This window comes from Salvia miltiorrhiza, chromosome 3, assembly GCF_028751815.1.
Source record: "Salvia miltiorrhiza cultivar Shanhuang (shh) chromosome 3, IMPLAD_Smil_shh, whole genome shotgun sequence".
NCBI lineage: Eukaryota > Viridiplantae > Streptophyta > Magnoliopsida > Lamiales > Lamiaceae > Salvia > Salvia miltiorrhiza.
This window is the reverse complement of record NC_080389.1, coordinates 57,359,633-57,431,721: the sequence shown is the minus strand read 5'-3', so window position 1 is coordinate 57,431,721 and position 72,089 is coordinate 57,359,633. Positions and strand designations below refer to the sequence as shown.

Below are 72,089 nucleotides of genomic sequence, written 5' to 3'. Positions count from 1 at the left end.
TGTGTTTGTTCTTGAATTTGATATGCATTTTGCAAACGAGGGGTTTCACTAATTTATTATTTTTTGGGGGACCACTATCCTGATATCATATTTGCGTATAGGATGAAAACCGTGAAATATTGTGGAAAATTTTTCTTCAGTAGTAATCTAGAAATCAATTTTTTTTACGATACATGGTACTTTTACAATAATATTTTTAATATATTATAATAATATCTAATTCTATAAAGATGATAGATCATATATATACTACTATCAATTATACAAATTTATAAGAAATGTAAAAAATGTCAAATCATTTTCTACTTACTAGTTACTATGTATCCCACTATCCCTCCAAGAGTACTTTTTGTCTTGTATAAGAAAAATGATTATATATATATATATATATATATATATATTAAATAATTTAAATGAGAATCTTCAGTATTGTGAGAATAGATAATCATTCTCGACCAATCGATTATGAAAATCTACGGTGTATGTATCATTTGTATCATTTGGATTTGAATTCTACGAGGATAAAAAAAAATATTTTTTAATGCATTAAATTTAACAGTAAATACATTTATTTTATAAGAATGACGTTCTCACGAAAAATACAATTATCATGCTAATCAAACTTATACGTTGATATATTGTAGGAGAAGGATAAGGTGAAAAATCACATATTTACGTGAGAAACGTGATAAATCACATATATAGATTAATGTAATTCTTCATGTAGTATTATATGTATATGAGTAGGTCTTGGGTGAGGTTGACCTCATAGCATGAGACGGGTCGGGTCGGGTTGGGGGCGCGGGTTGGGTCGGGTTTGGACGCGGGTCTGGAATAAAGTACACATTATCATTAATAAAAGTAACAATTATTGTGAACAAATATAATAATTTAAAAACATTACATTTCTTCATGTCAATAATTACTTTTCATTATAATAACAATTACTTTGAATAACGGAGAAAATAAATAGAATATAGAAAAAAAAATTAAATAATAATTTAAGTAATCATTATCTTGAGGAAAAGTAACTATTGATATGATGAAATAATCAAATAATAATTCAAATAATCATTGTCTTGAGGAAAAGTAACTATTGATATGATGAAATGTAATATTTCTAAATTATTACATTTGTTCACAATAATTATTACTTTTATTAATGAGAATGTTTACTTTATTTCTGGTATTCCAGACCCGCGCCCAAAGCCCACCCGACCCGTCAAACCCGCGCCCCGACCCGACCCGACCCGTCTCATGGTATGAGGTTGACCTCACCCAAGTTTTTGTGTGTATATATATATATATATATATATAACAAATGGCCTACTTGTACATTTCTCGCAGCAGATTTTATAGAGTTATGAGATAGTATGACTTATCAATAAGTTGTTGACCATGGTCCACTATGAAATGAAACAACCTGTAATTAGTATACATTATTGATGGGAAAACATAATTATCCATCTTGACCAAAATGAATCCAATCTTTCATGTGCCATTGTTTTGTTGATGTGTCTCTCTCTCTCTCTAACAAATTAAATGACCCTACGATGAGAAAATGAAACTAGGGTTTTCCAAACAGACCTCAGCCACTCACTTTTTTTTTTGGAGAAGGATCACACATTGTTCCTCAACTCCTCAACAAAGTAAAGATGTTTAGGGGAAATTAACATTTAATTTATTTTCCCTAGTTTGACGTATTTCTTCAATAAACTCAATCAGTGAAATCTTAAATTTAATTTTAGAACTTATATATATGTATGAGCATTTTTCTGACTTATTAATTTTACCTAATAGCATTTCTATTTTTCCATTAATAAAATAGAGCATCCTTTCAAATATAATTAATAATTTCTTTTTTTTTTGAAAGAAAATAATTTCTTATTTCAATCACAAAGTTTTGAATGCCCAGGCTAGACAAAGATTTTTCCACATGCCATGTTTAAAGTGAATATTGCAGCATGCATCGCACCGGTGCCTTTATTATTAATTACTAGCCATCAAGATATATATTTTCTAGCACAAATAAATTGATTGACAACTACTCCCTCCTTTTCACTTTACTTTTTAACAAATATTAAAAAAATATACTCCCTCCCTCCCAAACGAAATGTCCTATTTCTTTTCGGCACAGAGATTAAGAAATGTGTATAAAGTAGATAAAGTGGGTTGATGGAAATTATTTAAATATTAAGTATAGAGAGAGTGTGTATTACCAAAAAAGGAAACATGACATTTCGTTTGGGACAGCCCAAAAAGGAAAACAGGACATTTCGTTTGGGAGGGTGGGAGTATATTATTTAGAAAATATAAATTATATATAGATTATTGGTGTAATTCACGTTTGTAATTTTAATTATGTAATTATCCTTTTGTCCTTAACTTTTGTGAACATAATATTAATTATTAGGCAAATATGAATCTTGACATAGTTAAGTTTTTGAGCTTGCAAAATATAAGCATCTTCTTGTGGATGAGCATTCAAATCAAAGATTGGCAATAATTTTGAAAGCATATAGTTTGCTGTAGAAGTTGTAGCACTATTGTTGATGGTTGGAACTACATACTTCTGTTCATCATTCAATTTGATGGCCATTGCAATTTTTAACACTTTGTTGTTGTATCTATATTTGTATTTGTAGCAAGTGTATATGAATATTCATTAATTATTATATCATGTTTTTTTTTTTGAGCAGAAAAAAAGGATGAAGTTTTCATAGAACCGGTACCAGCGATACCAAAATGAGAGTACAATGAGAGTTGTTAAACAAGAGAGAAAAAATAGCAAAAACAGCACCACCAGCCGAGCACATCACAGAACTATACATACAGAACTCCTCAAAACGCGACGTCGAACCATCTCCTGAAGTCCTCGGATGATTTCTGCACATTGTGGATCGTCATCTAGCTCCATAATCTCAACTTCAGCTCCGCTTCAGTTCTTTTTATATTCCAAACACCTTGCTGAAATTTGCATTCGTTTCTCAACTTCCAAATGCACCAAATCAGTCCCGACCAAACACCAAGTAAAAACCGTTTTTCTTTCTTGTTTCCAAGATTAATAAAAGCATTAAAATGGTCTTTCACCTTGCAATGCATTGTCGTTTGTTTGCCAAGCCATGATAACGTCACACTCCACAGCTCCAAGGTCTTTTGACAGCTAAAGAAAATGTGATCTGCCGTCTCAACCGTCGACTTACAGAAAACACACAGAGCCTCCTGTTGTTGGATTACCACCTTTCGTTTCAAGAGGTTATCACATGTAGCCATTTTGCCTTTGAGAACTTTCCACGACGTTGTAATCACTTTGGGTGGAGCCGGGGCTTTCCAAATGATAGATAATTCACCCACATTTCCCTTATTGAGATCGTGTCTGCCGTCTGCACTGATGGTCTTGTAGGCAGACTTAACCGAGAAGGATAAGTAATGAGAAACATATCTTTCGAAAATCTTTCCAATATATTTTAATTTGATTTATATTTATTATATTAACTATCGGTGAAGCTTAGTAAGTAATTTACAATGTTATTAATATTTCTAATAATAGTGACAGATGAAATGAGATTCAATTAGAGTTGTTGGATTGCAAGAAATTAAAGGGTGAGATTATTTCTCAATTCTATGCATGAATGATAAGATGTATGATTGAATATTTTTATCCTTGAGAGTAGGATTTCTCCAATCCCACTCTTTCAATGGGATAAGAATAAAATAAAATTAACTTAAATGATATAAATAATTAAGGGTCCTGGGATATCTCAAAATTTCAATCCATCAAAGTAAATAAGGGATCGACCTTACTATTTTTATCTATCAAGACTAATCCTTCAAAATAAATGCCCCAATTAGTGTATTATGTGTGTGTATATATGTATATATATATATATATATATATATATATAGGGTGTGGTTCTAGAGAGAATTACATTATTTGTGAGAACGGGAGAACCATCAAATCTAATGCATCAACTGTAAAAATTAATGCATTCGCTGTTAAAATTAATGCACTAAAAAAATAAAAAATAAATGCTCCCTTCAGGATTCGAACCCAGGATCTGCATTCATCCAACAAGATGATGCATCCACCGTAGATCTTGATGATCGAATGGCTAAAAATGGTTCTCCGGTCTTCTTTTATTTATGGTTCTTTCTTGAACCTCTCCCTATATATATATATATATATATATAGAGAAGGGTTCAACAGAGAAGCTAAATATTGTGGAGAATAGAGAATTCGTAAAATAAAAACGAACAGATCTATAATTTTAATGAACAGATCAATGTACCGCATGAACAACAATTTGCCCCGGGTTCGAATCCTGCTGGTGGCGAGTTTTTCTATATTTTTACTAAATACGTCTGTTCATTACTTATGTTGATCTGTTCGTAAAATATATAGATTTGTTCGTTCTCTCGAAAAAGATAATTCTCTGTTGAACTCAACCCTATATATATATATATATATATATATATATATATATATATATATATATAGGGAGAGGTTCAAATAAGAACCACTAATAAAATAAGAACAGAGAACCATTTTAAGCCATTCGATAATCAAGATCTACGGTGGATGCATCATCTTGGTGGATGGATGCAGATGCTGGGTTCGAATCCTGAAGGGAGCAAAAAATTTATTTTTTTTGGATGCATTAAATTTAATAGCGGATGCATTAATTTGTATAGCAGATGCAGTAATTTTATTGGTTCTTATGTTCTCACGATAATTTTGGTTCTCACTATAACAGCACCCTATATATATATATATATATATACATATATATATATATATATAGGAATGGGATCATATAGATCCCAATGCTTATAATAGATCCCTAGATCCAAATCTTGACCACACATTTATGACATGTGGCGCATCAAGATGGTGACACGTGGCAAGGATTTCAAGGCAAAATCTGGAGGGGTAAAATTGGAATGTAATTTTCGGATTTAATAATTAAAAAAATATATATTTTTTTTAGATTTTCTCAAAATAGATATATTTTAGATGCATATAGTTTCACACAAAGATGCATAAAGTTTTCACATGAAATGCATAACTTTGAACAGAAAAATGCATTTAATTTTTCCAATTTTGGTATTTTCACCACCCCACCCCATACCACCCCCCAATCCAGCCCACACCACCCCCCAACCCTCCCCATTACCACCCCCAAAAATAGGCATGTTTCACATGCATATAAAATCAAACAAAAATGCATAAAGTTTTCACATAAAAATGCATTAAATTATACAAAAAATGCATTTCATTTTACTAAATCTGGTAGTTTCGCCACCCCACCCCTGCCCCTGCCCCCCCCACCCCACCCACCCCCCCCCCCAAATTTTTTTTTTTTTTTTCAAAAACTGATTTTCTGATTGCTGGCCCACCCCCAGCCCCCACCCCCCACCCCCACCCCCCCTCCAAAATTTTTTATTTATTTTTTTATTTTTTTCAAAATTGATTTTCAAAAAAAAAAAATTTTTGGGGGGTGGGGTGGGGGGGTCAGTGGTCAGAAAATCAGTTTTTGAGAAAATAATAATAAAAAAAAATTGGGGGGGTGGGTGGGTGGGGGGGGTGGGGGGTAGGGGTGGGTCAGTGGTCAGAAAATCAGTTTTTAAAAAAATAAATTTTTTTTTTGGGGGGTGGGGGGTAGGGGGTGGGTGGGGTGGGGTTCAGGGGTGTGGGGGGTGGGGTTGGGGTGGGGTGAAATCTTATGCATTTTTATATGAAACTTTATGCATTTTTATATGAAAGTTCATGCATTCTCGTATGAAACTTTATGCATCTAAAATATACCTATTTTGAGAAAATATAATTTTTTTTTTTAGAAAATTACATTCCAATTTTACCCCTCTCCAGATTTTGCCTTGAAATGCCTTGCCACGTGTCACCATCTTGATGCGCCACATGTCATAAATGTGTGGTCTATATTTGGATCTACGGATCTATTATAAGCATAGGGATCCACCGGAACCCAACCCTATATATATATATATATATATATATATATATATATATATATATATATATATATATATATATGTATATATACTGTGTCCTTATGCAGTATGTAATACTCAATCTAGACCACATAATTTGTATATGTGGCACGCTAAGAACGCAATACGTGGCAAGGAGTTTCCAAAACCTTTCAAGGCAAATTCCCGCATAGGTAAAATCAGAAAATAATTTTCGGATATTAGAATGGGGCGGCAAAAAATTCCCGATCAGCCGAAAAATGCAATGCATTTTTGTGTGTAGAAAATATGTCTGTTTCATAAAATCTAAAAAAAAAATTGGTGAGGGCGGTTCTTACCAACACATATTTTGAATATTCAGTATGCGAGTTCTAACCTGGTTCCGACGAATATTTGATGTTCACCGACTTTGTTCTTTCAACTCCACGTTCTTCTTACGAGTATGGGGCTTTCTTCCTTCCTCTTTCTCTCTTATTTCAACGGTTATATTTTTTGAATGGGGTGTTTGAAATATTTCTCTCTTTCTTAACATTGAATCCGGTAAGATATTTTAAAAACCAAGTAAGTTAGAGGACTGCCGTTCATGCTATTTATTGTGTGCATGACCTAATGGGCATATTAGTCATTTTTCAATCAGAATACGGAGGGGCACTTTCGTCATTCCATGTCTCTCTTTTGGTTAATCGAAAGAGTAAGAAAGTCCTTTCCTCTTTAGGGTATCTTCCACGTCAGCCGGCATATGGTTAGTTAGGGGTGGCGGCCTCTGCAAAAAGAAGGACAGTGACCGCCTGCTATTCAGTTACAACAATCACTATGCAGGTGCACATCTTTTTTCCCCTAACCAAGCTAACTTTTATCCGTATTCTTCCGCTCTGATTCCACGATTCAGCTCTGTGTATCCTAAGCCGTAGTATCCGGAGTAGAACATTTTAGGACCCACTCTGATGCTATCTCAGAGCTTTTCTAATATCCTTCTCTGAGTGGATTTTCTTTAAACGTAATCAGAGCGGGGCTTCACCTCTGCTTAGATCATCTGATAAGTACCTTTCCCTATTACTTATTTAAGGTATTCGGGCTCCTTTTAAGGGAAACCGAGAGTCCCGAATACCATCATCATCAAAAATCAATAATTTTTTTAATATATATATTTTTTAATATACGATTTTAGCCTTGCGCATATTTTTTTTTTGGAAGGCCTTTGCCACATGTCACAATCTTGATGCACCATATGGATAAAATGTGTGGTCCAGAATTGGTATATATACTACCTAAGATTTGGGTACTACATGATCCTACGCCTATATATACAGCTCTTAAAATAAAAACTACAAACCAGCAAAAATGTATGAATTTTATGTAGAACACGTATGAATTCACTGTATAAAGGTATGAATTGCGAAAAATACTTTTTTTGCTACCTATGAAATTCGAACTCAGGACCATGAATTCATCCAACAAGGTGATGAATCAACCGTAGATCTTGATGATCTAAGGGCTGAAAATGGTTTCTATTTTATACAATAAAATGTGTTTTTATTATAGCCCTCCCATATATATATATATATATATATAAATAACTCTTAAAATATAAAATAGAAACTATTTTTAGTCCTTAGATCGCCAAGATCTAAAGGCGATTCGTACACTTGTTGGATGAATTCATGGTCCTGAGTTCGAATCTCATAAGTGTCAAAAAATGTCATCTTCGCAATTCAGACATTTAAAGAGCGAATTCATCATGTTGTATATAAAATTCATACATTTATATACGACTTCCCTGAAATTAAATTTCAACCGTTAAATTATAAGTATATTAATGGTGCAAATCTATTTTTATTTTATACTCAAAGAATTATTTTCATCTTAGCCCTCCCCTTTTAACTCTTCCATTTTTTGGGTTTAACTTATCTTCTCACATAATTTACGATTATATTAATTGAAGGACAAAAAAATATAAATTGTGAATTTTCATAAACCTTAAATAAGTTATTTAATAAAAGAAAATTTCAATAAAATTTACATATAAAAAGTATACTAAAACTTGAGTCATCCCAAAAATAAAATAAAAGACTATCAATATGGGACCGAAGAAATAGTATTAATTAAAAATATATAATTGGAACATTAAATTACATAGGCATTTTGGTCTCACTACTTAAGTATCGAGCTACATTAATTTTGGAAAATTAGATAAAAGAAAAGAAAAGAAAAATTAAAGACATAATTAATATGCTAAATAAGCTACATTTTCTTATGTAAAATATTAAATAGCATTTGTACGCCGTGCAATAAATGCATGGAAAACTTTTTTATATTTATATATTTATATGAAATTGATATCAACTCAATTATCAATTTATCATATTAAAAAAATAATAAAAATTAATTTCAACGGAATATATTTGAGCCGAATATTAAAAAAATAAAATAAAGAAGAATTCACATTAATAAAAAAAATGATATTATAAAAAGGTAAAAAAAAGTTAAAAAAATAAAATAAAATATAAATAAAAAAATAGATTTATTCAAAAAAAGATGAGAGAGAAGAGATAATTTATTAAAATTTTAATCTTTAAATAAATATAAATATTTTAAATCAAATATTTACATAAAAATATCAAATTAAAGCTCTTAATGTGATGTTTAATTTGATATGCATATTAAATATTTTTTAATTAATCGAATTTTTAAAATTTAGAAAGAAGTAAAACAAAAAAACAAGAAGCTAAAAAAAGGAAATAAAAAAATTAAATTTTAAATTTAATTATAACTACAAGATTATCACTTAATTTTAGAATTAATTTCAAATTAAAATCTTGACTCTTTAATACATCATAGATATACAAAATTATCTTTGTAAGATGCATATATAGTACTACTACTAATAAGGAAAATCGATCTTGACCTTATAAAAACATTTTCTGGGCGAAAAGAAAAAGCGAACGTTAGACGTAAGATAAGGGTTGTGTCTCTGATTTTGATGGGGCCTAAAATGGAATTAATGAATTAAGATCATCTCATATTCTGGTGAATTATTATTATTATTATTATTATTATTATTATTATTGCTTGTAACATCATTGTCTGATTACTATATCCGCGGGAACTTTATGTATGGGTAACACTCATAACAGACATTTACAAAGAAAAACCATAATTTGACGCGTCTTAAAACAATTCAGCTCGAAAATGACATTAAGTCAATAAGGGTAAATAATGGAATTTTCTCATAAAAACAGAAGTGGATCTAGAATTTGTCAATAGGAGAGCTGAACTTTGTTAAAGGTATCGCACAGAGGTTCGGGGACAGTAGCCCCCAAACCAAATTTTTTGAACAATATGTACTGTTCATTTTTTATATTCAAATAGATTTTTAATGTATAATAAATACTAATTAATAATATTTACATTGAAAACATATAAAAAAACTACCTCTATGTTTTCTAAAAAATTAATCTATATGCTACAAAAAAATAAACTACTTCCTCTTTCCCTCAAACATCTTCCTAAAGAAGGGTGAAACGAGTTTTAATAAAAGTAAGTTGTGTATTAGATGAGTACTGGTGAATGGGTCCCACAAAAAGTGAAGATTATAAGAGTAATAGTGGGTGAAATTATTTCCAAAAGTAAGTTAGGAAGATGTTTTGGGGACAGACCAAAATGAAAAGAGAGGAAGATGTTTGAGGGACGAAGGGAGTAATTTTATTATTATGTTAAAAGATTTTTTATTTTTCTCTGAAAACTGGATCGAACTAAGAGGTGAAGTATGTAGATATTAGGCTAAATATATTTAATATATATAGGATAAAATTTAGGGGTTGCAGTGAGCTGGAAGATCCTACCATGCATGAAAATGAAAATAAAATATTCGCTCACGTCAATGACCAGAAGAAAAGAAGAATAATAATAATAATAATAATAATAATAATAATAATAATAATAATAATAATAATAATAATAATAATAAGTGGTCTTTCAACTTTGAGAATTCGGCCAAATTTTAAAATAGTCTTTCATGCATCCACAAATAGATGGACAATCTGCTGTAATTTAGTATCTCGTTTGGTACCATCTTGGATAGCTGCGAATTTTATATGTGTATTTGGATAGGTGGCTGGTATTTCACTAAGTATTTTAATATTTGAAGTAAATAAAAGATACTAACATAGTTAAAACCAGACAAATGAACCCGATTCTAAAATGGTTAACCCAAATTGCATTGGAATGCTTTTCGTTTCTCGACCGGCCTAATAACATATGTGAATTAGAAAATTATGTTACTAATTGGGCTACAAAGTTTGAGTAGGCCCAATAACGTTTTACACTTGACTTATTGAATTTCTGTGCAAAGAACAGGCGGGCTCTTTGGTAGGAAATGGGCTCAACAATTTTCAGTGCTCTACCTTATCTATATATATACTAGTATACGCTCATTCGTGCGATGCACAATGTATATCGAAATTAAACGATAAATTTAAATAAATAAATAAATATAATAAAAAAATTAAAATATAAACAAATACAATATATATTTTAAAAGTAAAATACAATAATTCACATCAATTACTCAATAAAATCTTGAATTTGAAATGTAAATTTTTAATTTATACAAAGTGTAATGATAATTATAGTTATTAAATAAATTTAAAAAATATTCGATAATGAAAATTTCACTATGCATATTATTATATAGTATTATTCATCATAATAAATATTTTCCTAGACAAATATAAATTAAAAAAAATGTAAATTTTAATGAAGAGACACAAAATAAAATATTTTATTTTTTCATAACTTATTCATTTTTGATGATTTTCATACTATATTAAATTTAAGATAAAATTGATTATTTTTTCATGAATCAAATTTGATGACGTTTAGAAAATGATTAAAATATAAAAAAATAAAAAGAAAAAAATAGTGAAAAAAATGATTGAATAAGATATAAAAAAAGAGGGTAAAAACTCATTTTTTATATATATATATATTATATAGATTTTTACAATTCAAGAGTCCTAAAATGAAGGAATATAATCTCACTCTTTTTAGTTGTATTAAATATTATTATAAATAAAATATATATAAATAACAAATGCAAAAATTGATATGAAACAAAACTATGGGAAACGAAATAAAATTAATATAAAAATAGAAAACAAAGAGGAAAAAATCATATGTACAACATTAATAGGAAATTTCGGTGAATTTTTTAAAATTTCTGTAGTACACTATAGTACAAAAATGTTATCTACTCCATCTCAAATTTAAGATTGTTCTTTGCTATTAGATTATCATTTTCTATAAAAAAAATCAATAAATATTTTTAATACTGTCTAGACATTTGTTCATAAAGTGCATCATATCTTTTAATTTAAAGTTTTAATTTAAATATTTTTATGTTATGTTTGATAAAATAATTCAAATATGATATTTTATTTTTTTAATTTTTATCAAAAGAGAAGATAGATAAATTGTGTAGGAGAAAGAGAGAGAAATAGAGATATATAAGTAACAACTTGAGGTGAATAAGGGGAGATAGAGAGAAAAAAAGGAAAGAAAACAAAAAAGGAAAGAGGAGAGAGAAAAATAATCACATTAAAATTTCAAATAATAATAACAGGAGTATGTTCCAAATTCTTGTTTAATGATTTTTACATCAAATTAAAGATCTTGCCATATTCTTTAATTAAAGTTACACATCGAATATATTTTCTTAAATCAAATTTAAAGAATTTTAGAAAATCATTAAAGTATGGAAAAATGAATAGAAGAGAGAGAAATGTTATATAGGAGTGGAAGGGAGAAAAAATGTGTGTGATACATGGAGGAGAGAGAAATTATGAAAAAAATATGGGTTAATTTGGTATAAATTCACCGACTTTCACCGATTTTGAATTTAGACATCACCTTCAAAATTGGTCTGACAATACACAACCTTTGCACCCATTTTAATTTTTGGCCCGAATCTCATCCAAGTTAAAATTTCGTGTGACGTGGCAACCGAAAATCTTGCGTGGCAATGTTTTCCGGTAAGTTATACTACACCGTTTTGAAGTGACTAATACTACGTCGTTTTTGTCCAAATTAACCCAATTATAAACTAAATGTGTCCTAACTAGTTATTCATTTTCATGTTTTCTTCTTCAGTTTCAGTGCAAGGTCTTTGAAAAAATGGAAGCTTCTCCACCACTTTGCCAGCACCATATCGAAACGGCGATGAAGACGTCTTGGTCCGACTCAAATCTGGCAATGAGATACTACGATTGCTCCTTAGGCTTGGTAATGTCTTACCTCGGTTTTCCTTTTCATTTCCTAAACTCTCCGATTGTGGTCTGACATAGGTTATGTAAACTCTCCTAAACACACCCAATTCATTAAATTTCATAGAATTGCAAACTTTACTTACCTATCTGCCATCTTCGACCGTCCTCAACAATTCCTTCAAAGATTCAGTTTTTTTCGTAGCCCTAATTTGGAAATGAAAGAAGGCGATGCAGACGACAACATTTTAACCAAAATGCGGGCATTTTTTTAAAAGAAAAGCCATGTCATTATTCTTGCTATACAGGTCAGACAAGAAATGCACACGTTGGCTAAGTTGTGCCATGTATTTGGCCAGAAAATCTCGTCAGGCCAAAAATTAAAATGGGTGCAAAGGTTGTGTATTGTCAAGTAGATTTTGAAGGTGGTGTCTAAATTCAAAATCGGCGAAAGTTGGTGAATTTATACCAAATTAACCCAAAAAATAAATAGTAGAAGGAGAGAGAAATTTTGGAGGAAAAAAAACTGGTGTTTTATGTTATATATAGATATAAATATTTTAAAAATAATGAGTGATTCTATTCATAGCCCTCATTTTACTCATTATAGCCCCTTATTTAAAATAATAATATAAAATAATTATAAATTTACTATTTTATCCTCTCACATTAATAATTAATACACACTATTAAATTAAAAATATGACCATCACACAGCCCCAAAAATAGGCACCCAAGTACGTAATCAAGCCACTCATTTGAAACGTGCAGCTAATAATGTCTTCGTTGTATCATATATATGTGTATTTGATGTGATTATTTTGTTCAAAGATGATATTTCATTGTATGCAGACACCTTCGAAGGATTTGACAGAGAATGTGCTCTTTTACCTTAATTAGAACTCAATTCGATCTTTTGGAACCACAAGATGGTTGCATCTCTCTTAATAATTATAAATAGTGGGGTTTTTTTTTTCATAGCCAATTCTATTATATCCATCTACTTATCTTCGAATGATTTAATCATCTCTTATTTCATTTGAGGCTCACATGAAAAATGCGATTGACACCTAAAGGAATTAAAATTTGATCCAAGTAGTTACCAAATCCACTATAATCGTTTCTCCAGTGCTATATGATTATTTTTTTTATTTTTTTAATATTTAATTGAGGCTACGTATAATAGGATAAAATAATAAATTTGTAATTATTTTATATTATTATTTTAAATAGGTGGCTTAGTGAGTAAAATGGGGGAATGACCCAAAAATAATTGGAACATGCAACATGAAAAAAGTTGGAAATGGACCTACAGTGGGAATCTATGGGTCCAGGCCCGCAATATTGAACCCAATTTATCAACAGAGATATTGCAGGCCCTCTCTAACAGTGTCAGCCGGTTGGAATGGGCCCAAATAAAATAAATAATTCAAAAGGAAACTCGAATACCGTTGGAAAGGCTTGAAATCTTTAAAAGAATTCCAATTAATGGCCAAAAAGTAAGTTCGAATTTTTTGCAAAAAAATGTTTCAAAATAAATTCAGAAAATATATATTCCTCGTTTCAGCTTACTTGACCCCTTTCATTTTGACACGATTATAAGATAGTAAAATTGTAGTATAAAGTGTCTGAGCTCATATTACTATATTGATAAGTGATTACTTAAAAAAAAAAAAAAAGTCAAGTCAAATAAGACACCTCGGAAATAAAATCAAATTAAATACTTCCCCATCCCATTATTAATTGCACGTATTTTATTTTGGGGTGTTTCAAGTTAAATGACTCGTTTTTATTTTTGGTAATAGTTTTACACTACAAATCACATGAGCCCACATATCTTTACACACTTTTACACTACAAATTACATGGGTCCACATACCATTACATACTTTTACACTACAATCTTACTTTCCTTAATCTCCGCGCCGAATATGTATGTGCCATAAATAATGGGACGGAGGAAGTAAGATGGATGAAGCAATATTTTTTTCAAAAAAATGTAGCAATATAGACCATATTTTAATTATTATTTTGATTCGCGAGATAAAGCAATATTATTCTTTTGAAAAAAAAAGTAACAATGTAAAGAATTAATGTGTATATAAGAATGATATAATTTTTATATATAATAACTGTTGGAAATGAATTCAACAATTACAAAAGTGACGTCAGTCACGTTTGGATTAACGGGCACTAACAACTTGAGATCACGAGCAATGTTAAATCCCTCTGAAGAAAATCAATGAGATCGATCAAGTGTGCGATGGTAGGACCCCCGACGGTTAAATTAGTGAATTTGAAAGTTTTGTTGCTTTCGCAAACCCAAAAATATTAGATAGAATGATTGAACAATCAACCCAACAATACCATATGAAAAGCAGTAAAGCAACTGAAAATTAAAGTACACATAATGGAATAATTTTATACTGCAATGTTTATTAATTGCAGTTGTGAATCCATTATAAAAATTCCTTTTACAATGAATTACACGAAAACATTCAATATAATCCCTTTTATTGAGTAGTAATAAGAAAAGAAATCCATTCTAATGTGCGTGCGTTGGCCTAACGGTAGGAGGTTAATGCCTAAGACCTGAGATCTTGGGTTCAAGTCATCCGTCGCACGGTCTTTAAATTTCTTTATTTACTTATGTAATTTATCAAAAACAAAAAAAAATCATTCTAATCTTATCAATAATGCTAGCAACAACTAGACTTTTAGTGAAGCTAATGGGTATATATAATAACTAATTATCAGCTAACCCTAGACATACGAGTTTCTCACTCAAGGTATGCTAGACACACTAGTCTCCCATTCAAGATGTGATAAACTAGATGTTGAGGTTGATGTTGGAATGTAGCTTCACAATCTTGTGACTCATCACTTGTGTTTTGGGTTGTATGAACTAGTGATGAATGCAATAGTCTTCGCCCCTTTTTATAGATGAATCTATGCTTGGTGGGTAAGAAAATAAAGGTTGAAAACATGGTGAAAAATCATGGCAGCTGGAGTTTTCTTGAAACCAAAGTTTGCTTGTTGGTTAAGCACATAACCAACATTCTTAAAAATATGGTTGATCAAGGCTTCGATGATTTGTTCCTTCTTCTCCATACTTTTTGATATCCGAAAATTACCATAATAATTCTCTTAATTAAACAATAAATGAAGAAGATAAAATACAAAGAAATTACCCGAAAATAAATGATTAATTAGAGTTAAAAATTAACTCTCGACATAATTGATAAATTAACAAAAGTAAATAACTTAAAAGTAATGAGCAACAGTAAAACAACTAGCAATAGTTGGTTTCTCAAGAAGATCGAGATGTCCCGGTGATCGAAGACTATTGAGGCTGTGAAAGGAGGGGCGAAAGACGTCCGAGCTGTATAGTCGGACAATCGAAACCCTAGAGTATTGAAGCGTGGAGGTGGATCGAAAAATTGGGGAATGCAAAAGTGAAAGATCGTGTGCGAGTGGAAAAGTCAATACGAGTGATTATCAATGTCCTACTTTGATTAACATGCTTACCTTATATAAGTGACTAACATATATAGAGATGATTAACTGTTAGATTTTGAGATATTAATTATTCACCCCATCAACTATATACCACTAAAAAGAATTTGCCTGGTAATGTACGTGACAAGAACCATCCAATCCATTTAATGAATTCAAATATAGCTGGAGTTAATGGTTTGTTTTTCTTTTGCAAGTGACAAGTATTAGGTAAAAGGAAAAAGGTAACGTACATCATGTGCAATTATTCATATATAGAGCAAAATTAGGGGATAATGTTTTCAATGATTCTCAACGGTTGGTGAAAGTATATATATGGATGGATTGGTGAAAGTATATATGTGGATGGAAGGGCAACCCTTAACTATATGCTTTTACAACATGATAACATATAAACATTTGTAGCAAAATTTGGTATGCATTACGGTTAATTAATCCCACATGGGAATGGTTATAAAACTTATAATAATGTTTCACACCTAACATCAATTTAAAAAAAGAAAACAAAAACAAAAAATATTTACATAAGCAAGAAAAGAAAAGATGAGAAGGCGGATCACAATAGCAGGGGCTCATTTCAAACATGACAGAAAGAAAATTCCCACAAAATTATCCTTGCAAGATGCTTAACCAGATAATTGGCTCTCAAGCATGCCTATGACTACGAGAAATGGCATCATTCGATTTTGATCCAGCTTGTGTTGATTGCTTGTCATAATTAAAAAAATACATTTTCTTTTCAAACCCCACCAATATTAGTTTGAGCCACAATTATAGCTTTCAATCTACTCAGAAATAACTAAATAAATAATCTTTCAAGTCGATATGTCATAGCTAGCTAGGAGTATATCATTTGTAAAACCTTACGCTCGTCACCAAATCAAGAACTTGCAGCGGAGCTTCAAATTTGGATCCTAAAATTAAGGATGCTGTGAGTCACGGCTTTAATTTGTTGCATTAAATAAGGGGCAATTCAGCAATTATAGTTTATAAATGATTGCATGCGTTGAACTTGTTCGATACTCCGATTGGATCGATCTGAACCTGACTCAAACCCTTACCTAAACTCCAACTCATGATCCTTGTGAGTCGATTCGACCCGGATCCAACTCAAATTCGAACTAAACTTTGACTCATGACCCATTATATAAAAATAATACTCCCTCCGTCCCTGAAATGGCTTCCTCTTTGGGGACGGCACAGGTTTTAATAAAAAGTGGTAAAGTGTATTGATAGTGGAGAAAAAGTGATATAATTATTATTGAAAGTTGTGAAAAGTATTATAATTAGTATTGGGAGTGGTGAAAAGTGAAAAGTAAGAATAAATAAAGTATTATTAGTGGTGGGGTAGGTTTCCAAAAATGGAAAGAAAGAAAGAGGAAGTTATTTGGGGGACGTCCCAAAATGGAAAAAGAGGAAGTTATTTTAGGGACGGAGGGAGTAATTGTTATGAATATAAGTAATATTCCCTCCGTCTTTATAAAAAGTAACCACTTATAAATGACACGAGTTTTAATAAAATAGTTGAATATATATTGTGAAGGGAGCAAGGGTTTCACTTTTATTGTGAGTGGAAAACTTACCAAAAATAGATTTGATACATTTTATGAGGACGGAGGGAGTAGTTGTTATAAATAAATTACACTTCATATAATTAATAGAAGTAACCATGTATTTCAAATAAAAGTATGTAGCATTTCCTAGTTCTTATATTTAAAGGTAATAGTTGCAAAAGTGGTTGTTCTGACAAATAAAAGCGACAATCCTTATAAATAAAAAGTGACGGTTATGTGTGCATACGGTAGATTAATTAATGCATAATGTCAAAGATTTTGAGTTGGAGTACATTTAATTTGCTTGGTTGTTAATCTTATCAAAACAAAATGTCCATTCCTATCAATAAATAACACATTTTATGATTAAATAAACTCAAAATGTGCATTAAACATGTGGACCAACCCACTTTTCTCTTTAATTTAACTTTTCCAAATATGGGTCGAATTTTTTTGTATTTTAATGGGATGGAGGGGAGGAAGTAAATTCACTGACACATTACCTAATCAAGTCGATGCTATTTTGGGATTTTTGCCAAATTGCTTTCGTTTTTCTTTTCTTTTTCTCGCCCTACAAAAAAATAATTGTAAAATTAATAATTCATTTTTTTCCTAAATAATAACTTCATCAAGAAAGCATGCAATTAGCTACTAAATTTAATGACGGGAAATAAATTTGTCTTTACTTTCTCCGTTTTATCGACGGTTTAATAATGCATATATATTAATTTTATTTTTTATTTAATCTTAAATATTCCATCGTTAAACTGTCGCTAATATTAAGATATTATTTTATTATTTAATAATTCCGTCGTTAAAGTGTCGTGAAATATAATATATATTTATAATTTATTTTAAGTAGTTAAAATTAATTTATTTTATTTTCTTTATTAAATTAACGTTTCGTCATTGAGTAGTAGTTAAATTAATTGTTTTTACTCCCTCCATCCCAAGAAGCATGACACAGTTTTCTTTTTGGTCTGTCCCACGAAGCATAACACGTTTCTAAAAATGGCAAAAAATTTACCTTTTATTCACATTTTCACTTTTTCACCTACCACACTTAACACACAAAACACCAATTTCTTAATTTCCGTGCCGAAAAGAACTATGTCATGCTTCATGGGACGGAGGGAGTATTTTATTAAATAAATTACTATTTTTTCATTGGGTAGTAGTTAAAATTAACGACTTTAATTTACGATAAAAAAGAGTCTTTTAGCGACACTAACATGGTCGCCGTTACAAATTAACAACATAATTTTCGTCGTTAAAGAGTCGTTAAATTTAAGGACCATAAATTTCCGTCGTTAATGATGGATGCCTAAATTTGAATTATGTTTTTGTAGTTCCACTTTTCCTTTCGCACTAGTATTGGAGATATAACACATCTATATAAAATCCAAATCAATTAAGCACTGACGATGGATTCTTCTAATTCGTATATTCATTTTACTTTGTTCACTACATTAGTTGTTGCTGATCAGGAATTATTTTCCAGAAACGCAACAAGTAAATGCAAATCCCTCATCTAGCCTATTATTCTTTACTATTTGGTAGAAATATATCAGTTTGAATAAACTTTAGGAACTTAACATTCAAGAATTAAATTATTTCTTAGTGAGAAAAGCTATACAACCACTCTGTATATAAATTAGAGCGCTTCGAGCAAAGGAAAAAAATCCCAACATATTACTACTTAAACATTAATAAATGTTGGCAATATATCGTCTCATCATAGAATTAATTAACATTTGTTGGATGAGAATATTTAATTAATTAATAGTACTATATATCAACACTAGTGAGAAGTAGAGACGAGACCTCTTTCTATTACAGCTTCTTTGATATTTTGCAGAGACCCAATCAAATCATCACAGAGTTGATAAGGATTTGGGATCAGCTTTTCATCAGCGCCGATGGATATAATAAGCTTATCAGCATAGCTTTGGTAATGGAAGATCAATGACTGCATTATTTTCAAATTCACCATTAATAAATAAATATTTCCATGTATAGAAAAAAAGATAAGTGTATAAAAAAGTGTCGGTTCGACTTAATTACTTGAGGAAATCCACAAACAGAAGGGGCAATGTAGCTTAAGTGGTGTCCAAATAAATAGACCTCCTCTGTCGGACCCATCACATTAGAGAAAGAAAAGGTTGTGTTTCTGAAAACAGTCCTTGTCATACGCGCTGCTGCCTGCGCGTACACACAACCGAATAATTACAAACATATTATCTATTTTTTTATTAATAAATTACACAAGTAAATAAAAAAATTTATTGATTATACGTGCCTTGATTCCAAACATTGACGTCGTTAGTTTCATGACGACGCACGCCCATTTGTGAGCGAGTGAGAGCTTCTTTCGATCCATGGTGGATTTTGCTCTACGGATGTATGTCAAGGGGTCGACTTGCAAATCAATACCGAAGGGAATAAGAACTATTGCTATTATGTTCCCCCACATTCCATTCAACTCCTCTTTTTCCATCATCTCAGCCAAATCCTATATAATAGTAATATACATTTAAAAGCATATAAATCACTTATTCTTATTGGACGATGGTAATGAATTGCACATTCTATCCTAATTATGATTAATAAACTCTAATTATCGATTATTACATTGTACTTGAGAATTAATAAAGTCTAATCATACGTACCTCAATGGTTGGAGATGATCTGAGGTTAAAGACAACAGTTGATCTAATGCCTAGATTTCTTGGTAGAAAATTACTGCTCTTCTCGTTGATTTCTGCCCCATTTTCTCTATTTTCCTCTGTGATGGAAATGAAGATAAATCAAAATCCATTTAATTCGAGATCGATAACTCTAATCAATAAGAGCTCACCATATGCTGTGTTGAGATAACGACTGAGACCGGCCTCTGTGACTCCGATCATAACATCATTAACGCTCTTCAATAATTTGTCAAAAAAATATATATCAAAAAAATTCACGCACTAATTTAATAAATAGCTGAGAATTTGATCAAGAAAAATATAATTGAGCACACAAACCACGTTCATGGCGTTCTTGATAAGCTTAACGTCGTCAAGACTAACGATCCTATGCACAAATCTCTTCCGACAAAGTTTAACGCCGCGTCCGGCTCTCACCGGAGTCTGCACGTCTCTCAGAAACAACAACGTCGCAACAAACGCCGTCATATCCACCAAGGTGTAAAACAAAATCAAAACCACCGTCCAAACGGCCTTGAGCAGCCGCATCGCCGCCCCTCCGCTTCCGCCTTTTCTCGGGTTGTTCGACGCCGGCAGCACCGGCAAAGAATCCGGATCGTGGATCTTCCTCGAGCAGGCGTGCGTGAGCGCTATGAGCGACACGCCGTCCCCCAGCGAGTGGTGGATCTTCATCACCACCACCGCCTCCGCGTCCGAGGTCTTCACGTTCAGAATGTGGAACTCCCACAGCGGCTTCGCCGTGTCCATCGGAATCTCCGACAAGCTCGACGCGTAGTCCGCCACGAACTCGTCCGGGGATTCCACGGCCGCGGGGCCCACCTCCGGTACGAAGACGTGGCTGTCGATGTCCACCGCCGTCCGTCTCCACCGGAACCTGCCGCCGCTCGCCACCTTATTCCGATATGTAACCAAATAAGATTAATTAATTATATGATAAAATATGAGATTGAAACACGATAAGAAGACTTACGAGAGTGCTGGAGAAACGAGGGTGCTTGAGCAAGGTTTGCTGCATGCACTTCTTGTATAATGAGGGCTCGATTTTTGTATTATAACCCATTAATATTATTATGAAGAGATTGAATTTTGGTGCCTGCATCATTCGCCCAGTCGGACTCACGGGCTCCTCTTCTTCCTCCTCCTCCTCTTTCGCCATTGATTTACTGTCGGAGATTTTCATTGTTAATGAAAATGAAAATTATAAAATTAGCTAGCTATGTATTTCGAATATAAATAGCTAGATAGCGTCCACGACTAGTATTCGAATTTGTTCTGACTAGTGATGCAATTAATTAGGGTTTTGTGTTAAGCATGTAATAAATTAGGTCGATCTTGAAAGCCACCTAATCGAGTGCATTGGGAGGCACTTTTTGTTCAGAAACACGTGGTGTTGGCAATGATGGAGGTTAATTTCTCTGCTAGGTCTTTTCACCAACAGGTGATATAGGAGATAACCACTTCCCTTACTGCAACCTTGTTACACAACTGTGTTAACGTAGATATAAGATGTCGACCATAAATACAGGAAAAGGTTCAAACTAACGACAACGTACCCTTCATTAGGAAAAGGTTCAAATTAATGACAACCTTTCATTAGTGTGAGAATGAAGAATTATTTAAGTGTTTGGATCCAATATTTAGATCCTATAAGATTTATGGTGAATGCATTTTGATTGATCAATTAATGCAGCACCTATCGAGAGCCATAACTTAAGTAGGTCATTGATTCATGTTCCATCCATGGCGTGTTAATTGTAATTTATTTGAATGTTGTTTAGATATTTAATACTCTCCGTCACAAAAAATAATCATTTTTTGCCATTTTTGGGTGTTCACAAAAATTAGTACATGTTTTAGCTAGACTGAAAATCGAAGACTAAAGACTGAAGAATTGAAGAGCCGAAGAACTGAAGTTTGAAGACCGAAGTTTCAGTCAAAACTGAAGACCAAGAGACTCAAGACTGCAGCCGACTCGTACTGAAGGACGTGTATACTGAAGAATCAGTGTTAGGAAAACACTGATACATGCCACGTTGGATAAAACAAGACTGATACTGAAGAAAAGTATTAGTTGAAACCTCAGACTGATTCTCTGTCCCAAACTGGTTCTTCAATTTAAGGTTGTCTCATTCATTTCAAATGAAGCCACATGGAAAACACGCAAGTACAACTGCATTTAATTCGAAGATCTGCAGAATCGTCCTTCAAAATACAGAGTTTCCCTTTACGTGCTGCTTTATTCTGCAGCACCATTCCCTACGAGAGAAAGGACGGTACTTCTTTCAGCTTAGGGAGGACGAATACTGAGGACCTTAGCCCAAATTCAAATTTGAGTCACAACGACAGAAAATTGAAGGCAGACCTCCTCCAATGGATCTTTCTCAAGACGCTGCCTATAAATAGAGCTCATGGATCAACCTCATTCTTCACCGATTCAATGAATAAAGCTGAAATTCTGTCGAACTTAAGAGCAAGCTAACTCACTGCAATCAAGTTTGAATCGAAGAAGAAAATATTCATTGTTGTAACTATCAGTCTAACTGATAACATAAATTCACTTAGTTTTCTTAGGCATATACATTCAAATCAATAGCCTAGAAACTGATTACTGAGATCCTGTTCTCAATAATCCTAGTTGGAATTCGAACCCCTTTTCAAATTACTACACTTTACCAATTGGACCTACCACACTCTACCACTACTTGTCTAATTAATCCAATTTAGTTGTTAATTAAAGAGTAAAATTTTGAAGTAGCCAAAATGAAGCATAAAACACAATTTATGGCCACACATTGAAAAACATAAAAGTTGGCCATTTTTATTGATTTGGACGTTTTTACCCTTAATGAGGCGGACCGGATAGGATCAGGCACGCGGGTCGCGTGCTGGGTCGAGTTAGGCACTTATGGCACTATTAGTGCCAAGATTTTACTTTGGTTTTATTTTGGATTTCCGTTGCTAACAGAAATCCAAAATAAAACCAAGTAAAATGGTCCTTTTGGCACTTATGGCACTAATAGTGCTATAAGTGTCATACGTGCAACATAAATAACAGTAATAGAATCAAGAAATCATAAATGGATCATCTAAACCCTAAATCGAATATCTAAACCCTACGGGGAAGTGTTTAAAATGATCATTTTGGCACTATTAGTGCCATAAGTGCCAACAGAAATCCAAAATAAAACCAAGTAATAAAATGATGCGTATGGCACTATTAGTGCCATAAATACCATACGCGCAGCGGGCCCTGGCTTTTCCATGCGACCGCGCAACTCACCCATAAGCTTCCAGCGGCTGCGCAATCACCCCAGCGGTCGAGTAAATAGGGCAAATTAGACATACCACCCAATTAATTGCCATATTTTGATGTTTTAAGATTATGGGCCAAAAATTGATTTTCAATCTTCATTATGGTCATTTGACTACATTGTTTCTTATTAAATGGGCTGATTATATTATTTCCAGTTTATTTATTTATTTTTTATTTTTCTGTTTATTTATTTATTGAAAAATTTATTTCTAGTTTATTTATTTTCCAGATTATTTATTTATTTTCTGAATTTTCAGTTTATTTATTTATTTATTTTTGAATTTTCAGTTAATTTATTTTCTGAAAAATTTATTTCTAGTTTATTTATTTCCACTTTATTTATTTATTTTTTGAATTTTCAGTTTGTTTATTTATTTATTTTCTAAATTGTAGTCTATTTATTTTCTGAAAAAATAATTTCTAGTGTATTTATTTTTCAGTTTATTTATTTATTTCTTGAATTTTCAGTTTATTTATTTATTTATTGTCGAATTTTCTGTTTATTTATTTATTTTTGAGTTATCAGTTTATTTATTTTCTGAAAAAATTATTTCCAATTTATTTAGTTTTCAGTGTATTTATTGTTTATTTATTTTTGAATTTTCTATTTTATTTATTTCCGGTTTATTTATTTTCTGAATTTTCAGTTTATTTATTAATTTATTTTTGAATTTTCCAGTTTATTTATTTTCCAATTTTTTTTTGAATTTTCAGTTTATTTATTTATTTAATTATTTTTGAATTTTCCAATTTATTTATTTCAAGTTTATTTATTTTCCAGTTTATTTATTTACTCCCTCAGTCCAAAATTTAATGTTCCACTTTGGTGTGGGCACGGAGACTAATTAAACTGAAAAATGTGATGTGGATGAAATATAAGGGTAGTTGATTGAAGTGATAAAGATAGTTGACTAAAATGATAAATGTGTTGTGAGTGGGTCCACTAGTGATAAAGTGTAGTAAATATAGAATATAAAAATGATAAAGTTGTTTTAAGGTGGGTCCATTAGTGGCAAATGGTGGTAAATCTAGGAAAAGGAAAAGAGTAAAATGGTACAAAAAGCAGAATATGGCATTAAATTGTGGACAGATTTTTAAAGGCAAGTAGAGCATTAAATTGTGGACGGAGGGAGTATTTATTTTCGAATTTTCAGTTTATTTATTTTCTGAAAAATTTATTTTCAGTTTATTTATTTATTTAATGAATTTTCAGTTTATTTATTAATGTCAAACAGTTAGTGAAAGACTAGTAAAAATAATCACAATACATTTACACTAACATTTTAATCTTTTATACCACATTTTTTCAGCTTTCTTAGTTTCCGTGTCGAACACCAAACAAGAAATTGATTGGTGGACGGAGGGAGTAGTACTTTTTATGTATTCAATAATACTTCTTTATGCATGCATGCATTTCATCTATTACAATAATAAATCTTTTGATAATAACTATATGAAAATTCAATAATTCAAATTAATTGTGTGTATTATAAAAGTCAAATGATAACTATATGAAAATCAATAATTCCTATAAAAGTGAAATTTTCAAATTGACAAAGAAATTTGAAAATGAAACTGAAAATACTCCATCTGCTCAGAGCTAGTAAGGCGTAGCATTTATTGGGTGTGCTGTGTGCATTGATATTACGATTGGCAATCAAATATGGCAATATGGTCCAACAAAGCAAGTCGCAATTAATTTGAATTTGACTGATTTAGCCCATACCAACATCTTCATCAACTCAAATTTTAATCATGTACTGTATGTTCAATTAATTATATTTCTCAAATTGCATAAGATAAAAACTATATTTCTCAAATAAAAACACAATATTTAAATAAAATTAATGTTATAATTTTTTTTATATAAATTAACAATTAAATAAAGAAAATAAAAACTGCGCTACGATAAATTCAAACCCAAAATCTTTGACCTTAAGCATTAACCATTCTACCGTTAGACCAACACACAACACATTAAAAATATAAATTACTATTGTTTTGGAATTTGAATTTTACGAGATATATTTATTCAATTCGTTGTTATATCATCTTGTTTCAACTCGCGCTTGGTCGCGCGATTGAATGATCAATTAATGTTGTAGGTTTTTTTTAATACTCCCTCCGTCCCACCTCCATAGTCAACTTCACTTTTTCACACATATTAAGAAAATGCAATAAATAGTGCTTGGACAATTCAAATAGTACTTGAAAAATACAAAATATATGTAATTATTCAATTTTGCCCTTATTTATTCTATGTTGACTATATTTAAATAAGATTACTTTGGTAAAAAAAATTAATACTAATATATTTAATTTAGGAAATGGACTATATATATATTGTGGGACATCTAAAAAAAGAATAAGTGACTATAAAGGTGGAACGGAGGGAGTAATTTTGTTTGTTTTTAGTTGTTTGTTGTTTGGTTGATGTTTTGTTTTTCTTTAAACGTTTGAAGAAAATGAATGGTGTAGCCGTGTAGGTAATAACTTAATTAAGAGCCATGCAACTGTGCATTTATTATAGAACAGAGATAATAATAAATTGTCAACTACTTCATTCACATCTCTAAACCAAGTGCCATAAATGCAAATGAATCAATCAATATCCTGGAGAGAGATTTAATCTACCTACGTACATTTGTGGATTTCAATTCCAGTTGAAATCTATATATCCGTATATAATAAGACATTCCCACCATCCATGAAATTAGTCTCGGATATATATTTGTTTTTTTTTTTTTTTGAGAAATAGAATTTTTGTTTATCACTTTGCATCACATAAACTCGAAAATAATTAGTTCAAAAACATCTTTTAAACTTTAGCATTCTTACTTCCTCTCACCACCATCATCAATTGACATTGTCTCACTATCCTATCTACATCACTTTCCTTACTATTAAATCTTCTATCATTTCTCTCTCGCAATAGATGATAAACAGCAGTTGCAATCACTAATCTGTACATGAGTTGCTTCCCTGTGTTGGATGTTCCTTGACTTTCCAAATACTCCACCTCAGCATCCCAAGCTAGAGCCTGCTGCCTAACTCCACACCAAGTAGTTAACTTCCTCCACACTTCAGCCAAGAATTCACAAGTAAAGAACAAGTGATTAAGGAACTCATTCTCATGCTTGCATAAACAACATACTTGCTCACACTGTATTCCAAACCTTATCAATCTATCACGTGTTGCCATTCTTTTCAGTATAGTAAGCCATAATATAAAGATGCATTTAGGTGCAGCTAAGCTTTTACAGATCATAGGATACCACTTCACCTTTTCTGGTGTTCTTCTCATAGCCACATAGGTTTTCCTGATGGAGAACGTCTCTTGCTGCAGAAGATCCATACCATTGAGTAATGAAGCCATGTAAGCTCGAGCTCCCAAAATTTTCTGCACCACCCAAGCAGCTTGACTTGGTATTGGCATGGTTTGCCAGTCTTTTTGCTTGATATAGTAACCATGTATCCACCTCACCTATAGCTTTTCCTTAGATTTTAACACATTCCATAATTACTTGCATATTGCAGCCTTGTTCCATAGCTCCAGATTAATAATGTTCCAACCCCCAGCTTCCTTAGGATTGCACATTTGCTCCCAAGATACCAGATTCCTCTTGGTAACTTTAGCTGTACCAGACCATAAAAATGACCTACGCGCAGCCTGTATGGTTTTCATTACCTTTTGAGGAAGAAGGAATACCAGACTCCAATAGGTTTGAATACTAATCAGAACTGCTTTAATTAATTGTAGTCTGCCCGCATAAGACAATAACCTGGCTGACCAACACTCAATCCTTGCAAGATATATATTTGTTTTGTTAGATAATCTATTAGTTTACGGGTATATTTGAGTAAAATCTATAAATTTGTACTCCCTCCGTCCCATGAAATTAGTCCATTATTCCATTTTGGGATGTGCCAAAAAGATGTCCATTTTTAAAATTAATATTATATAAAAATATTATTTTTACTAAATTAACCTTATTTAATGTTCAACTTAATGTTTCTCTCTTCTCTCACTTTTTCTCTTTAATTTTTTCTTTTATTTTTTATTTTAATTCTTTTCAAAAAATCATTAACTTCGATTCATCAAAAAATATACGAATGTTCAATTAAAGATTACGAGAAGATTTTTTGTTCGATGTAAAAGTTATAAAAAATGAATTTGAAATGAATAAGTTATTATCTTTTAAAGTGTCAAAATTAATTTTTGTTCGCTTTCATTTACCTCAAATGCTAAATATTTTACTCTTTTTCCATTTTGTTTTCGTTTGTTGGTGAAAAAAATAAGTAGATGCCATTTTTTTCCTTCCAAAAAAGTTTACATGGTTGTTCGATTATAATTGTTTTAAGTTTAAATAGTTTTAAATTATCGAAATTTTTAATGAAATTAAGGAGAATGAAATTTGTATTAATTTTAATTTTGAATTTATAAATAAAAATTAATTATATATCTTAAAATTAGAATTTAAAATATTATATAGATTTATTAATTATGTGTACAGAATTATTTATTTATTTATATAAACAAATTTGCCATTATATTTTTCTTTTTATATTATTTTTATCTTTCCTATTTTTTTTAATTAGTTTTGGACTATTTAAATATGAACTTTTAAGAGTAAAAAATGGTTATATTAAATGAAGACTGTTAATTTTGTTATATTGATGGTTTAGTGTTATTTGCTCAAAATGATATTGCTTTACAATCTATACATTTAATTATTATTATTATTATACATATATAATTCTTATTATACAGTACTCATTAAATTTAATATTATACTCATTAAATTGATAATAATAATATTATTATACATTATTTAGAATCAAATATTAATATTTAAATTAATACTATAATTTTTTCATTACCAATTAATCTTAACTTGAAATCTAATCACGAAGATAAATTAATTGAACACAACTCTGAAACTAAAAGTCCCATCAATAAATTTAGTTAACCACAAGTTAAGCCCAATTTAAACACTAAAGCACCTTATTCAGCCCATTAATATTTTATGGATCCCGAACTGATTTTATTCTTTTAATTAGAGCCCAAAATGTAATTAAGGCCCAACCAAGCTTAAACCCATCTCTTTTCTGTTTTTTTGAGGCAAAACTCTTTTCTTCTTTGTCTTAAAATACGTCTGCTCTTTTCCTCAATACTCTCTCTCCATCTTCTCTCTTGTTTATTTGATCTCTCTTTCTCTCGCCGCCTCTGCCTCGAAATCCGGCAGCTACCCGCCACGGCCACCTTCTCTCTCATCACTCGACCTCTCTCTCTCTTCAGGGATGCTTCTTCCAAGGAAAATGAAGTGTGATTAAGCTGGAGTTTGAGTTGGTTTTGTTATGTCTGTGAGATCAGCTTGTATTCTTTCTGTAGAATGATTGAGAAGGCGACGGGGAAGAGCCATATCTGAATATCTGTAAAAGAAAACGTGGGCTGGGTAAATTAAAGAATTGCACACATATTTGGAGGGTTTAATTTAATTGTACAAATATTTGGAGGATTTAAAAGTGGGTTGGACTGACCCAAATAAATTCAAATTCAAAGGATTTAAGACCAATACATTAAAATATTCAAATAGAAAATTTGTCACATCAAGTAAGGCCCAAATAATTATCTCAAGCCCAACCTGAATTCATATTATAATTCTGAATCTTCGAACTAGTCTCATAAAATAAAAATAAAAAATTATTGCTTAATCTCATAATCATGTAAGGGTAATTCTATTCATAGCCTCATTTTTACTCTCTATAGACTATAGCCCCTTTTTAAAAATTATAATAAAATAAATAATAGATATACCATTTTATCCCTACCATTTAAATTACATTCTTAATAAATCCTTAAACTCTATAAGGATAGAAACAAGGCTGTTTGGGAAGATATTCTTCCGATCCCCAGACGCACTGTCGCACTTGCGAAGTGTTGTCGTGATGAATGGTTGGCTGCGCGGGACTTCTCCTCGTCCACTGGTCCGATGACGACTGCTTCTTCGGCTGTCATGGCCTGTGCAGGTTGGCATGATACTCCGGAGGGATGGGTAAGGTGTGGAGTGGATGCGGCTTTCTTTACTCAAGCGAACTCTATGGGAATTGGTATTGTTATAAGAAACCATGTGGGGGAGTTTGTGACGGGAAAGGCGATGAGGATTCCAGGTTGTAGGGATGTGGTTGAGGGAGAGATAATGGGAGTGAAGGAGGCACTGTCTTGGTTAAAGAGTCTTGGGTATTTGCATGGTTGGGTGGAGTGCGACAGCAAAATTGCGTGTGATGCCATTTTGAAAAATGAGAGGATTATCAATGAAAGAGGTGTTCTTGTTGATTTTTGTCGTCGCGAGCTGGCCTCTAGTCCCGGAATTCGTTTATGTAATGTTCGCCGTACTAGAAACGCTATTGCGCATTGCTTAGCTAAAGCTGCGAGAGATATTTCTACGATACATGTTTGGAATGAACCCCCGTCGTTTGTGGAGGGTCATCTCCATGTTCCGTGTTCGTGCATTGAATAAAATCTCTCTTTTACCTCAAAAAAAAAAAAAAATAAATCCTTAAACTCTATAGCCACTGTATTCTCAAATATATGAGCCCCAAAATTTAGAGAGAAGAAAAAACAATCGTAAAGCTCTCTGTTTCTATAGCCTCAATTTCTATTCTTCTTTACGAAATTAAAAACATATTAAACCCCTTAAATTATGTTGATATTAGATTGGTTTCACAATGAACAATTATAATGGTGAATTAACAATTTTCATTTGCGGAAGTGCATTCTCTCATCCATCAATGGCTGAAAGTTTGCGGCATTTTTCTTACTTCTTTGATTGTCAACCATGTTGTATTTATTGATGGAGAATTGGCTAATTTTGTGGAAGTGCTGTTGTTCTTGACATCGATAAATTGTGTGGTAAGAATATATTGAATTTCATGGAAGAAGGAATTACAAGGAAATAGAATCAAAAGATAGCAACCTTTGAGGTTGTGTTAAATGCATTGAACAAAGCATCATCTCTCTTGTTCCCTACACTACAAGAAAATGCGGCTCTAACGACCGAAATTTCGGTCGTTAAAACCCAAAAATCGGTCGTTAATATTATTAACGACCGATTTAACGACCGTTTTTTTCGGTCGTTGTTTGCATCGTCGCCCGAGTTTTAACGACCGTTTTTTCGGTCGTTAAATTTAACGACCGATTTTGTTATTTTTAATTTCGGTCGTTAAAAAGAGAAAAAAAAATAAAAAATAAAAATAAAAAAAAATTATTTTTTTTATTTTTTTTAATTAACGACCGAAATTTTATTTTTAACGACCGAATTTTCGGTCGTTAAAAATTAATAAAAAAATAATTTTTTTTTTGAAAAAAATATATATATATTTTTTTATATATATATCTTTGTATCCCACAAGTATTTTTAGTGTATTTCTAATGTATTTTGACCTTAATTGCATACCATTTGACGAACTTCCCAGTAGGTCACCCATCTTACTTGTGCTCTAAGTCAAGCACGCTTAACCTCGGAGTTCTTTTCGAGTAATCACCAGTACAGAACACTCGTATTATTGATATATATAGTACCTATTAATTCATTTAAACTCTAATTCAATATAAAATATCATTAATCATTCATAACCTTATAATGTCGAGATAATATAAAATATCATTAAACATTTACGATAAATATACGATCGAATTTAAAATAGTAAAAAAATAATATTATAGTAATTAAATAAAGAAAAGAAAATATGAGTATGAAAAATAATAATCAATACAACAAAATCAATATTAAATCAAATAATCAATATTTATAAAATTAATATTTGAAAAATAATTTTATTATTATGAATCTAATAATTTAGAAAATCTAATAAGTCTAATAATTTATTATAATAAATCTAATAATTTATTATTATTTGAAAATAATAATTAAATAATTAAATAATAAAAATAAAAATAATTTGAAAATAATAAAAAATAATTAAATATTTATATATAATCGAAAAATAATTAAATAGAAAATTAATAAAAAATAATTAAATTTGTAAAATAATTAAATTTGTAAAATAATTAAAAATAATATTAAATAGAAAATTAATAAAAAATTATTAAATAGAAATATAAAAATAAAAATAAAATAATAATCGAAAAATAATAATTAAATAATTAATTATTTCTATAGAAAATAATAATTAAATAATAATCGAAAAATAATAATTAAATAATTAAAAATAATCTCTATAATTTGAAAATAATAATTAAATAGAAAATTACTAAAAAATAATTAAATATTTATATATAATGAAAAAATAAAAATAAATAAAAATATAAATGAAATTTAAAAATTTTAAAAATTTTAAAAATAATATTAACGACCGATTATTCGGTCGTTAACAAATAAAATAAATAAATTAATAAATTAAAATAAATAAAAAATAAATAAAAAAATAAAAAATAAATAAAAAAATAAAAAATAAATAAAAATAATTTTAACGACCGAAAAATTCGGTCTTTAAAAAAAATAATTAAAAAAAATATTTTTTTTATTTTAAAAATATTAAAAAAATAATAAAAAAATTCAAAAAAAAATTAAAAAATAATATTAACGACCGAATAATTCGGTCGTTAAAAAATTAATTTTTTTTTCAAAAAAAAAAATTAATTTTTTTTTAAAAAAATATTTTTTAATAAAAAAAAATAAAAAAAATATATTAACGACCGGATTTTCGGCCGTTAAAATTAAAAAAATAATTAAAATAAAAAAAAAATATTTTACGACCGAAAATTCGGTCGTTAAGAAAAATTAAATATTAAAATATTAAAATAATAATTAGCGACCGAATTTTCGGTCGTTAAAAAATAAAATAAAAAATAAAATCGGTCGTTAAACGGTCGTAAATCGGTCGTTAACCGCGTGTTTTCTTGTAGTGCTATTGCTTGGATGTTTGTTTACGTGTTTTTTTTTTTCATTTATCAGAAATTCTTTATTTTGTAAACAGGAAGAATATATTGAGGCCATAGGAACAAAGTCCAATGAATTTTATGTTTTTCTCAGTCTAGATTTTAGATTTCATATTTTTGATAATATGGTGGCTATGAGTTTGATGTTTTTCTTCCAGATTTTATAGTTCATATTCGTTTTATGTTAATTTTTGACGTTTTTCTTCTTCCATATTTTAGAGTTCATATTTTTAAAATACGGTGGCTATGAATTATGAGGATTTATCAGAAATTTAATTTAGAGATTAGGGGTAAAATAGTATATTTATTATTATTCTTAGTATTATTTTTTAAAAGGGGCTATGAAGAGTAAAAATGAGGCTATGAATATAATTACCCATCATGTAATATCGTTCAAGTAATATTTCCAGGTGGGCCAAAGCCCTAACAACTTTATGTTTTTAGCCCCAAAAAATATAGTTTGAACCCAAACACCACCCAAAGTAATAATTGCTAATTATCAAGATCTAAATTCTTAGCCGCAGCTCGTACCCAACCCCCGTGGGATCGATCGATCGTCGGCAACTTATATACATGAGAGAGCTTTATCTCTTTTTCCAATGTGAAACAAGTAATACTTTCAACTTAAAATGTTACTCCCTCCGTCCAACGAATCTTGACACGTTTTTCATTTTGGGCCGTCCCACGAATCTTGACACGTTTCCTTTTTGAGTAATAATTATTACCTCCTCTCTCCTACTTTATCACATTTATTATATTCTCTCTCCTACTTTATCACTTTTATTACATTCTCTCTCATACTTTATCAATTTTATACTTTATTAATTACACACTTAAAACACTAATCTACAACTCCTTAATTCCCGTGCCGAACCCAAACGTGTCAAGACTCGCGGGACGGAGGGAGTACATAATATACAATCTTTGATATACAATATCTAGCTCATCGGAAGTCTATTTTGAGACTTTGAATATAGCACGTTCATCTACTCAAGAAGTAGATAAACATCTAATAATTATTTTAGTTAAATAATATATAATTATTTCCACTAAATAATTATTTAAAATCATATTTCCAACAAAAATGATATAAGACATTACTAGGATGACATTTAGATATAATAATTGAGACATTTAAATATAATAAACATTACTAATAAATGAAAAGAGCACATAGCAACAATAATTGGAAAAAAAAAACATAGAAACACTACTTACACTATAATAAACATTACTAATAAATGATATAAGACATTACTTGCAATGCACGCATCCGAACTGTGTGTGCTGGGGAGCTGGAGTGGTCGATTGGCACGCGCACGCCGCTGCTACTCCAGGTGAGGACCACTACTCTGATAATTACCCAACTAATACCAAACACTACTTCCTATTTGCTATTTACACATCATAAACTACATTTAATCTCACTATAGTAGATGCACTTATATATTATGTCTAGAAATAATACACGTGTGTCTATATAGTAAGTATCATCCAACATCTCTTATTATCAAATTATATATAGTATAAAAGATGAGTTTTTTTTCTCTATTTTTCCCCCTTTTTTTTTTTTTCTTTTCTCTTTTCTCCCACTAATTTTCAGAATGAAATTAAGAGGATGTTTGGCTGAGCTTATAAGCTCCTCAAAACAGCTTATAAGCTGTTTAAGAGCTTATAAGCTCCTTCAAAGTGTTTGGCAAAATAAGCTCCTCAACAGCTTATAAGCTCCAAGAGCTTATAAGCTCCCCAAAAAATAAGTTCCTCCACCCCAACTTATTTTTTTATAATCTCATATGCAACAATCTTTTTACAAATATTTTTTAACTATAATTTATTACTCTCATGATATATCATTTAAGTTCATTTTTCTTCGATTTTCTCTCTCTAAAAAAAATTCTCTCTCTCTAGCAAAAAAATTATCTCTCTAGCTTATAAGCTCAATTATCCAAACACTTTGACAACTTATAAGCTCTTAAAAATGACATCTTATAAGCTCTTGAAACATCTTATAAGCTCCAAGAGCTTATAAGCTCTTTAAAATAAGCTTAGCCAAACACCCTCTAAGTATATTATATTTGATGTCCCACTTTGTACCACACTTTTAATTTTATTTATTTTTTTCTTCAATTTCAACTTTGTATACTTTAATTTGATTTTGTGATTATTAACTAGGGTTTAATCTATTAGGTTAGAGTATATAATTACTTTTTATCGTTTAATTTCACTTTTAATAATTAATAATAGGTTGATAAATTGAAAATCATGATATATACTGCTAGCCTAGGGATGTCAAAAAAGTTCGAAACCGACGGGTAGACTCGAATAGACCGATAAAAAAGAAGGGTTAGAGTTGAAAAATTTCAGCCCAAAAAAAATTTAGCCCGAATGGCCCGAACCAAAAATAGCCCAAGCCCAATAGGGTTGGCCCGATTAACCGAACACTTTTTTAATAATTGATTTCTAAACTTTGATATTTTAGTTTTTAATTCGATATATAATACTAACATTTTGATACTTGTAGAATATATTTTGACTTTTTCCAACTATTAATAACAAACATCTATGATATAAAAGTCAAAGAAAGATAGTCATTTATGTTAAATATATATATAATTTTTTATCGAAAATGAAGTTAAAGTTAGATATTATGTAAACTTACATTAAAATAACACTAATTTTTGTATCTAAAACAAGGCGAAATGTCTTGATTTAAAAAATACGACATATTTTTATTACAAAATATGATTATCTATAAAAAGATTAACATATAAAAAAATCTTAAACTTGCGAGCTCGAACGGGCTAGCCTGAAACCAAATGGGTTAGGGTTATGATCAAAAAAATTTAGCCCAAAAAAAAAAATAAAAAAAAAACGACTAGCTCGAACAAAAAATAACCCGAAACCGAATGGGCTGACCCAATTGACATCCCGCACACATGAAATTGTGGGAGACTGGATCTCATCCCCAATCTTCTATCTTTTTTATTTTAATTCACATTGTTAAATTTGATTCATGAAAAAATATTTAATATGCATCTTAAATTTATGTCGTGACAAGATCTTTAATTAATACGGTATCAAAAAATTATTGAAACAAATAAGTTTTGAAAATTTTACATTATCAATTATGAATTTTTATTTAGCAGTTGATGTGAATTATTTTATTTTATTTTTAAAACACATTTTATATTTGATTATATTTTGATTCGATTTAATATTCATATTTATTTATTTAAATATATTGTTCAATTTTGATGCTCGCCGTGCAACGTGGGTACGGACATAGTACTAATAATGAAATTTTAAAATCTACACACGCAACTATGATTCACAAAATACATAAGATCTTCTCATGCATATCATATATATATAGCTTCGTTCCACCAAATTAACCAAAGTCGCTGCGTAAATCATGAACACAACTCTCACACACACACACTTACAGTTGAGACCCTTCTCTTCTTGCCATTCATTCCCACAATTCATACCGCCTCTTTCACGGCGGCAACCGCCACGCGCACCCAAACAACGTACAACCCATGCTTCAATATCACTGCCTCTCATCTCCAACAACTCAACGCCTCTCCCTCCCGAACATGCCAACGTACAACCAACAACTGCTCTAACTCCTCTCAACTTTCTTGAAAGAGCCGCCCTCATCTACGGCGACTTCCCTTCCATTATCTACAACGGCATCACTCGCACGTGGGCCGAAACACGCATACGATGCCTCAAACTTGCCTCATCCATTGCCGCCCTCGGCATCAGCCGCGGCGACGTCGTCTCCGTGGTGGCGCCCAACATCCCCGCCATGTGCGAGCTCCACTTCGCCGTCCCCATGGCCGCCGCCGTCCTCAACGCCATCAGCCTCCGTCTCAACGCCAACGCCGTCTCCAACTTGCTTCGCCACGGCGACTCCAAGCTCGTTTTCGTGGACTCGGAATCCGCATCTCTCGTCCGCGAAGCCGTTTCGCTGCTCCCGCCGCATCACCGCCGCCCCATTTTAGTCCTCATCGGAGACGACGGCTGCGAAGAACGCAGTTCGTTCGATCTTGATTACGAAAGCATGGTGGAAAACGGCGACGCGGCGTTCGAGTGGGTCCGGCCCCGCAGCGAGTGGGACCCGATCGTGCTAAACTACACCTCCGGCACCACCGCGGCTCCCAAGGGGGTGGTGCACAGCCACCGTAGCGCGTTCCTGCAGTGTTTGAACATGTTATTCGAATGGTGCGTGCCGCAGCGGCCAGTGTACCTGTGCACGGTGCCGATGTTCCACTGCAACGGATGGAGCTTTGGCTGGGGTATCGCGGCTGTTGGCGGCGCCAGCGTGTGCCTCCGCCACGTCGATGCGCCATCCGTATACGGAGCATTGGAGGAGTACGGAGTGACGCACATGGGCGGCGCGCCCACTGTGCTCAATATGTTGATCAACTACACCAGGAGCAAGCCGCTGAGCACTCCTGTCCATGTCATGGTCGGCGGAGCGCCGCCGCCAGCGGCCGTGCTTGGGCGGGCTGAGTCGTTGGGGTTCATTGCAACTCACGGGTATGGGCTAACGGAGACGTTTGGCGTTGCTGTGATGTGCTTGTGGAAGCCAGAATGGGACCATTTACCAGGTATTAATAACAAGAGTATAATTTCAATGAAATTATTTGGATCAAAATATAGTAGGGACATTTTACTAACTAATATTGAACCGTATTAGTTATTCGGTAATCCGATAATCGCATTATTCGGTTATCCGATAATCGCTTCGGTTATTTAAGTTTAATATTTGGGTATTGGAAATATAATAATAATAATAATAATAATAATAATAATAATAATAATAATAATAATAATAATAATAATAATAATAATAATAGATCGAGAATGAATCATCTATTGCTGGAGGATGGAGTTTCGCCGGCGTCGTCACCCATTTAGAGGTAGAGATGGACCGAAATACCGAATGGTACTAAAAAAATATGAATGTTTCAGTATACTGTAAATTTTAGTATGGTATTGTACTATACCAAAAAAAATTTGGTACGACAATAGTATCAATTTTTCCACATACCTTGGTATACCAATAGATGCCGGCCGATATTGCGATATATACCAAAAAATTGGTATATACCGTTATTTCGTCGTATACCGCGGTACCCGTGTATATCGAAAAAATCGATAAATTATTAAAAAGTTTTTTTTACATAATTATTAAAAAATAAATGACAACTTATAATTAGTGATAAATTATTAAAAAGCTTCATTCATTAGTAATTAAAAACATGTAAACATATTGAGTAAATATAAAATAAGTTACATCTATATTATTTAACTATATATATTTATATATCTATAGACGACTATAATTATAATTCTAGAATAAGTTACATCTATGACTATGTTATATAAAAGTAACTATATGATAAAGATAATTATAAGTCATAAGTAAATTTTGAAAAGTAAATTAATTGAGTAAATATAAAAAACTCAAACAATTAATTAGATGATCTACTAAGTTATTGATGAAATTAGAATATCAATATAGTCAATTATAATATATAAATATACAAGTATGAGCTATTGAGCTATAGTTATTTTATATCTATAGATTATAACAATAATTTTAGAATAAGTTGCATTTACATCTACGTTATATAACTCACTATAAGATTTTGAAAAGTAAATGAATGGGGTGAATATAGTTGAATAATATAAATAGAATGATAAGTATATAGACTATAATTATGGTCGAATGATAAATATTCAGCTTTTATGTATAATTCGAGGCTTGTTAAAAAGCTATTTATATTTGTTTAATGGAATTTCAGTATGTACAAATATAATACACAGTATACCGTAATATTTTGATAATTTATACATGAAACGATATACCAATAATTTCAGTTTACCGTAAAGTACGATATATCGACTTTTGGTACAGTATACCGCACTATGAGTACGACATGAGAAAAGTTCATACCCAATTTTTTGGCGGCATATCGTATTGATTCAATACCTGACGTAGGGGCGAGCATTCGATCCAGACTAGACCGGGCCAACAAAATCGAGAACCGATGAAAAAAAATTGATGGACCGACCCGGACCAAACTTATAGCATGAGCCGGACCAAAATCGACCGTCTCATCATAGAATCAATAGCCACAATATACACATTAATAACTAATAGGGAAACACAAAAATCATGTAAATAATATTCATATTAATAGATGATGCTAATTGTTTCATTGAATCAGGGGATAAGACTTACTCCCTCCGTAACTTTCTCTTTTTACTTTTTGGGACGTCCCTAAAATAACTTCTTCTTTCTTTCTTTTCATTTTTGGACAACTACCCCACCACTAATATTACTTATTTATTCTTACTTTTCACTTTTTCATCACTCTCAATACTAATTATAACACATTTTCACAACGTTTCAATAATAATTAACACATTTTCATAACTTCCAATAATAATTATAATACTTTTTCTCCACTATCAATACATTTTACAACTTTTCCTTAAAAGTCGTGCCTTCCCCAAAGAGAGTTATTTCAGGGACGGAGGGAGTATTTGATAAATACTTTTACAATTCGAGTGGATAAAACTTATTTGGCAATAGCCAAAGTATAGTTTCACTTTGAATGAGGGGCAGCGATTGGCGATGCCGGAGAAGAGAAGAAGGCCACTGAATAAAATTGTGACATATTGAATTGGGTAGCTATTATGCGTGTGACAAAAATAAAGATATATATATATATATATATATATATATGTCGCTAAATTTAGTAACATTTAAAGGTGTAACTATTTTGTGACATATAAAAGTGTAGTTATTTTTGTGACATGAGAAAGAGTAGTTTTTATGACAATGTATATTAATAATATTTTTTTAAAATATAATTTTATTATTAATGTAGTAATATAATATTATATATATATATATATATATATATATATATATGAGAGAGAGAGAGAACAAAAATATATTGTGACACTATATAACAAAAACATTTTGTGATAGTTTTAGATGTCACAAAATTTTTTACATAGGTAGATGTCAAAAATTAGTTACACTTCTAAATGTAATACAATTTACTTACATTTCTACATGTAACTAAAGTATATGGATACATATATGAGTGTATCTAAACTTTGTTACACTTAAAGATGTAACAAATTTTATAACATATATCTTGACATATGTGGGTGTAGCAAAAATGCATTAATGCTAGCCATAAAGGTAAAAAAAAATTATAAATAAATATTTCATATAAAAAATAAGTATTTTGTAGGTTTTATATCTTTCAAAAAAATAGGTTTATATCATTTGGGTGGTATATTGTATTCAATTATTGTACATGGTCTCACAGCATGGGAGAAAGCCAGGCTCAAGGCAAGACAAGGAGTTGGATCAATTTGCTCCGCCGAAGTGGACGTTGTAGACCCAAAGTCGGGCAAGAGCGTGGTCCGTGATGGGTCGACGATGGGGGAGGTGGTGCTGAGAGGCGCCACTTTGATGTCAGGGTATCTCAATGATCCAGAAGGAACGTCGCGGTGTATGAGAGAGAATGGGTGGTTTTGGACGGGAGACATCGGCGTGATGCACGAAGATGGATACTTGGAGGTGAAGGATAGGTCCAAGGATATCATAATTTGCGGCGGAGAGAATGTCAGCAGCGTCGAGGTCGAGTCTGTTCTCTACAGCCACCCGGCCGTGCATGAGGCGGCGGTGGTGGCGCGACCGGACAGTTACTGGGGAGAGACGTCGTGCGCGTTCGTCAGACTCAAGGAGGACGAGGCGGAGAAGCTGTCAGAGAAGGAGATTAGGGAGTTTTGTAAGGAGAGATTGCCGCTCTTCATGGTGCCGAGGATGGTGGTGTTCAAGGCGGAGCTACCCAAGACGTCTACCGGAAAAATCCAGAAATTTTTGCTCCGAGATATGGCCAAGGATTTTTGAATATTTTATTTTATAGAGTGTAAACGGTGACCAACCGTAAAATTTATAATACTTATAAAGAGGATGTTGCTATATTAGATCCCCACTTTTATGGTATTCGTTATGGGATAAGATCCACTGTCCCACAATTTTATGTGTGTCACTGTGTCCCATACTTATATCTATTATTTTAAAAATATTTTTTATAAAAATAAAATTTATTATAATACTATGAATTATATTTCATTTTTATTTCAAAAAATTAAATTTTTAAAAAAGTATATACCATGACTTTGAATTTATCAACCTATTATTAGCTAATAAAAATAAAATTAAATGATAAAAAATAATTATATACCCTAAATTGATGAAATAAACCCTACTTAATAATCACAAAATTAAACTAAAGCATATAAAGCTAAAATTGAAGAAAATATATATAAGAAATTAAATAAAATTGAAAAAGGGACACAAAGTGGGACATAAAGTATGGTACACTGAATCTCATTCCGTTCGTTATGTGTTTCGAAAGGAAATGAGATTCAGTGTACCACATTTTATGTCTCACTTTGTGTCCCACTTTCAATTTTATTTATTTACTTATATATTTTTTCTTCATTTCAACTTTGTATACTTTAGTTTAATTTTGTGATTATTAACTAGGGTTTATTTCATCAATTTAGCGTATATAATTTTTTTTATCATTTAATTTCTCTTTTATTAGCTAATAATAGGTTGATAAATGCAAAACATTCTAGATTATTGTAATGACTATTGAATATTAAACTTATGTTACTTTGTTTTGTGTTTATTACTTATAAAATTAATTGAATATTAATTTATTAAAGAATTGTTGAAACGGGAAAAAACATATTTAATAGCATAGTCTATGACTACAGTTTTAAAATCGTGGTCTATTAGTATATCATATATACTCCCTCCGTCCCAAACGAAATGTCCTCTTTCTTTTCGGCACGGAGATTAAGAAATGTGTATAAAGTAGATAAAGTGGGTTGGTGGAAATTATTTAAATATTAAGTATAGAGAGAGAGTGTATTGCCAAAAAAGGAAACATGACATTTCGTTTGGGACAGCCCAAAAAGGAAAACAGGACATTTCGTTTGGGACGGAGGGAGTATATGATATACTAATAGACCACAACATTAAAAATTGTGGTCTATTAGCGCTTACGATATGCTATAGACCACAGTTTTAAAATCGCGATCATTGATACTTACAACACGGTTTTAAACCCGTGGTCTATAAGCGTCTTACGATAATATTTTTTTGACCCCTACGACTACGGTTTTAAACACTTTTATATTCGCATAGTTCTTGTAGTGCCTATTAACCAGCCTCAAGCAAGCAATGCATGCAAGAGCTTTTCCCCCTATTTGTAGCTTGAACACAATATCGTACCTATTCACCCGCCTCAAGCTAGTTAGAGCTTCTATATATAAGGTATTTTTTTCTATAAGCTATTTGAATAGCTTGAACTGAATTTTGATTAGATAATCTTAGAGTCGAGTTTCGATAATTGTAAACCAAATCAAATATTAATTAATTAATGCAACACTTGAATCTAACTAGCTAGGGAGATTTAAACAAAATTCCTGCGCATGCACATGTCTATTTTAGTACAAGCTACATTAATGATACTTGGTGAAAATTTCGTGAAAATGGCACATTCATATGTTTTTATATATTTCGTTCTGCCAAACAAAAGTCTAAGCGTAAATCATGAATACTCTCTCACACACACAGCCTAATTTGAGGCATTCTTCTTCTTCTTCTTCTTCCCCATCCTTCCGCCAATTCACAGCGTTTCTTCCATGGCGGCGACAACCTCAATCAATACACGCACCCAAACAACGCGCAACCCATGCTTCAATATCAGTGCCTCACTTCTCCAACAACTCTGCGCCTGAACTCGGCAAGGAACAACCAAAATCACCAGCAAATCCAGCTGCTCTAACTCCTCTAAACTTTCTTGAAAGAGCTGCCCTCGTCTACGGCGACTTCCCTTCCATTATCTACAACGACATCACTCGCACGTGGTACGAAACACGCATCAGATGCCTCAAACTCGCCTCTTCCATTGCCGCCCTCGGCATCAACCCCGGCGACGTCGTCTCCGTGGTGGCGCCCAACATCCCCGCCATGTGCGAGCTCCACTTCGCCGTTCCCATGGCCGCCGCCGTCCTCAACAACATCAACCTTCGCCTCGACGCCAACGCCATCTGCAACTTGCTCCGCCACGCCGACTCCAAGCTCGTTTTTGTGGACTCGCAATATGCAGCTCTCATCTGCGAAGCCGTTTCGCTTCTTCCGCCGCATCACCGCCGCCCCGTTTTAGCCCTCATCAGAGAAGATGGCTGTGATATTGAACACAGTTCGTTTGATCTTGATTACGAAAGCATGGTGGAAAACGGCGACGCGGCGTTCGAGTGGGTCCGGCCCCGCAGCGAGTGGGACCCAATGGTGCTGAACTACACCTCCGGCACGACCGCGGCGCCCAAGGGGGTGGTGCACAGCCATCGCAGCGCGTTCCTACAGTCGTTGAACACGTTATTCGAAAGTTGTGTGCCGCAGCGGCCGGTGTACCTGTGCACTGTGCCGATGTTCCACTCCAATGGATGGAGCTTCCCCTGGGGTATGGCGGCGGTCGGCGGCGCCAGCGTGTGCCTCCGCCACGTCGATGCGCCGTCTGTATACCGAGCTTTGGATGAGTACGGAGTGACGCACATGGGCGGCGCGCCGGTGGTGCTCAATATGTTGAGCAACTACACGAGGAGCAAGCCGTTGAGCACTCCTGTCCATGTCTCGGTGGGCGGAGCGCCGCCGCCAGCGGCCGTGCTTGGGCGGGCTGAGTCATTGGGGTTCATTGTGACTCACGGGTATGGGCTAACGGAGACGCTAGGCGTTGCTGTGATATGCGCGTGGAAGCCAGAATGGGACCATTTACCAGGTATTAATAAAAAGAGATCCAAATAAATTATTTAGATCAACTAAAATATTATTTTTGGAAATTGAAAATTGAAAATGATTATTTATTTTTAGGTATAAAAAATAATTTAACTTTGTTTATGCATGTATGTAATTATCGTCAGTTCAAATTAAATGAGAGAATTGACAAGATAATATCACACGCAATATTAGAAAGAGAGGCGCCAGATTAGGGTCAATAGAAGGGAATGAGATTCAGTGTTATGTTCCACTTTGTGTTTCCTTTCAGATTTATTTAATTTTATATATATTTTTTCTTCAATTTCGATTTTGTATGCTTTAGTTTAATATTATGATTATTAACTAGGGTTTATTCCATCAATCTAGGGTATATAATTATTTTTTATCATTTAATTTCACTTTTATTAATTTATTATAGGTTGATAAATTCAAAGACATGGTATATATATTTTAAAATTTTTAATTTTTGTAAATAAAAATTAAATATAATTCATAATATGATAATAAATTTTATTTTTATAAAAAATATTTTTAAAATAATAGATATAAGCATAAGACACAATGGTACGCAAAAGATTGTGGGACACTGGATCTCATCCACACTAGAAGAAAACTATTTCCAGCGTGATGGCGGAGAGGCGGTGGTGGGCAACACGATCGAACACAAATGCATGAATGTTCGTGCCGTTCTTATAATTTCATAATTTATCAAAGCAATTTTAAGTTATAGTGAAGAGTTCATTATATTTTTTATTTTGATAATGAATACGTATAAAATAGATAAATTAAAAATAAAATACAATGTTACACAGTATAGTGTGGAACATGAAATTCCATGCAGTATTCGTAGGGCTTATGGTTATGGCTATTCAATTTTTCGCTTTTTGTTTTTTAGTTACGTATTTGGGTATATTTTATTTTACTTATCCATCTGGATATAACACCCTATCAACTCTAGCTTCTTTTTTTTCATTATGAAAGATATTTTATTCATACTATGAAATAAAATATATTATGCATTAATAAAACTTGTATTCAATGTTTCTACAGGGTGCGAGAAAGCCAGGCTCAAGGCAAGACAAGGAGTTGGATCTATTTGCTCCCCTGAAGTTGACGTGGTGGACCCAAACTCCGGCGAGAGCGTGGCCCGCGACGGATCGACGATAGGGGAGGTGGTGCTGAGAGGCAGCACTTTGATGTCAAGGTATCTTAATGATCCAGAGGAAACGTCGCGGTGTATGAGAGAGAATGGGTGGTTTTGGACGGGAGACATTGGTGTGATGCACGAAGATGGATACTTGGAGGTGAAGGATAGGTCCAAGGATATCATAATTTGCGGCGGAGAAAATGTCAGCAGCGTCGAGGTCGAGGCTGTTCTCTACAGCCACACGGCCGTGCATGAGGCGGCGGTAGTGGCGCGGTCGGACAGTTACTGGGGAGAGACGTTGTGCGCGTTCGTGAGATTGAAGGAGGAGGCGGAGAAGCCATCGGAGAAGGATATTAGGGAGTTCTGTAAGGAGAGATTGCCGCTTTTCATGGTGCCGAGGATGGTGGTGTTCAAGGCGGAGCTGCCCAAGACGTCTACTGGAAAAATTCAGAAATTTTTGCTTCGAGATATGGCTAAGGATTTCTGATAATTTTATCTATAGAGGGTAAACTCGCGACCAAACGTAACTTAATTTGTAACTAGCACGCTCGTCCCGTGCGATGCACGGTGAATACTGAAATTAAACGATATTATTAAATAATATATATATATATATATATATATATAAATGTTAAATATTATATAAAAAAATAAGTAAATGTAAGTTTTTAAGATGCACAATATTATTTACATATAATTTAATGTATACTTTTTGAATTAATTCGATCATTTTAATTAAATATACAATTTTAAATAAAGTTATTTCGAAATATCCAAAAAGTGAACACTTTATATATTAAAGGTTTAATTCTCACAACTAAAAGAAAATATAAATCAAAATCCTAAAATAAATATTTTTTAAAGACATAATAAATATTTTTAAATTATGGATTTGAATTCTCTAGATAAATTCAATGTAACGAAAGTTAACTTAATGAGAATTCAAACCAATTTAAATTTTATAAAAGCGGTAACTTACTGAAATATAAATTATATATACCAACCTTATTGTAATAAATTGTTGTGATTTTAATTAATCTATAACCACACTGAATTCAACAATTTTGGGATCATAATTAAATTAAACAAAATTAATAGCTCATATTTAATATAATTTTAGGCTTTAATTTTTTTTAATTATGGAGTATTATTATTAAAGTCTATATTTAAGTAGGCTAAAATTAAAAATTTTAAAAAAAAACATTAAAAATGGAAAATAGATTAACCCCTAATTCATTTAATTCATTACGATCTAGCTAGTGCTACGCCGCTACACATCTTCTTATTTCTGCATATTCTGCAAAATAATCGCTACACATCTTTTTCTTATTTATGCGTCGCCTTCTTTTGTCCTTTGGGTATATGAGCTAGGTAGTCTCCAGTATATCTGGGTGTACTGTACATTTGGACTATATTCGATCCGAATTCTAATCCAGTTGAACTATCATAATTTATTTTTTCTTGAAATGATACTAACACGAAATGACACTAACACTAACACTAACACGATCTTGGAATGACACTAATCCTATTTTTTTTTACAAATAACATTATTTCGAAAATAACACTAGCACTATTTTATTTTACAAATGACACTATTTCAAAAATAACACCAACACTACGTGTAAATGACACTAACACTTCACATTCGAATAGGATAATTCAGTTGGGTTAGATCCGTGTCAGGATTCGGGTCGGGTACGACCCGGATATACCGTACACCCAAGTGTACAAGAGATTTTGTGTTGGTATATTAGTACAAAATAATTTCATCATCCTGCATCTTCATCTTCGTCTTCGTCTTCCTCTTCATCATCCAACATCTTCTTCTTCTTTTTTTAATTCTTATAAATAATAGAGGTACAATTTAAATATTGAGATATATATAAAGCAGAATGCGCCCATGGCCCCAAACACAAAATGTGTTTCCGTCCACAAAATAAACTCTCCTTGATGGTCGCGTCGGCACGGAAACTAAGAAAACTGATAAAGGTGTTGTGAGTGAAATATAAAGGTAGTTGACTAAAGTGATAAAGGTATTGTGAGGTGGGCTCATAAGTGATAATTGGTACTAGAAAAATGTAGAATATAAAAATGATAAAGGTGTTGTGGGGTGGGCCCATCAGTGGTAAAAGATAATAAATGTAAGAAATAAGGGAGGGCATAATTGTCCAAAAAGCAGAATAGGAGATTATTTGGTGGACAGAAATTTAAGGGCAAATAGGAGTTTATTTCGTGGACGGAATCATTTACAAAAATTATTGTTAATATTTTTATTAATTCATAGATAAAAAATAAAGCTGAAATAAAATGAAACAAAATTCATAAGCAAATCAATAAATAAATTAACAACCCAAATATATATATATATATATATATATATATTAAAAAAAATAATTACACTCCAAAAAAGAAAAAACACTCACACTCTAAGCATCTAGGTGACTCGAACCCCAACCTATTAGTTGGAGGAGAAACATCTTACCAACAGATTGCGTTTCATCATCAATAACCCAAAAATATATAGTTCACATAAAATTAAATGAGTTAATGGGCTCAATTAGCCCTTCTTGGATAAGAAAAGGAAAAAATGACCACCCAAATAAAAATATGGAAAAACTAACATTTTTTAATGTAAATGTACAATTATACCCTTAATACTGTTACACATTTTTTTGCAAAAGTGTGTAATGACGTAAAAGTGTGTAACTGTTTCAAAAATCGTGTAATAGTGTATTTTACACCGTTACACACTTTTTCACAAAGTGTGTAATAACGTAAAAATGTGTGATTGCGAAAAGTGTGTAACAGTGTAAAATACACTGTTACACACTTTTTCGCTTCTAAAATGTGTGTAATAGAGTATTTTACACTGTTACACACTAAAAGGGTATTTTAGTCAAAAATGTTATTATTTCCATATTTTTATTTATATGGCTAGAATTTCCTATGACTAAAAAGTTTTGGCTAGAGTAGGGTGCTGCCTCAAATTAAATTATAATAGCCCAAAACATATATTCCGGTCCAAACAAAGAGATAATTAAATGAACTGCAAATTAGGATAATAGATTAAAAAATATTCATGCATATTTGCGTGTAACATTATGAATATCTATTTGTAACATCATGTATATATATATATATATATATATATATATATATATATATATATATATATATATATATATTCAACATTATACACATTAAAATCAAAATGAGTGAAAAAAATTTAAAACAGTACATAGGGAAAATCTTAAATCATCATTTTTTGTGCAATACAGTATATTTTTCCAGAGTACATACAATCAACCATTTTATATTCCGTTAAATTTTTGTTAATATTAAAATAACAACAATATAGCAACATCCGACCAGAAAAGAAATACACAATGTTATAATAACATTAGCAATAAAAGAAGGCACTAAATTTTCAGAAATCCTTGGCCATATCTCGGAGCAAATACTTCTGGATTTTTCCAGTAGACGTCTTGGGCAGTTCCGTCTTGAACACCACCATCCTCGGCACCATGAAAAGCGGCAATCTCTCCTTGCAGAACTTCCTTATCTCCTTTTCCGACGTCTTCTCCGCCGCTTCCTCCTTCAAGCTCACGAATGCGCACGGCGTCTCCCCCCAATACCTATCCGGCCGCGCCACTACCGCCGCCTCATGCACGGCTGGGTGGGTGTACAGAACGGCCTCGACCTCGACGCTGCTGACATTCTCTCCGCCGCAAATTATGATATCCTTGGACCTATCCTTCACCTCCAAGTATCCATCTTCATGAATCACGCCGATGTCTCCCGTCCAAAACCACCCATTCTCTCTCATGCACCGCGACGTTCCCTCTGGATCATTGAGATATCCTGACATCAAAGTGCCGCCTCTCAGCACCACCTCCCCCCTCGTCAACCCGTCATGGGCCACGCTCTCGCCGGAGTTTGGCTCCACCACGTCCACATCGGCGGAGCAAATAGATCCAACTCCTTGTCTTGCCTTGAGCCTCGCTCTCTCCGACCCTGTCCAGATCAAACTTAAAAATAATTTTGGTCTGACCTTGTTGTTCTTCGATTTAAGATGTATTTGATGAAGTTTAACTGTGGATTCTTGCTTATGATGATAAGTGTGCTACTTCAAAGTATATAATGATTGGGGACATGATTTGAACAAAAATAGAGATAAAATGGGACATACTCGATTTGTTGTAATAAAGATAAATTATACTCCATCTGTCCCTAAAACATAGTAATTCTTTTGTTGTGTTGTATCTATTCCTAAAACATCTTCTTAATTTTTAGAAATGATTCTACTAATATCTATCTATTACCTTTCAGTTTCTACCTATTTATACATATTGTCACTAATGGATCCACCTCCTTTCATTTTAATTGGTCCATTAATCACTATCATCACTTTTATTTTTGTGGGACCCCTTATTCACTCATCATCAAATACACAAAATTTTTTTAGAGATAATTGCATGTAAATACACCAACTTTGACGAGAATCTATTTTTAATACGAACTTAGAAAAATCCAATAAGATACACAAACTTTGGTTGTCGTTCAAATTTGACTCCGTTAAATCCTAGAATGTTCAAAACTGTCCCCTTTCAAAATAAATTGTACAAAAACCCACTTTCAAATTTATGAGTATAAAAAGTTTAATTTTGAATTTGTGTGTAAAATTTTAATAAATTACCTTGATGAACATGTTTTATTATAATTATAAACCCCATGTTCTCCTCAAATTAAAATGGTATCGGGGGGCTTTTAGCAAAAAATTATAAAATATTTAATATATTAAGTAATTAACCTTATGTGGGAGGAGACTTCAAAGAAATTATCAATCCGGACAACTGTCCGATATGGATACTTGCTTGGATTTGCCTTATTGTTGCTTGGAAACTCGGCAATTGTAGAATATGGGCTTGATAATATTCAATACTCATGATAATTTCATGGATATTTTATCTGTTGTCTTCTCCACGAACATGTCCTTCAAGACATCATCCGCACCATCTAAGATTATCTCGTAGACCATCTCTCTTACCCTTCATCTCTTGGGGAATAATCATGTATGTATTGCATCTCGGACAGTTGTCGGGATCCATAATTTCTTTGGACTCTCCTCCCACATTGGGTTAATTACTTAATAAGAAAACATGTTCGCCAAAGTAATTTGTTAAAGTTTACATGCAAATTAGAAAGTAAATTTTTTTTGTACACATAAATTTGAAAGTGAACTTTTGTGCAATTTATTTTGAATGAGGAAGCATTTTTGAACATTCTAATATTTAACAGAGTCAAATTTGGACGACAACTAAAATTCGTGTATATTATTGAATTTTTCTAAGTTCGTGTTAAAAAAAGATTCTCACTAAAGTTGGTGTATTTACGTGCAGTTATCCTTAACTTTTATTAAAACTTGTGTCGCCTCCCCTTAGAAAGATGTTTAAGGGACGAAAGGTGTATTCATTTTATAAAATGTAAAAACACCGTGAATTCGTATAGTACGGATGAGATCATTAATTTTACAATTTATTGTGTCTCATCATATTGATGTGTTCCACCATTTATTTCCATGTCTTATAATTATTTATAATATTTTAACCCTAAGTAATATTTATCGATTAAAGTTGATTTAAAAAAAATATATACCCTAACTTTAGATTAACACAAATACTCCTGTGCAATCGGTTGCACCGTGCAACTGGTTTCCAAAATGACATTACTTCATTCGGGAAATGACACTTGAACATTTTCAAATGACACTACTTCAACATACAAATGACACTTGAAGATCTTCAAGTATTATTTGTATGTTGAAGTAGTGTCATTCAGAAACCAGTTGCACGGGAAATTGCCTCTTAGATTAATTAGCTTTAATACTCCCTCCGTTCCCCATAAATATGCATAGTTGATCATGACACAAGTTTTTAAAAAAAAAATTGGAGTATTGATAGTCGAGAAAGGGTCTTACGTTGAAGGTAATGTTAACTAGATTGTGGGTAAATAGTGTAAGTTACAAGGGTAAAATTGTGAAAATTATGTGGGGTAGTGTCCAAAAATAGAGTATGCATAAATATGGGGAACAGAGGGAGTAATTAATTGTATTAATTTAAAATTGAATATAAATTAGATTAGTGAGTTTTGATTAATTATTTTAAAATTATACTAAAACGAAATAAATCAATTGGTGAAATAAAAACTCTAAAAAATAAAAGTGAATAAACCTAAAATGGGACAAAAGTCTCATGTGCGTTTCATTATGTAAATCTTTGTTTTTTTTTCTTTTGAAGTGGTCTTGGGTACACCCGGGTGTACTGTACAATCGGGTTGTTGACCCAACTTATATAAATAATATTTTTATAGGTACGGGTCAATCCGATTGTTCGGTACACCCAAGTGTACCTTAAATTTTGTGTTCTCTTTTTTCTTCAAAGGAATGTAAATCATTTTCTAAAATAACTAAATTGGGTAGATATATTAAAAAAATATCAGTATTACGCATTATCTAACATCATTACTTAAATTTTAATCAAAGTGGTCACCGGCCGTTCATTCATAAATACAATAGAAAGTGTTGAAAGTCGTCGTAAATTTTGACACACGTGTATAACCAACACATTTAATGCTTAAGATTAAATGTCTTAAGTTTAAATACATCATTATTCGATCATTAAAATTAGTATTTGTTCTTTCAAAAAAAAATGCAAATTAATTAATATACTCCCTCTGTTCACGAAAAACTGTCCCACTTACTTCATTTTTTTGTCCATAAAAAAGTGTCATGTTTACCTTTTTATACATTCATACACTTTATTTTTCAACTTATTTACAACTTATGACATTAATGAATTCATCATTTTATTTAACCCATACAATACAATTAGTATTACTCCTACTCTCTAATTTCTATTCCACTTAAAATAATTTTATCAGCTTTTTTAATATCTGTGTGTCTGACATCCAAATGAGATACTTTTTTTGTGGACGGAGGAGTAAATAGTTAGGAATCATGAATTTGCATTGGGCTAATTAACAAAAGAGTTGAATAGATAAAGACAATTTTGATTTGAAAGCCCAAATTGGAAAATCCGTGACGTGAGTAGCTTTAAAATGAATTGATGGGAGTATTTAATGGAGTCAACTGGATCGTATGTGTATATAATTATATTTGTACCTGCTAACTGGTCCCACTCTGGCTTCCACGTGCACATCACAACTGGCCCTCCCGTCTCCGTCAGCCCATACCCGTGACTCGTAATGAACCCCAACGACTCAGCCCGTCCAAGCACGGCCGCTGGCGGCGGCGCTCCCGCCGTCATCACATGGACAGGAGCGCTCAACGCCTTCCTCCCGCTCCCGCTGTAGTTGCTCAACATATTCAGCACCACCGGCGCCCCACACATGTGCGTCACTCCGTGCTCCTCCACAGCTCCGTACACAGACGGCGCATCCACGCGGCGGAGGCACACGTTGGCGCCTCCCACCGCCGCCATACCCCAGGCCAAGTTCCACCCGTTGCAGTGGAACATCGGCAGCGTCCACAGGTACACCGGCCGCTGCGGCACGCCCCACTCGAACAACATGTTCAGAGACTGCAGGAACGCGCTGCGGTGGCTATGCACCACCCCCTTGGGCGCCGCGGTCGTGCCGGAGGTGTAGTTCAGCACCATCGGGTCCCACTCGCTGCGGGGCCGGACCCACTCGAACGCCGCGTCGCCGTTTTCCACCATGCTTTCGTAATCAAGATCGAACGAACTGCGTTCGTCGCAGCCGTCGTCTCCGATGAGGACTAAAATGGGGCGGTGATGCGGCGGCCGGAGCAGCGAAACGGCTTCGCGGACGAGAGATGCGGATTCCGAGTCCACGAAAACGAGCTTGGAGTCGCCGTGGCGAAGCAGGTTGGAGACGGCGTTGGCGTTGAGACGGAGGCTGATGGCGTTGAGGACGGCGGCGGCCATGGGGACGGCGAAGTGGAGCTCGCACATGGCGGGGATGTTGGGCGCCACCACGGAGACGACGTCGCCGCGGCTGATGCCGAGGGCGGCAATGGATGAGGCGAGTTTGAGGCATCGTATGCGTGTTTCGGCCCACGTGCGAGTGATGCCGTTGTAGATAATGGAAGGGCAGTCGCCGTAGATGAGGGCGGCTCTTTCAAGAAAGTTGAGAGGAGTTAGAGCAGGTGGATAATTTGCAGGTGATGTTGGTTGTTCCTTGCCGAGTTCAGGCGCAGAGTTGTTGAAGGGAGGCACCGATATTGAAGCATGGGTTGCGCGATGTTTGGGTGCGTGTATTGATTGAGGTTGTCGCCGCCGTGGAAGAAACGCTGTGAATTGGCGGAAGGATAATGGAGAAGAAGAAGAAGAAGAATGCCTCAAATTAGGCTGTGTGTGAGAGAGAGTATTCATGATTTACGCTCGCATGTTTAATTCGTTGGTGGAACGAGGGATATATGTTAATACGGATGACGAAATCATGAAACTAAATTTAATAATTTGTCAAATTTTATTTATGAAAATATATATATAAAAAATAGAATGATATTGCATGTGTAGAAAATAATTCGTAGCTATGTGATGGATTTTAAATTTCATTAGTATGTGAGAATCATATGCAGATATGATAAGCTTGCATATGTTGCACACAACTCAACAATTTATGGTTTGGCTTCCGAGGAAATAAATCTTGGATATCCAAAATGCTAAATGTAGCGTGAAAGTACTTGAAATCTGGTGCTTTCACGTTTTGGTGTCTAGCTTACTTATTCATTTTTCTTTTTAACAATATGTTTTATTATTTTTCTTTTATTTTAATTTTTGGTGCTCTAGTTTAAAACATACTCCCTCCGTTTCCCGACTCATAAATATGCACGACACCGAATTTTAATCAAAAGTTGGTTGGAGTATTAATAGTGGAGAAATGGTCCCACATTGAGCATATTGTTAAATAAATTGTGTGGGTAAATAGTGTAAGTTACAATAATAAAATTGTAAAAATTATGTGTGGAGTTGTCCAAAAATAGAGCGAGCATAAATTTGGAGAACGTACCAAAAAGGAAATATATGCATAAATATGAGGACATAGGGAGTATTTAGCTCTTATATTTCGTTTTTATATGACATCTCTTATTACATTTGTGGATGCATGATTGGCATGCAATAATACTAAGGGGGCGTATACTTTACATGATTGATAAGATGTATGATTGAATATTTTTATTCTTAAACAATGCGACAATAATTAAACAAAACTAGCTTAAATGATATAAATAATTAAGGTCTTGGGATAATCCCAAAATTTCAATCCATCAAATTAAATAAGGGATTAATCTTATTATTTTTTATCTATTAAACGCCCTTAAAAGTAAGATTTAAATTTTATATAAAGAAAATATATACCCCTAGACAATCCTAAATCCTTAGAATTATATCACATATCTTTTATATATACATGCAATAGATAAATGCCATACAAATTAACAATAACGGATCTTGAATGCTAAAATATACACTTAAATCTCATGTTACAACAATAGTTTTAATATAATGAAAGTATTAACTCAAGCAAGGGGCAATATTCAATTCTAGCAATTTTCACACAGCAAAAGGAAATTCTATATATCCATGTAAATAAAAATGGAAAATTAGTAGACATTTTTAACTATTATGCCCTTAAACGTTACACGATTACACGATTTTTTTTGTGTAATCAAACTTCGTATAATGATGTAAATAACACTATTACCCAAATTTATGTATGAAATTTTTCGTGTAATAATATTAAACCAAAAATGACTACTCTTTTATATTTTTATCTATATAATTATAAAATTCTATTAATATATATTTAATATACATTTTTAGTTAGGATAGGTGGTGCCTCTAAAAATAATAATAAAAGCATTAATTATATCTAAAAAAAATTAATAGAAGATACTCGGCCGGAAGATGAGACTACATTTTTAATAGATTACATTACGTGTACGTTAATTCTAAAATAGATAACATATTTTCTTCCAAAAAGAAGATAGATTAAGCTTTTTTTTTTTTGACAGAATTAAAAGAAGTATTTATTATATAATCAAATAAGCAATTCGCATGCAAATAAGACTTCTACACTATATAAAAGTGAAAAAACTATTCGCATGTAAATGAAACCACTATCCACAAAAAAAAAAAAAAAAAAAAAAAATTATTCAAATGCAAACGGAATTATTATCCACCCAAAAATAAAAATATGCAGACGGGATCATTATCCACATAAAAATGTGAAAACTATCCGTACACAGACGAGATTGAATTCAAGATTTTTCATAAAAGAAAATCTTTAAATACATCAACTTTACTACTTAAACTAGACCTAGTTTACATTATGTATAGGTTTTGATCCTCATAATTGCCTATGAAGGACAGAATATTTAATTTTGGAGGCCTTATAAATATAGGGGCGGATAACTGATAACTCTAGAGAAGCCTAATTAATTAGATTAGCAATTTATATAAATTAGCATTTGCTTCCGTGCCAATACAAGAGAAACATGTTTATATTTTCTGTTTATATAAAATTTAAAAGGGTAATTGCCCCTAAATATATTACATTTTTCCATTTTTTGGAATTGCATATTACCTTTAAAATCCGTTTCATAATACATAACTTTTTTTTTCTTCTAGAATTGCACATGGTCAGCCAACCACCAACCGAAAAAATGATGTGGATGCCGGAAACGCCACATATACAAGCCGAAAAAAAATAAAATTTAATTAATGTGGCAGCCATGTAGAATTTTTTTTTATTTTTATTTTTTGCTATTAAATTCGAATTTTCAGAATATAGAATTAAGACATTAATTTCTCAAATCCCCAACTTTTCCCTAAATCCCTTAGTTTTACAATTTTCCCATTCGCAACAAATTATCGAACGGACGGATCTTTATCGGCTTGCGCTGAACCCGATGGTTGGCCTCCTGACATCATTGATCGCAACCTTCCCTCACTAGATCCCACGAAAACAGCAATTTCCCATCGCCCCTACAGTTCTACCATAATCAACAACACAACAACACTAAATGCATTTAAACCAGCCAAAAAAGGATTATATCAACTAAGTTTTCAGCACAGTAGGCCCTGGATAAAGAAAGCAACCCACGCCAAATGCATAATGAATAATTTAAATTGCCGGCTTGTTCGCTTTAATTTAGTTTGTGGAATCTATGCAAATTAGCAGTTCATGTTAGGAGAAAGATCGCAATCTAAGTTAAATCAACGGCGACACGTTCGTCTCTCTGCCTGGTTCGTCCCGTGCGCTAGAGCCTTGGTCGTCGGTTCGTCGCGTGCGCCAGAGCCTTCGTCGCTAGTTCGTGTTGGTGTAATCGCTAGAGCAAGTGCAATCGCCGGAGTTGGAGCCTTTCTTGGTGCTGGTGTAGTAATAAATAATTTGAAGCCGCAGTATCACACCTCAGTCTAATATAATACTCCCTCCGTCCCACGAGTCTTGACACGTTTTATTTTTTGGGCCGTCCCACGAATCTTGACACGTTTCCTTTTTTGGCAATAATTATTATCTTCTCTCTCTTACTTTATCACCTTTATTATATTCTCTCTCTTACTTTATCACTTTTATTACCTTCTTTCTCCTACTTTATCAATTTTATACTTTATTAATTACACACTTAAAACACTAATCTACAACTCCTTAATTTCCGTGCCGAACCCAAACGTGTCAAGACTCGCGGGACGGAGGGAGTAAACATTTAAACAGCCCAAAAGCAAATAAAAGGCCTTCAAACAATTTTTTGTGGCCCAAAACTGTAGGGACCAGTTATGGATTCTGCGCTCACTTATCCACGACCAAGTTACCCATTGTTTAGTTGATGATAATTAATTACAAATAGAAATAGTGCCTCAAAAAAAAAAAATTACAAATAGAAATAGGGATTGATTGGTTAGTTTATAATTTTCTCATCTTAGTGTCACGTTTCGGTTTTTGCAGCACTCTTCGTTTAGTTTTTAATTAAATTAGAGTTCACGATTTTTTTTATATATAAATTGTACAAATAAATAAAGAAATTTAAAGACCGCACTACGGTGAACTCGAACTCAGGACGCCAGTCCTTGAACATTAACTACCTAGAGTCCAAAACTTTCTTTTTTGACATCTCATTCATAATGTCCCTGTTGGAATATAAAAATAAACTTGATTTTTTGAGTGAAGATATTTTAAAAGAAAAATATAGAGAATTCTAGAGAAAGTAAGTGAAGATATTTGTATTAGAAATATCTAGAATCAAGATATTTTAAAAGAAAAATATAGAGAATTCTAGAAAAAGTAAGTGAAGATATTTGTATTAGAAATATCTAGAATCAAGATATTTTAAGTAGAAAAATCTAGATAGAAAAAATCAAGAGAATTCTAGAATTCTCACTTGACTACTATATATATGTGGAGGTTGTATCAATTGTTTAGAATGAAGTGAATTGAAGAAAGATTGTGTTAGCAAACTCCAATCCTCCCACTAAAATTCTTAAGCACACACACGTCCACAACCAATTTTCTCTAAATTTCCTCCTACCAATTAAATAAATCCTCCATTATATATACTTATATTCCAACAAAGTGGTATCAGAGCCATAAAATCCTACCTGTGGAATGGCCAACCTACAATCGTTTCAAGTCCCCATGCTCAACAAGAGCAACTTCGACAATTGGAGCATCAAGATGAAGGCACTATTGGGAGCCCACGACGTTTGGGAGATCGTGGAGAATGACTACGAGGAGCCGCAGGACGAGGCCGCACTATCCCAACAACAAAAGGATAGATTGCGAGACGCGAGAAAGAGAGACAAGAAGGCTCTCTGTCTCATTTATCAAGCGCTAGGGGACGATGATTTCGAGAAAATCTCGAATGCAAGTACCGCCAAAGAAGCGTGGGAGAAGCTCCAGAACGCGTGCAAAGGAGCGGAGCAAGTAAAAAAGGTACGACTTCAAACTTTAAGAGGAGAGTTTGAGTCTTTACATATGAAAGAGTCCGAATCGATTTCGGATTATTTTTCAAGAGTCTTGGCGGTGTCTAATCAAATGAAAAGAAATGGTGAAAAGTTGGAGGATGTTAGAATTATGGAGAAAATATTACGCTCACTAACTCCAAGATTTGAGCATATAGTAATCACAATTGAAGAAACTAAAAATTTGGAGGAGATGACAATCGATCTCTTGTTGGGGTCGCTGCAAGCATATGAGGAAAAGCAAAAGAAGAAGCAAGAAATTTCAGAGCAACTTTTAAAGTTGCAAGTAAGCCCGAAAGAGAAAGAAGAAGATCCGAGCAATGGCTATGGACAGTCCGGGAGAGGACGTGACAAAGGGCAAGATCGAGGCAGAGGCCGAGCACGTGGACGTGGTCGAGGACGAGGAGGCTTCGTCAACAATGGTGAAAGAAATGAGTTTACAAGTGGTCGGGGGAGGAGCAACCCGCAGTCGAGGTACGATAAATCTTCAATAAAGTGTTATAATTGCCATAAATTTGGGCACTATGCTTCCGAGTGCAGAAGTGAAAAAGTAAAGATTGAAGAGAAGGCCAATTATGCCGAAAGTACAAATCAAGATATTGGAAGTGTGCTTCTGGCATATAAAGGAGAAGCTGGAAGAGATGGCACGTGGTACCTCGACACTGGTGCTAGCAATCACATGTGCGGGAAAAGAAATATGTTTGTGGAGCTCGATGAGTCGGTAAGTGGCAACGTCTCATTTGGTGATGAATCTAAAATTCCAGTTAAAGGAAAAGGGAAAATTTTAATTCGCTTGAAGAATGGAAATCATGAATTTATTTCCAACGTTTATTACGTGCCCAATATGAAAAATAATATCTTGAGTTTGGGACAACTCTTAGAGAAAGGTTATGATATTCACATGAGAGATTATAACCTTTCAATAAGAGATGGAAAAAATAATCTTATTGCCAAGGTGCCAATGTCTGAAAATAGAATGTTCTTATTGAATATTCGAAATGACATGGCAAAATGCCTGAAAGCGTGTTACCAAGATAAGTCTTGGTTGTGGCATCTTCGGTTTGGGCACTTGAACTTTGGTGGTTTGGAGTTGCTGTCAAAGAAGGAGATGGTGAGAGGTTTACCATCCATCAAGCATCCCGATCAACTCTGCGAAGGTTGTCTACTCGGGAAGCAGTTCAGAAAGCCATTCCCAAAGGAGTCAAGCTCAAGAGCTCAAAAGCCACTGGAGTTGATTCATGCCGACGTGTGTGGGCCGATAAATCCAAGCTCCCTCGGTAAAAATAATTATTTTCTGCTATTCATTGATGATTTTTCTAGAAAAACGTGGGTATATTTCTTGAAGCAGAAGTCAGAAGTATTTGATGCATTCAAGAAATTCAAAGCTGCCGTCGAGAAGGAGAGCGGACGACAAATCAAGGCCCTGAGGTCCGATCGAGGCGGAGAATTCACATCAAAGGAGTTTCTAGAATTTTGCGAAGCAAATGGAATTCGACGGCCCCTGACAGTTCCGAGATCCCCCCAACAGAACGGAGTGGCGGAAAGAAAAAACAGAACAATCATGGAGATGGCGAGGAGCATGCTAAAGACGAAGAATCTGCCTAAAGAGTTTTGGGCCGAAGCAGTGGCGTGCGCGGTGTACCTATCCAACCGATCGCCGACAAGGAGCGTGTGGGGAATGACTCCACAAGAAGCCTGGAGCGGGAGAAAGCCAGGAATTTCTCACCTAAAGGTATTTGGGAGCAAAGCCTACGTGCATGTACCAGATGAGAGAAGGAAGAAGCTCGACAATAAAAGTGAAGCATTCATCTTTATCGGGTACGACTCTAACTCTAAAGGCTATAAGTTATATAATCCAAATACCAAGAAAACAGTGATAAGTCGAGATGTGGAGTTCGACGAAGAAGGAGTGTGGGATTTTAATCCCAGTGGTGACTTCACCTTCATCCCACAATTCGATGATGAAAGGACAGTCGAGCAAGTTGGAGAAGTCTAACAAGAGGTAGTGACTCCGCTAGCTTCACCTATACAAGTTACTGAAGACTCGCCACCATCTTTCTTAAATGAAAGAGCCACACCACGAGCAAGGAATTTGGATGAGATATATGAAGACACTGAAAGGTTAGAAGATCTCACCTTGTTTTGCCTATCTGCTGATTATGAACCTAAAGCAGCAAATAGTGAAAATTGGCGAGTTGCAATGGACGAAGAGATCAAAGCTATAAACAAGAATGATACGTGTGAGCTCGTGACACTACCGGAAAGGCACAAGGCCATTGGAGTCAAGTGGGTGCATAAGGTTAAGAAGAATTCCAAAGGTGAAGTTGAAAGATATAAAGCAAGGCACGTCGTGAAAGGATTTCGCCAAATTCAGAAGTTTGCTCGGAATGAAAAATCAAGTTTAAGGGGGAGTGTTGGAATATAAAAATAAACTTGATTTTTTGAGTGAAGATATTTTAAAAGAAAAATATAGAGAATTCTAGAGAAAGTAAGTGAAGATATTTGTATTAGAAATATCTAGAATCAAGATATTTTAAAAGAAAAATATAGAGAATTCTAGAAAAAGTAAGTGAAGATATTTGTATTAGAAATATCTAGAATCAAGATATTTTAAGTAGAAAAATCTAGATAGAAAAAATCAAGAGAATTCTAGAATTCTCACTTGACTACTATATATATGTGGAGGTTGTATCAATTGTTTAGAATGAAGTGAATTGAAGAAAGATTGTGTTAGCAAACTCCAATCCTCCCACTAAAATTCTTAAGCACACACACGTCCACAACCAATTTTCTCTAAATTTCCTCCTACCAATTAAATAAATCCTCCATTATATATACTTATATTCCAACAGTCCCAACCAAAAATAGAAAATAATCTGTTTTATTTACTTTCTATTTCTCTCCTTATTTACTTTATCATTCTCTTACTTTATTTACATTTTTTAAATTTGTGTGTCCCATTTCTTGGGAATGTTATTATTGAGATGGAGGAAGTATTAGATGAATGTGTTGTGAGTGAAAAAATAACTACACTTTTATCGTAAATAAGGATAAAAGGTAGGAGATTTGCTCAAATTTCTACTAAAATTGTCCCACTTTTCAAAATAACTACACTTGAATTCCAATGCTACTGAAGCAAATTTATGTAGAAAATCAGTACTCAGAATTTTTGAATTTGTGGCTTACACGATAAGGCAGTCATGTTTCTGAAGGAAAATGTGCACCAATTAATTTGAGTTGGATTAATAGTCAGAAAATACACGAACTTTTACTAAATTTGTAAATTGTACATGACCTTTAAAAATAGCCCCAAAATACATAACTTTTAATGTAATTGCAAATTGCACATGTGTTGACCAACACATTAATCCATGTTGACGTGGCTCCCGGAATTTTCCTACGTGGACGACCGGCGACGATGGGAATACGACGTCATTTTTTACTTACGTTTTAACACTCAAAACGACGTCGTTTTGAGTGATTATAACTATATATATATATATATATATAATCCCCTGCAATCCACCACCACTACCACCGCCTGAATCCAGCCACCCCAATCAAACTCTCACAAGACTCTATTTTCTCACAAGATATGCAAATAGAGAGACGTGTAAAATCGGCGAGAAGGAAATGAACAACAAATGAACCCCGTCGCCGACTTCAGGTTCTTGAGGTCGGTGTAGACTTGGAGCCACTGAGCGGGATCGTCGGAGTCCAGATTTGGTGCGCCTTTCGCTTCATACACGAGCCACAGAGCACCCAAATCCTCCGCTACTTTCGCTAGGCCGCCGTGCCAGATAAGGATTTTTAGGGAGGGCGTGCGGCGGAGGAGGATGAAGGAGATAATGAGGGTTTGGAGAGGAACAGATGAGAAGAAGAATTTCAAAGAGGAAGAGGAAGGGCCGCGGGGCGGCGGAGGAAGAAAGAGGGCTGCAGGCTTAGATCTGCAAATCGTGGAGGAAGAGGGAGGGCGGCGGGCGGCGAAAGTTGTGGAAGAAAAAGGAGTGCAGCGGGAGGAAGAGAGAGTGCGGCGGGGCGGCGGAGTAAGAGGGAGGGCCACGGACCTAGATCTGCAAATCGTGGAGGAAGAGGAAGGGCCGGGGGGCGGCGGAGGAAGAGGGAGAGTCAGCAACGTGGGGAAGAACCAAATCGGGCAAGAGATTGAAGAAGAAGAACAAGGACGTGTGGTTCAAGATAATTTTCTTTATTTTTTTCTCCCTATCAAAACACGTTGTTTTGAACGCGTGGCTTGCCACCGTGTAATAAATGACACGTGTAATGTCATGTAGTTTAAAATAGTGTCCACGTCGTCGCCGGTCAAATATAAGAGTGGTTGGAATTTTTGCCGAGTGCAAATTGTAATTAAATCAAAAATTATATATTTTGGAGTGATTTTTGAAGGTCGTGTGCAATATGCAAACCCCGCAATAATTGATATATTTTTCGACTATTAACCCATTTGAGTTTAAATAAGTGGTTGTAAAACACCATCAAAATCTGTCTCCAACTATATACAATTATGCGCCCACATTTAATGAAGAATGCACGACAATTTAAAATATTGGAGAATCTTTGTTTAATTTAAATTTCGGTAATTTTGCACTGAAGAGCTATGATATCACTGCAAAATTCCCCATGCGTGTAGCTAACAATTATTTAAATATTCAAATAGATATATAATGTCGTTATTTCAAAAGATGGATAGTTTTTCTTTTTCTTTTTCTTTTTCTTTTTTGAAACCCAAGAAATGGATATAGTTATGATAGATAGTTCAAGATAGTTGGATAGTTCAATAGATTACCACAAAAAATTAAGGGTTAGGAGCGAGATTATGTCTAAAAATAAATTATGCTTTATTCATGGGACAGACAAAATAGGAAAGAGAGCATAATTTTATTGGACGGATGGAGTATATATAGTTATTAAGGTTCAATATATTGTTTATACAGTGGCCTAAGATTTTGGTTCATGATTATTAATTAATCTTGAAAAATTATTTCAAAATGCATAACGAGAGGGTGGGTGAGCCTCTGTCGCTTGGTGTGGACTGTGGATCGTCCTTTGAATTTATTTTGCATTTATAGTAAACATAACAGGTTGTTGAAAAGTTATTAATTACGTGAATTAATCTATTTTAGAATCCGGAAACTGTGGAATACATGTTTCCACTTTAAAACAATTCAATCCACTTTCATGTGGGTAGGGTAAGACGAGCTCGTTTTATAAGAATTTTTTTTTCCTCAAAATTTTTTTTTTCACTCGTTGTATAAGACAAGCTCATTTTATACTTATACATGCCGCAATTAATACTATTATAAAGATGGTTCAATTTCGTCAAAGTTGGTGGAGTCTAATTAATACTCTCTGCTCCATTTAACATGATCACTTATTTTTCTGGACACACAAATTAAGAATAAATGTGATTAAATGATAAAAGTGATAAAAAAAATTATGGAGCCCACAACTTTTATGAGATAAAAAAGTTTCCTTCTTTTAAAAATGGTCATGTTAAATGGGACAGTCCAAAATAAAAAAATGATCATGCTAAATAGGACGGAGGGAGTACTATTAAAAAGATGGTCAAATATATTTTCATCAAAATTGGTGGAGAATCTACGTTTTAAGATATTTTTGCGAGAGATTTGGGGTTCAGTTCCACCTGTTTGCGGTGTAATTTTTTCACCTTTATCCATCTATATGGTGTAGTTTTGTGGCAGCTTTGTTTGGACCATGGCTAATGTTTGTGACTATTTTTAAGATTGTACGTCAATAATTCAAATAATATTAAACACAATCATCAGAATCTCAACCATCCAATAAACAAGTTAGACGAGCCTATTAAAGGTACAAATAAATTAAATTAATTTACGAGCGACAAATAAGCCAGAAGAGCCTATTAAAGGTAAAAAATAAATTAAATTAACTTCGAGCAATAAATATATAAATAAAATTAATTACGAGTTTACTGTCTTGAATTTTTAGTGCATATATATTCTTGCTTGTTTATATGCTCACGAGCAGTGCAAGTTCGAGTTTGATATTTACGTGTTTTTTAAGTATCACAGGCTTAAAATTCGAGTTAAATTCATTTGACATTTTCCATTTTATACGTATAAAATTTCCATTTACACTTACGCCTACTGAGCTACTTAAATGAGCGAGTTCAAAACTCATTAAAATAAATCATCATGGGCTTAGTGAAGTATAGAGTAATAGTATATCGTAAAAGTTTGAATCCTATCTAGTTCAAATTAATAAATCGAGCTCGAACTTGCTATTATCAATTTGATTCATGCGGTTCGTTTACAATACTAGTATCTTGGAGCAAAATTTAATACGTAACAGATACAACAGTATTATATTAAATAGATTGGTATTAATTAAATTGTAAATCATAAACCATATTATTTTACCATATCAGGTGAAAATCTGATGTTGCTTTTAACTAATTATATTCATGTTAGGCCTCCCCCCTCCGTGTCCAATGTTAATCAACATGAATTAGAACAACCAGATTATAGTAGTACAATACAAATACTCCGTTCCACTTATCTTGAAACACTTTGCTTTTTGGACGTCCCACATATCTTGAAACATTTTCTTATTTGACAAAATTTTACCCTTTATTCACCTTTTTACTTTTTCACCTACACACAAAACACTACTTTCTTAATTTTCGTACCCGACAAAAAAGTCTCAAGATAATCAGAACGAAGGAAATACTAAATTTAAATAAACAGTAGGAATTACTTCAACTGGAAGAGTGCTGCCCAATGTCTAGTTATTTACGGTCATTGGGGAGAATTGTTTTCACTAAACCTATAAAATTATTATATTCGATGTACAATTAACTGCATTCGTAATTCATATTTTAACTGCATGCGTATAATGTGTGTATATATGGATTTAGGAGCAATGGGCACGTTCATGCATGGATCAAGTAGATAGGATTGTTCACCAAATGGAGCTCGTTTTATCTAGGAAGATTGACAGGTATAAATTGAGTTAAATAATCCAACATTGCAAATTTATCTTACAATTTATTAGATAAACTAGGTTCAACACAACTCATAATTAAACTATTCAATATATCATAAAAGTCGTTATTTTATAATTTCTCTATCTTGTTTAATTTTATCGAAATACCTCTAAAAGTACTTTGGGTTCCAACTTTATTATTAACAATTTACTTTGTACTTAAATCAACTACACCTTAATAGTTAATACTGCCCAAAAGAAATTAGATGTTTCAAATGAGATAGAGAGAATATATATTTTCTTCGCTTAAATAATTAAATAAAAATAAGATAAAGTGAGAACGTTATTTTTACGTAAGAATTGGTGAGAACACTGCACAAACCTATAAAACCCATGAACAAGAAATGACTAGAGTAAACAAATATAAATTAATATAATACATGCACAATCAAAATATATATTTGATTTTGTCATGTTCGTGTGTTATATTTAATTGTTCGCACTGACCATTTCTTGTTCATAAATTTTACTATATATGTTATGAATGTATTCTCAGCTCTCATCATCAAATATATAATTCTCACTAGATCCCATTTTCCTATCTTTGTTTTTTAATTTGCTTATAATGCGGAAATCAGTCTAATTTTCCTCAACAACTTTAGATATTTTCCTTCATGCAAACCGTGGAAACTCATGAAATTCTAGAAACGATAATAAATGTTTCCGAATTCTAGTTGGGCCAAAAGCGTCCAATTTATACCAAAATTTCAATTCTGTACCACTCGATCTGTATTTGTTAGCATTTTTGGAAGTGTGAACTAATCGAGCTAAGTCGATTAATACCATATCATCTTCTTCTAAATTTAATCGATATACCATATAAAACTTCGATTGCATATTTATCCAAGTGGAATCAAATAAACAAATCTTTTCACATACTTGAATCATTAAACGCGCGTATGAATATACGACCAATTATATCCAAAGAGAATTTAATTAATTATTTAAAAGATCCGTTCATAAAATATTGTCATAAGAGAGGGAGACACGAATTTTAAGAAAATATGTGTTGTTTATTTAGTTAGTAGAGCAAGAAGCCCACAAATAAAAAAAAGTGAAAAGAAAAAAAGTGATTAAGTTAATGAGTGGAGAATGAGGCCCACATGTTAATGAGTGGAGAAATAGACCCACAAATTTACTAAAAATAGATTATGATAACTTTTTGTGGACAGATTAAAATGACAAATTAATTAGAACAACATTTTGTGGACGGAGGGAGTACTTAATACACATTTTTCATTCCTTTCAAAACAAAAAACAAAAAACTAATTTTTCATGATGTGATCATCCTGACTCGCATCCTGATCCAAACCCGCATTTTGACTCAAATCATGTAAATAACACTATTTGATTATACAAATGACACTGTGTATAAATGACACTATAATATTGTAAATGACACCGTGTGTAATTGACACTATTCAGAAATACAAATGACACTTCTTGTATTTGACACCATAAGATTGTAAATGACACTATAACACTATAAGATTGAAAATGACGTCCCGAAGGGGACACCAAGCGGTGCAACCTCCTGCATGTAAACAGTGAGGTCCCAGGTTCAAACCCCACTTGCCACTGCTCCCCCTCCCCAACTCCCCCAAGTCAAAAAAAATAAAATTGAATGACGTTACAATATTTTAAAATGCTATCATTTATACAATTGAATATTGTCAATTATAAGCAGTGTCATTTATACGATTTGAGTCAGAATGCGGATTTGGATTAGTATGCGGACCAAGATTTGGGTATGGGTCAACTCGGGTGTGCGATACACCCCAGTGTACAGGATATTTTGTGATTTTTCATTCCTTTCAAATAAAAAACTCATTTTTCATTAATCCGAATCTTGTCAAATTCACGCGCAGTAGCCATTAGGTACATCCATGTGCATATAAATATGCATGGACAGGTAACTGGTTAATTACAGGCTTTACAGCAGTACTATCTCAACACTAACCAAAATTCAAAAAAAAAAAAAAAAAAGAATGTGGAAGGAAGGAGATGAAGAGCCCGCCAGCCCCAGCGCTCGATTGATGCAGGCACCGAAATTCAACCTCTGCATAATTTCAGTGATGGGCTACAACACCAAAATCGACACCAACTTATACAAGAAATGCGTCGAACAGACTCTCCTCAAGCACCCCCGCTTCGCCAGCATCCTAGTAATCAACCCTACTCTTTCCGTCTCCTATTTTATTTCATCGCGTTTCTAACTGATTTTCTCGTTAAAACAAGGTCGCGAACGACGGCAAGTGCCGTTGGAGGCGCACCAGCGTAGACGTGGACAACCACGTCTACGAAGTGGATTTGGATCCGGATCCTGACGCGGAATCCTCCGACGAATTGGTCGAAAACTACGCGTCGAATCTGTCCAAGATTCCGTTGGACTCCGCGAAGCCGTTGTGGGAAATCCACATTCTCAACGTGGAAACGTCGGACGCGAGCGCCACGGTGTTGTTCAAGCTCCATCACTCGATGGGAGACGGCGTGTCGCTGATGGCGCTCTGCCACGCTTGTTCTAGAAGCATCTCGAACCCCGACGCTTTGCCGGCATACCCGTCGTCGAAGGAACGCGGACGGCGACGGGAATGCCGCGGGACTGTGATGAGCTTTTTTGTCTTGGTGTGGACGCTGCTTGTGATTTCGTTCAACACGTTGCTTGATGTCGCGTTGTTTCTGGCTACTATTTTCTTTCTGGAGGATTCGAGAACTCCCGTTAAAGCTGCAGGCGCCGGCGACGGAGGAGGGGAACCGTCACGGACGCGGTTCGTGCACCGGGTCGTTAGTCTTGACGACGTTAAGCTCGTGAAGACGGCGTTGAATGCGGTGATCATCTACGCGCATTAATTCTTTCATCACATGTCTTTTTATTTTTGTCGGATATATTGACTTAATTTGGAGGATTTTGACTTTATGTTTTGGATGGTATCTGAATTTTTCAAGAGTATTAATGATGTTGTGCTCGGAGTCACTGAAGCCGGCCTCAGTCGTTACCTCAACGCAAGATATGGTGAATCACATTAATTCTCGATTATTTTTTATGAATATAATTAAGAATATATATAATACAGTAATTCTTTTTCTTTTGAGATTATTATCTAATTCACTTACGTCGCATGCAGAGAACGATAGAGAAACTGGTGCAGAAATAATTAAGAGTGGCACAAATTCGTTGCCTAGAAATCTACGCTTTAGATCAGCTGTTGTCTTTAACCTCAGACCATGTCCAACAATTGAGGTAATTAATTAAGCACAAACTGTGACAACAACAAATAAGAATCTATGCTGATTAATAATTGGAAAAAGTTCCTAAGTCGATGGGGAAAAATTTTATTGCAGGATTTGGCTGAGATGATGGAGAAAGAGGAGTTGAATGGAATGTGGGGGAATTTCATAGGCATAGTGATTCTCCCCTTCACGATTGATATGCAAGAGGATCCTTTGACATACATTCGTAGAGCAAAAAGCAGCATGGATCGAAAGAAACTATCACTCGCTCACAAATGTGCATTCTTGGTGATGAAGCTAACGATGTTGTTATTTGGGGTGAAGGTAACACCGACTTAGCTTCTTCATTCATGTCATAATTAATGCATGTAATTAATGTAATCTCACGATGCAGGCAGCAGCTGGCATGACACGCTCTGTTTTCAAACACACAACTTTAACTTTCTCAAATGTGATGGGCCCAAAAGAGGAGGTCAATTTATTTGGACACCATTTGCGCTACATTGCGCCTTCTGTCTACGGCTTTCCTCAAGTATGTGATCCAATTTTATTTTAGGAATTAATTTTGATTAATAATAATAATTAATCGAGGCTATTTTTTACAATGGGTTGCAGTCGCTAGTGGTCCATCACCAAAGTTACGGTGAGAAGCTTATAATATCGATCGGTGCTGATGAGAAGTTGATCCCAAATCCTCATCAACTCTGCGATGAGTTGGTTAAATCTCTACAAATTATCAAAGCAGCTGCAATAAAAAGAGAGCTTTTCGACAAGTTCTGAATTTAATTTGCGTCTTGTTTACATGATGTTTCTCAGCTAGTTAGTATATGTAAGTTTCAAGTTTTACAAGACATTCATTGTGTCGGATACTTTTGTTTCCCTTTGGATATCTAATACTACTATCTTGTATATATAAGTAACTTATAGTATACTATTATTTATGTCGTATACATCTTGGTTTATATAAGTATATATACGTGCATAAGTGCACCTAAATGATCGCATCACTTATTATATGGTGGGGCTTGCTTGCTTCATTGAACGCGTTAAGGACTATGATCCAAAAGCGTTTGATTTAATAATAAAATAATTAATATGTAATAATAAAGTGAAATATATATATATATATATATATAAGCTAGAGTAAAAGATCACATAAAAAAGTCAAGGATATCCCATAATTAGGGGTGAGCAGAAACCGAACCGGCCGAAAAAATCGATTGAAAAATGGCTGAACCAATTGATTTTTGGTCGGTTCGGCCCATTTTTTTTAAATGACACTAACACTAACACGGAATGACACTAACACTTAGGGACGTATCCATAATTTTTGTATTGTGGGGGTACAAAATAATTTTAAGGGTGTGTTTGCTTTTTATCCCTCTAAATATAAGGATAATATCATGAGATATAAATTTCTGTCACTTAAATTAGAGACCATATTTTTATAATCTTATTAGTTTGAATAATAATATATTTATACACTCACTGCTCATAAGGTTTCCTTATGTATAAAATTATCTCTTTTTCAAGGAAAAATGCGTTGGCAGAAAATTTATACCATCTAATCAGATTTTTTATTATATCAAAATAAATAAGGTATAAGGTGGTAAATAGAGCTTATCCATTCTTTATACCTCAAAGCAAATACACACTAAATAATACTACTCCCTCTAGGGGTGGAAAATCGGGTTGCGGGTATCGGGTATACCCTCACCCGTCCCGATACCCGCGCGGGTATCGGGTACACGATACCCGCAAAATTCGGGTGGAGGGTCGGGTGCGGGTATCGCATCCTCAAAAATTGCGGGTACCCTCGGGTATACCCGCGGATACCCGCATTACCCGCAAATAACATTATAAAATTAAAATTAAATAATTTTATTAGATTTTACTTTTAGGAATTAACCCCCAAATCCCCAAAACTCCTCCTAGCCCTAATTTTTCGTCTCTTCCTTATGGATAATTTTATTTATTATTTATTCGTCACAGGTTTTATGGATAATCGATGAAATAGAAAGGATATTTTCAAATTTTTTGTGAAATGCGGGACAAAATACCCTCTCGCGGGACGAAATACCCTCCAGCGGGACCAAAAACCCGCAAAATTACAATTAAAAAAAAATCGCAGGACTATGAGGGTACCCTCATACCCGCAGCGGGTATCCGCTGCGGGTATTCGGGTACCCGCATCGGGGAAGAGGGTCGGGTGAGGGTGCCGTTTTCGGCAGTTTTCGTCCCGCGGGTACCCGCATTTTGCGGGTAGGGTACCCGCGGGTACCCGATTTTCCACCCCTAACTCCCTCTGTCCCTGAAATAAGTTCATCTTTTTCCTTTTTGGGACGTCCGCCAAATAAGTTCATCTTTCTTTCTTTCCATTTTTGGACAACTACCCCACCACTAATAATACTTTATTTATCTTACTTTTCACTTTTTCACCACTCCCAATACTAATTATAACATTTTTTTATCTTTTCACCACTCTCAATACTAATTATAACATATTTTTCTCCACTATCAATACACTTTACCATTTTTCCTTAAAACCCGTGTCGTCCCCAAAGAGGAACTTATTCTGGGGATGGAGGAAGTATATAATAATCCAAGTTCATTGGGGATTGAAAATTTAAAATTTTACTTATTTATTATATATTTTAATTAAGCATATTTACATATACATATATAGGGAGAGGTTCAAATAAGAACCACTAATAAAATAAGAACGGAGAACCATTTTAAGCCATTCGATCATCAAGATCTACGGTGGATGCATCATCTTGGTGGAGGGATGCAGGTGCTGGGTTCGAATCCTGAAGGGAGCAAAAAAATTATTTTTTTCGGATGCATTAAATTTAATAGCGAATGCATTAATTTGTATAGCAGATGCAGTAATTTTATTGGTTCTTATATTCTCACGATAATTGTGGTTCTCACTATAACCACACCCTATATATATATATATATAACAAAAAAATTAAGAAGTTGTGGGGACACGTTCCCCCATGGTGGGACACGTGCGTCCATCTCTGCTAACACTAACACGATCTTGGAATGACACTAACACTATTTTATTTTACAAATGACACTATTTCAAAAAGGACACTAACACTATATTGAAATGACATTAACACTACGTGTAAAATGACACTAACATTATATTAAAATGACACTAACACTACATGTAAATGATACTACTATATCGAAATGACACTAACACTTGACATTCAGGTATGATACTCTAGTTGGGTCAGGTCCAGGTCAGAATTCGGATCGGGTATAATTTAGGTGTACCGTACACTCGAGTGTACAAAATTTTTTGTGTATTAGGCAAACCTTCGATAACTTTAATTTACAGTAAAAAAAAATATAAAAAAAAATCGAACGTGTAGAATAACCCATCATTCACTTCAAAAATATTTATAATCTAATTATGTCAGGGTTTGCAAATTATTACACGTGAACAATATCTCTAGATCTCTTAATTATTTGAAATAGATTACACAAAATTTTAAACTCTATTACAATTCAATTTCTTTTTCTTGTAAATTAATGTTTAATTACGAGGGAATTAAATGCATCATATGTACGAGTTATAAGCTTCTTGCGTTAGGTTGTAGTAGCAACTTTTTTGTAATAAAAAAATTAGGAGGAATTTTATATCAAAGGAAAAATCAGAAAAAATTAAAACTTAATGTATTTTATTTCAAAATTCAAAGATTGAGTGCAGAATCAGAACTCATCTAAACTGTGTATTTTGCGGAAATTTACCCTAAAACGAAATACTGAATCATGGGCATCCCAAGTCCATATTGGAATTAAGGATCTTATATATTAAACTCCTGCACGCGACCAATTTAGCCATACATGATGATGCAATCGCGAAAGATTGTTTCCTTTTCTCCTACGAAGCTTCTCTTATATATCAATCTTTGAGAAGATTAAATTGTGATTTATCTTTCTGGGCATGGACTTGGTTTTAATGAAAATGAAATCTCATCAGACAAAACAACATGCAGATATATATATGCAGTATTACAAATACAATATGGTGATTTATTGTTTTCAGTTGCATCAATGTTGAGCATAAAAGTTGGGTAACAACTAGCAATTGATTAAACTTTCACATCATTTCTTCCCAGTGCGGCGAATAGACAAATTCGTTAGCTTTCGTGCAAAAATTACAAGACAAAAAGTGTTGACAATAACTATATATAACTTGCATATTATACCCCTCCCCAACTCTCCCAAGTCAAAAAAAACTTGCATATTATCAGTGGCGGATCCAGGATTTTTAAATTGGGGATGCAAAAAATAATCTTATAAACACTAGTGGAGCTAGGATTTTTTTGAGGGAGTTGAACTTCTACGGGGGTTCGGGGGCGGTAGCCCCCGGGATTTTTTTTTTGAGGCCTTCGATACATTTTAGACATTTTTTTTTACTAAAATACAAATATAATAGTAATAACTTT

The 72,089-nt window shown here is 33.4% G+C and overlaps 6 protein-coding genes across 7 annotated transcripts; 3 read left to right on the top strand and 3 right to left on the bottom strand.

The window, feature by feature from the left end:
* Nucleotides 1–14,348: 14,348 nt before the first annotated feature.
* On the bottom strand, nt 14,349–21,304 carry LOC131014700 (wax ester synthase/diacylglycerol acyltransferase 11-like). Of its 2 annotated transcripts, XM_057942755.1 has the most exons (9): nt 20,996–21,304; nt 20,344–20,916; nt 20,175–20,241; nt 19,987–20,102; nt 19,613–19,829; nt 19,382–19,515; nt 19,142–19,286; nt 17,821–17,888; nt 14,349–16,678 (listed from the first exon to the last, which is right to left on the bottom strand). In XM_057942755.1, exons 1-8 carry the CDS (start codon nt 21,203–21,205, stop codon nt 17,836–17,838), a joined length of 1,515 nt encoding a protein of 504 aa, XP_057798738.1. In that variant the 5' UTR covers nt 21,206–21,304; the 3' UTR covers nt 14,349–16,678; nt 17,821–17,835. The 2 variants fall into 2 exon arrangements, with proteins under 2 accessions (XP_057798738.1, XP_057798739.1); XM_057942756.1 differs by lacking the exon at nt 14,349–16,678 and having other exon boundaries at nt 17,659–17,888.
* Nucleotides 21,305–26,156: 4,852 nt separating this feature from the next.
* Nucleotides 26,157–26,774, bottom strand: LOC131019051 (uncharacterized). The gene has a single exon (XM_057947734.1). The coding sequence runs from the start codon at nt 26,772–26,774 to the stop codon at nt 26,157–26,159; it is 618 nt and encodes a 205-aa protein (XP_057803717.1).
* Nucleotides 26,775–35,694: 8,920 nt separating this feature from the next.
* On the top strand, nt 35,695–40,349 carry LOC131014694 (2-methylpropanoate--CoA ligase CCL4-like). The gene is made up of 2 exons (XM_057942746.1): nt 35,695–36,916; nt 39,662–40,349. The coding sequence occupies exons 1-2, from the start codon at nt 35,713–35,715 to the stop codon at nt 40,246–40,248; spliced, it is 1,791 nt and encodes a 596-aa protein (XP_057798729.1). The 5' UTR covers nt 35,695–35,712; the 3' UTR covers nt 40,249–40,349.
* Nucleotides 40,350–41,947: 1,598 nt separating this feature from the next.
* LOC131014693 (2-methylpropanoate--CoA ligase CCL4-like) lies at nt 41,948–44,921 on the top strand. Its single transcript, XM_057942745.1, has 2 exons — nt 41,948–43,195; nt 44,245–44,921. Exons 1-2 carry the CDS (start codon nt 41,968–41,970, stop codon nt 44,826–44,828), a joined length of 1,812 nt encoding a protein of 603 aa, XP_057798728.1. The 5' UTR covers nt 41,948–41,967; the 3' UTR covers nt 44,829–44,921.
* Nucleotides 44,922–47,653: 2,732 nt separating this feature from the next.
* Nucleotides 47,654–52,912, bottom strand: LOC131014691 (2-methylpropanoate--CoA ligase CCL4-like). Its single transcript, XM_057942744.1, has 2 exons — nt 51,525–52,912; nt 47,654–48,358 (listed from the first exon to the last, which is right to left on the bottom strand). The coding sequence occupies exons 1-2, from the start codon at nt 52,753–52,755 to the stop codon at nt 47,772–47,774; spliced, it is 1,818 nt and encodes a 605-aa protein (XP_057798727.1). The 5' UTR covers nt 52,756–52,912; the 3' UTR covers nt 47,654–47,771.
* Nucleotides 52,913–66,306: 13,394 nt separating this feature from the next.
* Nucleotides 66,307–68,568, top strand: LOC131014702 (wax ester synthase/diacylglycerol acyltransferase 11-like). Its single transcript, XM_057942757.1, has 7 exons — nt 66,307–66,554; nt 66,628–67,218; nt 67,336–67,402; nt 67,515–67,630; nt 67,732–67,944; nt 68,015–68,152; nt 68,236–68,568. The coding sequence occupies exons 1-7, from the start codon at nt 66,378–66,380 to the stop codon at nt 68,398–68,400; spliced, it is 1,467 nt and encodes a 488-aa protein (XP_057798740.1). The 5' UTR covers nt 66,307–66,377; the 3' UTR covers nt 68,401–68,568.
* Nucleotides 68,569–72,089: the final 3,521 nt, after the last annotated feature.

Coding starts and splice junctions, on each gene's coding strand:
- LOC131014694 (XM_057942746.1), top strand. CDS start 35,713: ATGAACACAACTCTCACACACACACACTTACAGTTGAGACCCTTCTCT. Junction 36,917..39,661: donor AGAATGGGACCATTTACCAG/GTATTAATAACA, acceptor ATGGTCTCACAG/CATGGGAGAAAGCCAGGCTC.
- LOC131014700 (XM_057942755.1), bottom strand. CDS start 21,205: ATGAAAATCTCCGACAGTAAATCAATGGCGAAAGAGGAGGAGGAGGAA. Junction 20,917..20,995: donor CTCGTTTCTCCAGCACTCTC/GTAAGTCTTCTT, acceptor TATCGGAATAAG/GTGGCGAGCGGCGGCAGGTT. Junction 20,103..20,174: donor TTATCTCAACACAGCATATG/GTGAGCTCTTAT, acceptor TTTCCATCACAG/AGGAAAATAGAGAAAATGGG.
- LOC131019051 (XM_057947734.1), bottom strand. CDS start 26,774: ATGCCAATACCAAGTCAAGCTGCTTGGGTGGTGCAGAAAATTTTGGGA.
- LOC131014693 (XM_057942745.1), top strand. CDS start 41,968: ATGAATACTCTCTCACACACACAGCCTAATTTGAGGCATTCTTCTTCT. Junction 43,196..44,244: donor AGAATGGGACCATTTACCAG/GTATTAATAAAA, acceptor ATGTTTCTACAG/GGTGCGAGAAAGCCAGGCTC.
- LOC131014702 (XM_057942757.1), top strand. CDS start 66,378: ATGTGGAAGGAAGGAGATGAAGAGCCCGCCAGCCCCAGCGCTCGATTG. Junction 67,403..67,514: donor TTACCTCAACGCAAGATATG/GTGAATCACATT, acceptor CGTCGCATGCAG/AGAACGATAGAGAAACTGGT. Junction 67,945..68,014: donor TGTTGTTATTTGGGGTGAAG/GTAACACCGACT, acceptor CTCACGATGCAG/GCAGCAGCTGGCATGACACG.
- LOC131014691 (XM_057942744.1), bottom strand. CDS start 52,755: ATGAATACTCTCTCTCACACACAGCCTAATTTGAGGCATTCTTCTTCT. Junction 48,359..51,524: donor AGAGTGGGACCAGTTAGCAG/GTACAAATATAA, acceptor TGATCTGGACAG/GGTCGGAGAGAGCGAGGCTC.